The sequence below is a fragment of the Hyperoodon ampullatus genome (genome assembly GCF_949752795.1).
Source record: "Hyperoodon ampullatus genome assembly, chromosome: 3".
NCBI classification, from domain to species: Eukaryota; Metazoa; Chordata; class Mammalia; order Artiodactyla; family Ziphiidae; genus Hyperoodon; species Hyperoodon ampullatus.
Window position 1 is genome coordinate 34,176,705 of NC_136916.1, and position 72,089 is coordinate 34,248,793.

Consider the following 72,089-nt stretch of genomic DNA (forward strand, 5'->3'; position numbering starts at 1 on the left):
AAAAATAGGAATTGTGCTAACCTCTCTGCTCCTATAATATTTCCTGTTCCTCTGATCTAACAGGAAAATATGGTATTGTAATTCGTTATATAGATGGATACCTCAGCTTTCCTGAAGGCAGAGAATCCATTCTCATATCTTTACATTTCAGTTCTAAACAGTACCCCAACTATGCTTGGAACTTGGAAAATATTTCTGAATGTGGGAATTATATACTGAATAAATGGGTAATTAAATAAATTAATGAGAAGAAGTGAACACTATACTTCTTTTCGTTAAGTCTAAGATACAAAAATTTCTACATTTTGATGTTGGAAAGCAGGATGCATTTCATAGTCCATGACGTGTCATGGTTTCTTGGGGAGCTTTTCTTATTTCTTAGTGTTCCAGGGCTGGTATGGCCCAAAGGTTACTGCAGGACAAGATTGACCTTGAAAATAGTTGGTCACTGACTTCCCGTGTCTGAAGTCCCCTCTAGAATGAAGGTTGTTCTCTGATAATGTTCTGCACCAGATTAAACAACAATTAAGTGTAAAAATGCTTTAATCCGGTTTTTAAAGTCTATAGTATCTACTACTGAAAGAGGAGTAGGAAGATGAGCACACTTGTCACAAAGGCAGTATGACAATAAATGTGCAGAGTCTTACAACTTCTGTATCTTTTATTTCAGGATATCTGGAATATTTCCTAAGAGAATGATTGCTTGAAAAAAGATCAGCATACAAAGAAGTTCAATGCAGCATTATTTATAACAGCAACATAGTAGAAATAATACAAATGACTGAAAGATAGGAATTGTAAATACAGTATGAAATAGTTACATATATATATCTAATAGGGCCCTTTGAAGTCATTAAAATAATATTGTAGAAGAATATTCAATGATATACAAAATACTTATGATGTACCGTTAAGTACAAATGGCTGAATGAGAACATTATGTATAGAATTGCCTCTTTAAAAAATAAAATTAGATATGAATTATATGTAATAATTATATGTGTATACTTAAACATGCACATAGAAAAATACCAGTTAAAAAGTTACAAGTAGTGATTATTTTGGAGCCTGAAATTATAGGTGATTTATTGAAAAAATATTTAATTAGGAGAATTCAAACACAATATTACAAAGAATAGAATAATGAACCCCCATGGACTCAACACCTAGTTTCAGTTATTAACTCATGGTCAATCGAGTTTCATTTATATTTCCATATTAACCCTTCCACCTACCCCAACTGGTTTATTCTGAAGCAAATCTAGGCATTGCATAATTTCATTTGTGACATTTCAGTGTGCATATCTAAAACATAAAGGGTCTTAAAAAACTATCCACACTACCACTATCAAACTAACATAATTGTTAGAACTCCTCAATATCAGTATTAAGGGTTCAAATTTTCTCAATTCATTCACTAATATATTAATATACAAAATATTAATATATGTATAATGTAAAAATATATAATGAGTATATAAAAATATATATTGTTTGGTTTATTCAACTCAAAATCCAAAGTCTAAAAATGACATTGGTTGATACATCATCTAAGTGTACTTTAATCTATAGATTCCAACTCCCTGTCTCTATTTTTCCCCTGCCATTTATTTGTTGGAGAAACTGGGTTGTTCATCCTGTAAAATTCCCATACTCTGGATTTTCTCAGTTGATCCCCATAGTATGCATAGTATATTTCACTACCTTCTGTATTTCCTGAAACTTGTAGCTGGATCTAGAGGCTTGATTAGATGCAGGTTAAATTTTTTAGCAAGAATACCCCCATTGCTGATCATCACCTACATCCATTATTCCATTAGGGGTTGCAAACTGCTGATATTCTTTCTTCTTTAGCTGGAATAATTCTATATAGAAAAACTTCCCCTCATCAATTATTTGATTGTACTGAGGTATAGTTTGTACAGCAAAGGCAGGATAAATGCTTGTGTCTTTTCTTTATACACCTGCTTACGGAACAGTGAGTTCATCCCCAGCATCTTCCAAAGATGATCAACAAGTTTTTAAAATGTTATTATGAACACATGGATTTAAATAATTTAGCATGTCTGATCTATTGCAGTTATTACTCCTATTGTTGCTTAAATTTCCCCATCTCTGTCTGGTAAGAGCCACTTGAAGTTGGCTTGTGAGTTTTTCTGACCTGACCTTGTTTTCTGGGAGTGTTGAGAGAGTGACAGAGAAGATGCTGGGGAGAGAAAGACAATCATGTATGCCATGGTCTGCCATCTTTTTTTTTTTTTTTTTTTTTGCGGTACGCGGGCCTCCCACTGTTGTGGCCTCTCCCGTTGCGGAGCACAGGCTCCGGACGCGCAGGCTCAGCGGCCATGGGTCATGGGCCTAGCCGCTCCGCAGCATGTGGGATCTCCCCGGACTGGGGCATGAACCCGCGTCCCCTGCATCAGCAGGCGGACTCTCAACCACTGCACCAACAGGGAAGCCCATGGTCTGCCATCTTGATATCATCTTGAGGGGGATGGGAAGCCACAGAAGGGACTTAAGCAAGGAATGACTTGGAAGGGACCCAGAGTGGAACTGCAGATGGATTTTGCAGATGTTCAGATCAAATGATGGCAGTGGGGAGGGAGCGGAGTGGGGCAGATTGGAGAGATGTTCTTCTTGCCCTCTAAGAGCACCCATTGTTAGGAAGCTTTTTCCTAAATTCTGGTTCTTTAACGGGGTCTCAAAGAGATTTATTCACATCTTCAGATGGTTATCCAAACATGATTTGGAAGAAAATCCTGAACCCAGGGGCTCTCTGATCTCAGCTAGCTCATCAGAAATATAGTTGAGGGCACATTATCAGCTCCCATAAATCTGCGGGGTTTAGACAGTGATGGGGACACTTTTATTAACTTTCTAAGTATCTCCTAACAGAGGAGACCTTGAAAGTGGCACACATTCCTTTATCAATCATTATCTGGAGCAGTGCTTCTCAAAATAGGGCTTGTGAACAGGAGCCCCTCCTAAACTATCTGTCACTGGTCTGCAATGAGATAAATATAGGAACTGAGAGTAAGCATTAGAACTTTTATAGCAATTGCACAGAGTGAGTAATTTTATGTCTGTTTAATCTAAACATTAAAACAAATCCCTGAGGATTATATTTGGTACCTTTTAAATTTCATCTTTATAACAATTCATTTTCATTATCTTTTCCAAGATGATTGGTCAGTGGTGTGTTGGGGGGTCGGGGGGGTGGGCAGAAACTTGTTACTTTCCAAGCAGAATTTGAGAAATGTGGGTGCAGAAAACATTCTAATATCTCCTGACTGCGGTGAAGGGGGAGCTCATAGTTGTAAACGGTGACCTTAAGTACTCATTTGGAAGTCGTTTGGGAAGAAATCCACACATAGAGAAGTTTATGCTAGCAAAAAAGAGACAAAATGTAAAAGCAATTATCTTTGCCATGTAGCACACATTTATAGTCATTGTTAAGTAGTTCTGTGTTTTCGATTACAAACTTGAAATTGCAGGAGAGGAAAATGCCTCATACGTCATGTCCTGATTGTATCCATTTCACTAACAATTCAACCTGTTAGATTTTTGTACGGAAAATGTATGCCATTAGCATAAATTATGTATGCAGATGAAAATGTGCACTAGCTCTTCTTAATAGCCATTTTAAGCCATTTCTGACACATCCCTGCCTAAGTTTCCAAAAAATACATGTGGTAGGAACGTAATTAATCAGGGTCTGTTTTTGTCAGCCTCCAGGAGTCAGAGCGAAGGCAAGCCATTGATTTTGCTGCTTTTGAAAAGCCTTGTTTGGTAAGTCATCCTTGTTAACAGGATAAATGTTGGCTGGCTTCAGGAAAAACTAGAAGATTTAACAGCGCTGGAATAGAGCCGTCAGACCACCTGTGATAGAAAAATTAACTTTGAGGAAAAGCCGTGTAACTTTGCCCCAATTTCTCCTCTTAGATTATGTTCGACAACATACAGATGGTGAAGGCTGAGGAAAAAGTGTGCCCAGGACACATTCTGATTTCCTTACCCACCAGATAGAAAATGCATTGGAGAGAATTTTATTCTCCCCAAGATTAAATTTGATATGACCACTTGAAGACTCACTATATTGGTGAAATGAAACATGGCAATGTTTCTCAAGTTTCCAGGATTGAGTATTCTTCCCAGGAGAGACACAGCACAGGATAATTTCAGTGGGAAGATGGAGCAGATCACAGAGAGCATCTCTTAAAGGGACACTGGATCCCCTGGTTAGTGCTGTGTACACTTCCCTTATTGAGTTAGATTATAGGATACCACAAGATTTACGTATTTATTAAATGTCATGATATAGGATACCACAAAATTTACATATTTATTAAATGTCATGATAAAAAAATAGTGGAATGGCTTCATTTTGCATACTGTAGGAAAGTATAGGTGATTTAATATTCAATAAATTTGGAGCAATTCGCTATTCATCTGAAAAAAATGAATTGTATCTCTATGTCATACCTATAAAAAATTAATTCCCAACATTGTAAAAACCCTTGAGTGTAAAACAACAGCAGCAACCATTCTGTAACCTGGGGATCTGGGAAACCATTAAACTAATACAGGAAATTGCACATCTTTAAAGAAAAATATAGCCCTATTAAAAATAGTAAAAATTTTTTTGCGTCACAAAAGATACGAACAAAATCAAAGTTTATTGATAACTGAGAAAATATTTGCAGTGACTGTAATTGAAGTATCTGTTAGGATAATTTCAGCTGCAAATAATACACTATCCCCACCCCCAAAATGGCCTAATGCTATTTTCATCAGCTTTGGGGGCGAGTGGCATATCTCTTTCGGAAGGCCTCCACTCCCATAAATTTTTTCTTATATCTTATTGGACATATTAGGACATGAGGCCACTTTCATACCAGTTTCTGGAAAATGGGAGTGATATTTTCATCCTGGGTTAGGGATCGATACTACTTCTTTACCTGGGCCTGAGCACCTGATACTTAAGAAATTCAGGGTTTTGTTATCAAGGCAGAGAGGTACGTGCAGGGTAGGGGGGTATCATTGTCCTGTAATAGTAAATTGTTTTAATAAGAAAAAGAGCTCCTTCAAATAGGTAAGTGAAAAAGCCCAATGGAAATTTGGGTAAAGAAGATGAATTAGGCAATTCCAACCAGAGAGAATTTTAATGGTCCCTAAGGCAGAAGAGACTGTCAACCTTGCCAGTAGGTTGCCACAAAATCAAACTGCAAAACTTTAAAAAAGAGAGAGAGAGAGAGAGAGAGAGGGAGAAAATACCAAATGAGTGGAAATAGAAAATTGCCAGAGCCTTCCTAGAAAGTGATTTTATTAAAATGTAAAACATTTATTCTTTGAATAATTTAACCTGAGGAATCAACAATATTAATAGACAAGGGTATATGAATAAGAATGTCTATTGAAAAGTTGTTTGTAGTCGTCAAATAAAACATTGAAATAACCTAACTTTTCATCCAAAGGAAGGTGGCTGAATAAATTGTGGTACAACTGTGACATGGGAAATTATTAGCTAATAAAAGGAATAAGTCAGATCTGTAGCTGGGAAGGAGTTGGGACGTAAGGGAAAAACATAAGTAAACAAATTAAGAAAGTCATGGAAAAAGTGCACAAAAACACACATCACTGATTCTGTTTATAAGGATAAAATTTGGAACGGAGTTGCAATGTCCAGGAAATGTTCAGTTAACCTGAAGAAGGAAACACTCTAGGACCTAGAGCCCCACATTTAGAGACATACACCAAAGTGTGCACTGTAACTGTTCTCATGGCAAAAATTGGAAACAGCCTCAAGGCCCAACAGTAGTAGAATAAACAAATTAACTTGTAGCATAATGTATAAATATACTACATTTTTTATGGATATTATAATACAGTAAAAAGTGAATACATTACAATTATATATAAAACACATTAACTGTAAAAGATATTGAACAAATGAAAGCAAGTTGTAGAATATGTACAGTATGATAGTTTATATGAAATTTAAAATCAAGGAAACAATTATTTCTAACAAGAGAGAGCTGGACAAAGATGCATACCAACTTCAAGATGGGGTTATTACTACTGGGGAAGAAAAGTAGGATGGACAATGAGATTAAGGCTTCAACTCTACCAGTAAAGCTTTGCTTCTTAAAAAATATGGAAAATTGTTGGCAGGTGTCAAATCTGGGTATAGGTGCGTGAGATTTCACAATACTATTTTCTGTATCTTTTGAATATTTTAAATCTTTTATAATAAGAATATATTTTAAAGGGGAAGTTTCGATTCACTTGGCTTGTTTATTAATCCCTGAGGTTTGTTCCTTTCATCCACGATTTTCCACATTTACTTTAAAAACTCACATCTTTATTAAAGCGGAAAAAACAATATTCAGACAGAAATTGAACTTAGTACCTAATAAGTTAACCCATATCTAGGCATTGTTTCATTTTGAAATAAATTCACTGGATCACCTGAAACATAATTCAGCCTCATGTAGTGAAAAATCCCAGTTGTTTCTGAAATAGACCCAGATTTAAACCGTGATCCTCAAACTTCCTAACTGTATAATCAAGAAAATTATTTAACAAATTGAGCCTGGCTCACTGAATGTTAACGTGATTTGGCATAATTTGGTGGTTATTGTAAAGACCAAATAAAATGTAGGTTAAATGCCTAGCACAATACTTCGTAGGTATTTGGTATTCAAAGACAACGGTAAGTATAATCACAGATAATATTCACTGAGATCTTAACTAGTTCCTACCTCTTTGTGTGCATTTAATCATCTCAACAACCCTGTAGATACATTTATGTTGCTCTTTATTTTCTGATGCAATTAAATAACTTGCCAACAGTTAGCAAGTATTTAGAACTTAAACCCAAGTTTGTCTGACACCAAATTCTGTGTGCATAAACACTAAGCTACAGGATGAGAAAGCTATATATATTTATGTATATATTTTTAGAAGAAGTCTGTAAATTTTGTGATTCTGACCTGGATCTCAATGAACATACCTATGCTACACCAGATAGCTCAGAATCCAATTTTTTTTTTTTTTTTTTTTTGCGGTACGCGGGCCTCTCACTGTTGCGGCCTCTCCCGCTGCGGAGCACAGGCTCCGGACGCGCAGGCTCAGTGGCCATGGCTCACGGGCCCAGCCGCTCCGCGGCATGTGGGATCTTCCCGGACCGGGGCACGAACCCGTGTCCCCTGCATCGGCAGGTGGACTCTCAACCACTCTCAATCTTAATAAGACCTGACTCCTGACTGATGTTGAGCCAACCCTGGTTTCTGCATCCTATTTCTTAAGGAGTGAGCAAAGTTTTTGAAAGTTCAAAGCCAAACACAAAGACTGAGATAGTCCAGGATCCCCCAGACTTCACCTGTGAGGGTGGGTATTCAGGGGCTTTGAGGTAGAAAATATTGGTGACTCTTACCAGAGGGACTGTTACTCCAGCTCCACGGGCTGCTTCCTCTCCATCCTACTTTCCAAGATGACCACTGCTTACCTTGGAGAACAGGACAGTATCTTCTGCAGCTGCTATTTCTTCTCCAACTCTCTGCAGTAACGTATCAGTTACTCTCCCTACAGCTGACGTGGTCTGAGAGTGGGGCAATGCTCAAGAAGGCTGCTCTTTGTCCTTGTTTCTGTGCAACCGTCTCTTCTCCTGTCTGGTCACCAACAATCTAATGGTCAGGCTTTCCATTGTGTCTTTGCTTCCCCACATCTTTTTCTGAGGCTGGTTGTATTCTCTTTACAGCTATTACAGTGCTTTCATTAGTCACTAACAGGAGCTTCCCAAAATGAGAAAGCAAAACACATATTGACTGTAATGTAAGTACAAGGTTTAACTTTTTTTTTGTGGCCTCTCCCATTGCGGAGCACAGGCTCCGGACGCGCAGGCTCAGCGGCCATGGCTCATGGGCCCAGCCGCTCCGTGGCATGTGGGATCCTCCCGGACCGGGGCACGAACCCGTGTCCCCTGCATCAGCAGGCGGACTCTCAACCACTGCACTACCAGGGAAGCCTAAGGTTTAACTTTTAATGGAACCACTAGAATTACAGCTTCCTCCTCCTCTTCCTTCTCCTCTTCTTTCTTCTGCTTCCTTTTAAATTTTCAAAATTTCAAAAATACACAAGAGTGTAGAGAAAGAGAACTAGAACTAGCCCCCATGAAGAACTCACTCCATGGCTTTAAACACCTTGCCAATATTGTTTCATCTAGCTCTCCTTTTTTTTTTTTTTGCTGATTTTAAAGAACATCTAAAGGATCTTTTCATTTTTGCCTGTGGTGCAGCATGTCATCTGTTTGTTCCTTCAAATGCACTCCCTACCTTTTAGCTCCTTGCTCTGTGTCCAAAGAAACTTAGCTTTGTCTATATCATGGATTCCTTTCCTTCTGGCTTCCCATCAGGTTTGGCAAATGAGGAGCATTACCAAGAGATTAGAAGGTAGGAGAAGAGTGAGGTTGGAAATGTATATCCCTAGCTGCATCTGTTGGGTCCCAATGGCTTGGCCACATCCCTTGACCAAAGATGCAGATCTTGTCAGGCAATCCTCACCATACAGCTCTCCCTGGATTCGTCAAATTATCCAGTTTGTGCGCCATCTTTTCCTACTGGGATCCTGGCTGGTCTACCCCCACCCTCATCCTCTGAGCCTGTTTTTATTCCTGTACATCCGTGTCTTTGTTCCTTCAGGCTGCTATAACAAAAATACCATAGACTGAGTAGCTTATCAACAACAAAAATTCATTTTTCACAGTTCTGGAGGCTGGCAAGTCCAAGAGCAGAGTGTTGGCAGGTTTGGTGTCTGGGGAGAGGTAGATGGCTGACTTTTCATCGTGTCCTCACATGGCAGAAGAGGCAAGGGAGCTCTCTGGGGTCTCTTTTATAAGGGCACTAATCCCTTTCATGAGGACATTGCCTTCATGGCCTAATCATGTCTCAAAGGCTCCACCTCCAAATACCATCACATTGGGTATTAGGTTTCAAAATATGAATTTTAAGGGGGGGGGTGGGACACAGACTTCAGTTTATTGCACTCCCTGTGCCAATTAATAGTCACTAACCATATAATATACTAAGATTGAAACTGAATATTAACCCATTCTCTGGCATCCCTCTTACCTGATAAGACCTGGTTAAAGCCTCCTCTCAACTACCTATTTTCAGTGACATCGTTCAGAATTCCATGATCTCATCGACTTCAGCCAGAGTTATATTTTTATTATTTATTTTTAAAAAGTAATTAATTAATTTATTTTTGGCTGCGTTGGGTCTTCTTTGCTGCACGCGGGCTTTCTCTAGTTCTGGTGAGCGGGGGCTACTCTTTATTGCGGTGGCTTCTCTTGTCACGGAGCATGGGTTCTAGGTGCAAGGGCTTCTGTAGTTGTGGCTCACGGGCTCCAGAGTGCAGGCTCAGTAGTTGTGGCTCACGGGCTTACTTGCTCTGCAACATGTGGGATCTTCCCGGACCAGGGCTTAAACCCGTGTCCCCTGCATTGGCAGGCAGATTCTTAACCACTGTGCCACCAGGGAAGCCCAGAGTTATATTTTTTAAATGTAGTTCTGGCCACTAAAAGCATTGGTAGATTTCGGTAATTCTCCAAGGTCTGAAGAATTAAGTGAGGTGTTCTGGTCGATAAATATATGTGTACTAAGAAAGCCCTTTTATATCCTCTAAACAAATGACTATTGTGAAACTTGAAATTTTTCTATTTATGTATAGGTTCAATTTTATATTAATATGCTTAGGATCATCAATGTTTATACCAGATAGAAGGAGACATTAATGAAGTAGAAATAAAGCATGTAATAGAGAGGATGAACAAGGTCAAAAGTTAGTTCTTCAGTAGATGAAGCCTTAAATGTAGAAGACAAAGCTATAAAACTTTTAGAAGAAAATACAAAAGAATATGCTTATGACTTTGGCATATGGGAAGAATTCTTAAGCAAGACACATAAAGCATACTCCAGAGAACAAGACTGATAAATTTCACTACATTAAATTAAGAATTTATGTTTAACAAAAGGCCCATAAATAAAGTGACGTGGCAATGTATAATATCCAGAATATATAAATAATTTAAACCGATGAATTAGAAAAAGAAAATGGCTCATACAAAAATAGGAAAAATCTTGAACAGGTATCATATAGAAGAAGAAATGAATGACTAAAAAATCTTATGAAAAGACACCCAATATTATTTGAACTCAGAAGAGGCAAAGCAAAACTACAATGATATTTCATTTCACACCCATCACACTGGCAAAAATATTCAAATGTGTAAAATCTAATGTTGATAAGGACGTGGAGAAACAGGAACTCTTATAACTGTACCGGAGGAAGTGTGAATTGGTGTAGCACGACTTGAATACAATTTGTCATTCTCTAATGCAGTTGAAGATAAACATCCCTCTAGACTTCCTGTTTCCATTTCTAGATATTTAGTTAGACATTTAGAAATAAGTCCTTGAAAATGTGCATCAGGAGACAAAATCAAAATGTTCATAGCTTAGTAAAGAACAAAACAAAAAAACCTAACAAAAATCCAAATATACATTATGAATAGACTGGATAAATGTATTGGGTGTATTTGCACAATGGAATATGAACAGCAATAAAAACATAAACCACAGCTATAGACAGCAACAAGGATGCCTCATAGCCTCGGTGAATTAAAGGTAGTCATAAAATAATGCATACAATATAAATCCATTTACAAAAAGTGTTTTTAAGGTGCAAAAACCAAATAATGTACTGTTTAAGAATGCATAGGGGGGCTTCCCTGGTGACGCAGTGGTTGAGAGTCCGCCTGCCGATGCAGGGGTCACGGGTTCGTGCCCCGGTCCGGGAAGATCCCACATGCCACGGAGCGGCTGGGCCCGTGAGCCATGGCCGCTGAGCCTGCGCGTCTGGAGCCTGTGCTCTGCAACGGGAGAGGCCACAACAGTGAGAGGCCCGGGTACCACAAAAAAAAAAAAAAAAAAAGAATGTATAGGTATATGGCAGACCATGAAGGAAATGAAAGGAACAATGAACCCCAAATTCCTGGTGGGACTTCCTCTGAAGGAAAAAGGAAAAAGATGGAGGTCTCCACTTTCTGACAGACGGGTTCCCGGCCCCTGACTGGCAGCTGGTCCTCACCAGGCAGCCTTGGAGGTCGTGGGTGGCCAGAATTGGTTCTGATATGTTGATGCCTGTGCCTGAGTCTATTCTGATAGTTAAATAGGTTTAATACTCATCTTGGTATGTGGATGTTTGCTGTCTAGTTATTCTTTTCATGTTACAAATATTTTTGTGACTGTTTGTACCAGTAGAATTCAATGGAACAGGAGAATCTATGGAGGAGAACGTGAAGAGGACTTATTTTTGGTTTTCCATCCTCTCCTAAATCATAGACTTAAAAGCCAGACTTAATGACCGGTAAAAAATGAGTAAATGAAAAGATGAGACAGTATGGTAACTTGGAAAAAGAAAGAAACTAAAAGCTTAAGGAAAGCAGAATTTAAGAATTTAGAAGTTAAATATAAGGAAATGAAGGGGGGGCAAAAGAATGATATATCAGGACTTTGACAGGTAATATTAAAAGTTTAAAACATATTAACAATCTATGGAGAAATTAAAACACTCACAAGAGAAAAAACCAGTGGCTCAGAACTTACAGTGATCTAATTATGTCATAGTTAAACTACCAAAGGATGATAATGAAAATTAATAGAAGATAAATAATTAAAAAGAAACCTATAAATCAGATTAACAAATGAAAATTATGAAAGCAGGAAGCTCACTCATTATTCAAAAAGTATGAATTTTTCTATGTGCCAGGAAAAGTGCTCACCACTGGAAATTAAAGCTCAGACATCAACGGATGTAAAAACTATGTTGATGTTAAATTATTAAAGGGTAAATAATAAAAGATATAAAATATTTAAAGGACAAATAGACACAAATTTTAAAGGACTGTAAAATGAGAGATAAAAGGGATTATGAAATCCTGAAAGCTCAGAAGGTTAAAATGAGATGAAACAAATTAAGGTACTTTAAGAGAAATGTATTAGTCCAACATTAAGAAACCAGAAAGCTTAGTGGTAATAGCACACGTTGGGAGTGATCACTTGCTGGTGGTGTGGCCATGAGCACGTGGCTAGTCTGCCTCCTACTTGCCTGGTTTGTAAAAAGTGGATAATAATGGTTCCTACTTGGGGGGTTTGTGGGGATCAAATGAGGTCACGAGTATAAAGCAATTAACGCAGTGCCTGGCTGAGGTCAGCTCTCAACAGCAATTAATCATTCCCTAAAATAAGCCCAAACGACTAATTTTGGAAACTATAGGACTGAGGAAAGGAAAGGAAAGACAGGATCCATAGGAAGGCAGTCAAGTCTCATTTTTCCTGCTCAGCCAGGCCTGTGGCTGAGCTGTCTTAGGACCAGGTCGGGGGTGGGGTGGGGTCTTAAGAGCTGACCCCAGTGAGAGGGTCATAACCTCTGACCTCTTGCTCTTGCCTTTGACCTTTTCCAAGTTTGGGCCTCCGGTGTCTGCCGCCAGATTCTGGAGCACTCAGAGGTGGGAATGAGGCCCTCCCAGAAGGCAGCCGTCTTGCCCTGCTTGTGTCCCTGCCCCTCTCCCTGCCCCCCAACCAATGGAAGTCAGGCCTGTTTAGATCCACAATTAATTCCCCAATCCCTCAAACCTGCTAGGAATCTCTTCAGTTTCCTTTGGGGTATGTTCTTGACAGGTGTAGAAAAGAGTACCAATCTTAACATCCCAACTCAATGATGACCAAGCCACCCTGGCTTTTTAGTCATTCGCGACAACACTTAAAAATCTTCCTCTGGATGTCCTGCTCCATGTCAGCCTGTGAGGAGTTTCACCATGTAGTCAGGGCACACTGCAGAAGCCACCACTTGTGACACTAAGCAAGCAGAGACACATGAAAACAATCTGTCTGGGCTTGTTTTTTCCTTTTCCTTTTTCCTAAACTTTACTTTCAGCTTTACAGTCTCACGGGGAGAGAAAAGGAGCTTTATTTTAGGATGTGAATACTTCTGGATGATTTGCACACTGGCATTTGTATATTGCATGGAAATATGTTAAAAGTGAAAAAAAAAGAGAGAGCAAATTGGCAAAGGTCTGTATCAAATCACAGAGGAGAACAACTTTCAGGGATGGCTAAGTGGGAAAGTAATATCTGAAGTGATCTTACAGTCAAGAATATTGGCAATGTCAAAAGTGTTCCATTTTATCCTCCAGCAGAAGCAGACTTTGCAAGCAAATTTGGCAGAGTGAAAGATCCTAAAGTGCGTTCTTAACTCTGCACATTTTCTTTCATGTAAAGTGCCAATAAAGAAAATGAAAGAATTGAAGGAGGTACAAAGGGGAAATGAATTCTCCTTTGCTGTCCACACAGCACTGGAGAAAATGAAGAAGGCAGCTGTATGCACTGGCATTATACAAGAGAATGTCTTTTCTTTTCTTTATTTTAATAGTTTTATTAGTTCCTGTCGTTGCCAAAATTCTCTAGAGAGCGTCTATAAGCCATGTCTAAAACAGCCGAAATAATGCCAGAACAGAGATTCCGTCCACTCTGTCAACTTAGAGCTAAATGTAATGTAAAAGAATGTAAAAGAAATCTCTTGAATCTGGTAAAAAGGTGGCAGTCAGGGGCCACATATTCATAAATGTATTCTTCTCACATATCCCCCTTAAAATGACCATGGATGATGAAGGGTTTGTACCATCACTCGAATTCCAGAAACTTCAAAAACATTTCACGAACCATGATGAAGTTAAGCTGACATGGGAGAAACTTAATGCACAGTTGAATTTCAAGAGAAGGAATTTAGTCCACCTACGTAAAGCCTCTCCCTTTCGAAGTTCCATTGACATGACCAAAGAAATATGGAAATAGGAGAGGAAAATCAGTCTCAGTACTTAAAAAGAGAAAATGTCCTCAGTATGCCAGACATTTGGGAGAACTTCTACATGATATACACGCATAGGACCAGATTGAGGGGTGCACCAACCACCCTGCAACTTCTGGAAGCCTCAAGTTCACAGCAGCTTAGATGGGGAATGATGGTGACAATGGACCATTGGAGAGACAAGGTGAGTTTCTTCCAGTACCTCAGCGAAATGCCTGATGCTGACAGGAAGAAGAGGGCTGGCAGCCATTTTACAGAAGGCACAGAACAGCGGTCTATGAGTAGCCATCTGCGACCTTAAGAAGAAGAGTTCATTTCTACTTCTTGCCCTGGACTGAGTTTGCGTAACCCAGCTCTGAGGCTCTCCTTTGAATAGCATCTCTAGCCTCACTGAACTTGGTGACCAGCGTCATGGGCATTGGTGGACTTGTAGGTGTCCTGGGATGTTGCTACGGGTTTTAAGGGATCAAGCGCAAAAGGGTATCCTTCTTGCTCAATTACCTATGGGCAAAGTGTTGCCTGCTGTCAGAGGGACACTTGCTAAAAAGGCAACAGATATTGCCTCTGGGCTCATACGGTGGACAGGCTCCCTGCTTAAGGGCAGCTCAGGCAGAATGTAAAAGTGACCTAGTTCCCACTCTCAGTGCGCTCCCTGCCCCAGACCCTGCTGGCTTCTCTATCCCATCACTTCCCTCCTGGTGTTCCCTGAATCCTTCAGGCCCGGGGTGAATGTGTGTGTGTGTGTGTGTGTGTGTGTGTGCGTGTGTATGTAGAGGGTGGGGTCAAAGGGGAAAGAGTTGCCTTCCCTCTCCTATTTTTTTCTCAAGTATTTGTCTAATCTTTCATTCTTTCCCTTTTCTCTCAAGACCTGAGTTTTTGATATCAAAGCCAGATAGGAGCTACTTTTATCTCTTTCTGCTGTCACATTCTCCTTCAGAAATAATGAGCAGAGAATAATCCAGCTCTTGCATAGAAAGAGTTGGGGGTGAAACAAAAAGATAAAATAAATATTGGCAGGGTGGGGATACTTCTATAAATATTTCAAAAATATCATTCTGCCACATATTTGATTGAAAAATACCTATTCTGTCCCCTACAATGACTCTTTTTTATGGGTTTGAAAGCCTAAGTTAAAATCCTATCTATATTAGTCTGGGATCACCAGAGAAACAGAACCAATAACCAATTCCTTATAATAAATCTCTTTATTATATAATATATATATAATAACTATCTGCTCTCCTGGTCCTCCAGCTTGCCAACTACAGATCTCTCTCTCCCTCTCTCTCTCTATGTGTGTGTGTGTGTGTGTGTGTGTGTGTGAGCGTATATATATATATATATATATATATATATATATATATATATATATATACAGTTGGCCCTCTGTATCCATGGGTTCCACATCCATGGATTCAACTAACCATGAATAGAAAATATTTGAAAAAAAATTCCAGAGAGTTCCAAAAAGCAAACCTGAATTTGCCATGTGCTATTTATATAGAATTTACATTGTTTTCACAGCTCTTTACATAGCGCTTATGTTGTGTTAAGTATTATAAATAATTTAGAGATGATTTAAAGTATGCAGGTAGAAGTGTGTAGGTTTTATGCAAATACTGCACCATTTTATATAAGGGACTTGAGCATCCTTGAATTTTTTTTTAATAAATTTATTTATTTTATTTACTTATTTTTGGCTGTGTTGGGTCCTCATTGCTGTGCACGGGCTTTAGTTGCAGTGAGCAGGGACTACTCTTCGTTGTGGTGTGCAGGCTTCTCATTGCGGTGGCTTCTCTTGTTGCAGAGCACGGGTTTTAGGTGGGTGGGCTTCAGTAATTGTGGCATGTGGGCTCTAGAGTGCAGGCTCAGTAGTTGTGGCGCATGGGCTTAGTTGCTCCGTGGCATGTGGGATTTTCCTGGACCAGGGCTCCAACCCGTCTCCCCTGCATTGGCAGGCAGATTCTTAACAACTACGCCACCAGGGAAGCCCAACATCCTTGAATTTTTGTATCTGCAGGTGTCCTGGAACTAATCCCCACATGAATTCTGAGGGACAACTCTGTATGTGTGTGTGTGTATGTATGTATATAAAAATATATATAACATATTAAATATTATAATATACATAAATATGTTATATATTATATATAAATATGTATTATATTAATACTTAAATATGTATCATATGTTATAGATAATAGATATTTATTTTATATGTATATGTGTGTATATATGTATATATGTACATATATAGTATAATAAAGAGATCATAGAGGCTAAGTCTCAAGATCCACAGTCAGCAAGCTAGCAGCCCAGAAGAGACGATAGTATAGTTCTAGTCCAAGTCCAAAGGCCTGAAAAGCAAGAGAGCTGACACTATAAGTTCCAATCTCAGTCTGAGTCTGAAAGCAGAAGAGACTGCTGTCCCAGCTTAAGGACAGTCAGGAAGAGAGTTTTCCTCTACTTGCCAGAGAGACTTCCTGTTCTTTTCAGGTCTTCAACTGATTGGATGGGGCCCACCCACCTTGGGGAGGGCCAACTTCTTGACTTCGTATACTGACTCAGATGTGAATCTCTACAGAAACTCCCTCACAGCCACACCCAGAATAATGTCTGGGTACTCGGTGGCTCAGTCAAGATGACACATAAACTTTACCATCACACTAACCATGTACCAATTAAATAAAATATTTGTTTCAACCCAAAGAACATTGCCACAGTGAGAAGACCAGCCAGAGAGGGACCCTCTTCTCTTGCTATGGTTGTACAGTCATGCATTATCTGATGCAAGGTATCTCACAGTGCTACCAAGAAACAGAAATCAAGCTGACCTTCTGAGGGTGTGGATTAGAGTCTCTGACTCAGGCCACATCAGTAGATTCTTAATGTGGGCCAGTTTTATAGTTTCTGATAAAATGTAAGGGTACCAGCCAAAATTTATTGGTTAGTACAAGCATGTGATACAATCGTCCCCCAACGGCAGGTAAGTAAAGTGGGGAAAATCAAGTCAGCCATTGGACATTGAGAAACTATGCAACTAGCTGCTATGATTGCTAGCAGTTGGAGTCACAGATTGGTGTGGGTTGATATTATGACACTGAAGTTAAAGAATAGGATAGTCCAGTACAATGCTTCTCAACCAGGGGAGACTCGGTCCACAGGGGATATTTGGAAATATTTGGAGATAATTTTAGGTTGTTGCAACTAGAACGATGCTACCAGAATCTAGTGGGTAGAGGCCAGGGATGTTGCAAAACATCCTAAAGTGCACAGGGACATTCCCCACCGCTAACGAAGAATTATCTGACTCAAAATGATAATAGTCCAAGTTTGAGAAACTCTAGTCTACCAGAATAATATTCTGCATTCTTCTTCTTTTTTTTTTTTTTTGGCTGCTTTGGCTCTTTGTTACTGTGCGTGGGATTTCTCTAGTTGTGGTGAGTGGGGGTTACTCTTCGCTGCGGTGCACGGGTTTCTCATTGCTGTGGCTCCTCTTGTTGCAGAATACTGGCTCTGGGATCATGGGCTTCAGTAGTTGCAGCTCACGGGCTCTAGAACGCAGGCTCAGTAGTTGTGGCACACAGGTTTAGTTGCTCCGCGGCATGTGGAACCTTCCCAGACCAGCGATTGAACCCATGTCCCCTGCATTGGCAGGCGGGTTCTTAACCACTGCGCCACCAGGGAAGTCCCTTCTGCATTCTTTATTGCTGCCAAGACAGTCTCTCTCTTAAGGCTCTCCCCTACACTTGTTTTGCCATAAGTTCAGGTGCTTCCCATGCTTCATGAAGTGTTTGAAGCCCATTCATGGCTTGGTACTTTCCCTTGCTCTTCCTTCTCACTCCTGTCTTTGAATGGCTAGTTTCCTTCCTTTATCTTTCAGATCTTGATGCAATGACATGTGCTCGGAAAGGCTTTCCTTGACCATTTAATCTAAAATAGAATCCCTTCCCCCAATGCATCCATAAGGCGTCACATTTCTTCGTTATTATCATCTTTTATTGTCAACCATTAGAATGTATGCTCCATGAGAGCAAGACCTTGGAGTGGTTATCACTCACCTAAAAGAGTGCCCTGCACAACAGAACAAATATCCATTGAATTAATGACGACTCCCAAGTATTTCCTAGTAATGGGAGCTGGAACCATTTCCATGGTTCTATAGCCTCTTATTAGAGCAAAGGTCAAGATATATTTTACAGTCTAAAATGTTATAATGATAAACTCTTTAAGATGTTTGAATCTGTGTATAAGTATTTCCATAATTAAAAAAACTTATGTGATCAAATATGCCCATTGTTTTCTTTTATTCACTCTGGATTTCTTGTCTGAGTCAGAAAAATCTCTCATAATTTTTGTAATCTTGTTATTTAAATACTTTAAATCATTTATTTTTCAATATGAACTTTATTTTATTAATACAAGCTGAAGGGTTTCTGTTTGGAACTTTATTATATTCACATATCAATTTCACTCAGTAGGAGAACAGTATGGAGGTTCCTAAAAAACTAAAAATAGAATTACCATATGATCCAGCAATTCCACTCCTGGGCATATACTCAGAGAAAACCATAATTCAGAAAGATACATGCACCCCATGTTCACTGCAGCACTATTTACAATAGCCAGGACATGGAAGCAAAATAAATGTCCATCAATGGAAGAATGGGCAAAGAAGATGTAGTACATATATATACAATGGAATATTACTCAGCCATAAAAAGGAACGAAACTGTGCAATTTGCAGAGATGTGGATGGACCTTGAGACTGTCATACAGAGTGAAGTAAGTCAGAAAGAGAAAAATAAATATTGTATAATATCGCTTATATGTGGAAACTAGAAACTGATTCAGATGAACTTAATTGCAAAGCAGAAATAGAGACACAGATGTAGAGAACAAATGTATGGTTACTGGGGGGTGGGGGAAGAGGGGGGTGGGATGAATTGGGAGATTGGGATTGACATACATAGACTACTATGTATAAACTAGATAACTAATGAGAACCTACTGTATAGCACAGGGAACTCTACTCAATGCTGTGTGGTGAACTAAATGGGAAGTAAATCCAAAAAAGAGGGGATATATGTATACATATAGCTGATTCACTTTGCTGTACAGAAGAAACTAACACAACATTGTAAAGCAACTATACTCCAATAAAAATTAATTAAAAAATTTCATCCAATGAGTTAAGAAATTAATGCATTCTCCTCATGGCCTCCAAGACCCTATGTGACCTGTCATTGTCCATCACTCCATTTCACTTCCTGTCCTCCTCCATTCTCACTGGGCTCAAGCCTCACTGGAATTTGTTGATTTCCTCAATTATTCCACACTTCTTACTGCTTGGAGCCTTCACATTTTCTACTCCCTTTGCCCAGAACACTCTTCTGCAATCCATCACCTGCAGGTGACTTCTCATCATTCATGTTTCATTTGAAATATCACAGCAGAGAGAAGTTCCCTCTGGCCCCAAACTGTGAGAGACACTCCAAAAATCTCCTCTCTATCAACTGATTCTTGTTAACTTTTCATTGCACTTACTACCATCTGAAATTATTCTATGTGTCATTTGTTTACTTGACTATGGCCTGTCTCCTCTGAACAGAATAAAAGCATCAAGCAAAGAAGAGTTGTTTCTGACTAGTTCACTGTGTGTTTCTAGCATTTAGAAAAAAGACCTGGAATTAGCAGGAACCCATATACTTGTTCATGAGTGAATGAATAAAGGAAGGCATAAATGGAATCTCAGCAAATATACTCAAAAGATACAAAGTGAAACTTTAGAAAATTCTATTTTTAAATTTAAAATGGTATTCTGAAGACACTGTATCTCTGAAAAGGAATCATCTTTTCTCCACCACCTTTCTCTTCCCCATCTCCACTGTACTGAGATTGTCTAGTTAAAGAATTCTCTAATAGGATACTCTGCAACAATGGAAATACCTTAGATCTGCACTGTCCAACAGAGTAGCTACTAGCCTTATGTATTTATTGAGCACTTGGAATGTGGATAGTATGATTGAGGAATTGAACTTAAAATTTTAGTTTATCTAAATTTAAATAACTTTATGTGGTTAATGGCTACTATACTGGATAGTTCAGATCTAGAATTTTCAATCTAAGTTAATACAAATGTGCTTTTATTTCTTTTTCCCTTGCTTTTTTTTTTTGTAGACAAAAATAAACATTACAATCTATATGTTCAAACATTCTCCTTTATCTTTTATAATAACTTTTTAGATTTTTTTTTGAAATGGAAAGGTCTTTATTATCTAACATTTATTTTATTTTATTTTTTTATTTTTAATTAAAAAAATTTTTTTTTTGGCTGCACCGTGCAGCATGTGGGAACCTAATTCCATGACCAGGGATCAAACCCATGCCCTTTGCATTGGAAGCATGGAGTCTTAACCACTGGACCACCAGGGAAGTCCCTAATGTTGGTTTTGAAAGTAAGGAATGTAATAAGATCTACAACCTCATATCATTTACGTAAATTAATTAGAAGCACCTTTATGTGTAATTAGTCTAACATTTTATAAGAATGTCTTTGATATATATTTGTCTTAGATATGTATAGTGTCTTTGAGATCTATATCTCTCTATATATAACCTATGGATATAGATATCCAACTTTGATACACAACATGACAAACATGTAGATGACAGTATCATCTGAAAAACTGGTAGTTTTCTCATCTCAAATATTTTCAACTCATTTATTTTTCTTGTCTGATCACAAGGAACTGAAGTTCCAAACCAATGTTAAATAATAATAGTAACAGGAGATATTTGTAATTTAAAAAATATATATATCAGAGAAATTAGTCAAACACATTAGGTTCTGTGTCTGTAGGAGTGAAGAATTGACACAAAAAGTAAGGAAAAAGGAAAATCAGACATTTGCCTTGCACAGACTGGTGATGACAGCTTGTCATGAACTGAGGAGTCTGGTTAACTCAATTCTTCGTGCTTTGGATCCAAATATCACATTACATCATTGCCATGCACTAAATTGTGGTCCCTTAAATTTCATATGTTGAAGCTCCAACCCCTAATGCAACTGTTTCTGGAGATAGTAATTCAGGTTAAATGAGGTCGTAAGGGTAGGGCTTTAACCCAATAGAACTGGGGCCAAATAAGAAGAGAACAAGAGAGAGCTCTTTCTCTCCCTCTCTCTTTCTCCCTTATTCTCTCTCTGCCATGTGAGGACACAGTGAGAAGGCAGCCATCTGCCAGTCAAGAAGAGGGCTCTCCCCAGAACCCAACCATGTTGGCACTTCCATCTTGGACTTCCAGTCTCCAGAACTTCACGAAAATAAATCTCTTTTGTTTAAGCCACCTAGCCTATGGTATTCTGTTATGGCAGCCCAAGCTGACTAAGACAATCATATAATATTTTTATTCCATGAAAATGTGATATTTCAAAAGTTTGGATTGTTTGATAAGTGGTATTTGCTCAGTTGGCTAAACATTTTTGTTAAAAAACAAAGTTTATTTCTACTTCATATATTACACTAAAGTAAATAAATGTAAATGTAAGTAACAAAGTAATAAAGGAAAATTCTAAACAAAATACAAAACAGAAACAGACTCTCAGGCTTAGAGAACAAACTTATGGTTACCTGAGGGGAAAGGTGGGGGGACGGATAGTTAGGGAGTATGGGACTGACATGTCCACACTACTATATTTAAAATGGGTAACCAACAAGGACCTACTGTATAGCACAGGGAACTCTGCTCAATATTCTGTAACAATCTAATTGGGAAAAGAATTTGAAAAAGAATAGATACATGTGTATGTATAACCAAATCACTTTGTTGTACCTCTGAAACTAACACAACATTGTTAGTAACCTATACTCCAATATAAAATAAAAAGTTAAAAAAACAAATTATCTCTTAAAATTGTATTTTCTAATTGTTTGTAACATGTGTAAAAACAATAAAGTTGATCTTTAACACTAATAAATAAATAAAATATATTATCACAGGGTCTTTTTCTTAATATTAACATGGAAGACAAAGTTATAATGAAAATAATAGGTGGAGAGACCTTCAAGATGGTGGAGGAGTAAGACGTGGACATCACCTTCCTCCCCACAAATACATCTACATGTGGAACAACTCCTACAGAACACCTACTGAACACTGGCAGAAGACCTCAGACTTCCCAAAAGATACATATATTTTTTTTCCTGTTTCTCTTTTTGTGTGTATGTGTATGCTTCTGTGTGTGATTTTGTCTGTATAACTTTGCTTTTACCATTTGTCCTAGGGGTCTGTCTTTTTTGTTTTGTTTTGTTTTTTAGTATAGTTTTTAGTGCTTGTTATCATTGATGGATTTGTTTTTTGGTTTGGTTGCTCTCTTCTTTCTTTCTTCTCCTTTTTAATAATTATTTTTAATTTTTTATTTTAATAACTTTATTCTTTTTCTTTCTTTCTTTCCTTCTTTTTTCTCCCTTTTCTTCTGAGCTGTGTGGCTGACAGGTTCTTGGTGCTCTGGCTGGGTGTCAGCCCTGAGCCTTTGAGGTGGGAGAGCTGAGTTCAGGACATTGGTCCACCAGAGACCTCCCAGTTGCACATAATATCAAATGGTGAAAGCTTTCCCAGAGATCGCCATCTCAAAGCTAAGACCCAGCTCCACTGAACAACCAGCAAGCTACAGTCCAGGACACCCTATGCCAAACAACTAGCAAGACAGGAACAGAACCCCACCCATTAGCAGAGATGCTGCTTAAAATCATAATAAGGTCACAGACACCCCAAAACACACTACTGGACGTGGTCCTGCCCACCAGAAAACAAAATCCAGCCTCATCCACCAGAACACAAGCACCAGTCTCTTCCACCAGGAAGCCTACACAACCCACTGAACCAACCTTAGCCACTGGGGGCAGACACTAAAAACAATGGGAATGACGAACCTGCAGTGTGCAAAAAGGAGACACCAAACACAGTAAGGTAAGCAAAATGAGAAGACAGAGAAATAAACAGCAGATGAAGGAGCAAGGTAAAAACCCACCAGACCAAACAAATGAAGAGGAAATAGGCAGTCTACCTGAAAAGAATTCAGAGTAATGATAGTAAAGATGATACAAAATCTTGGAAATAGAATGGAGAAAATGCAAGAAATGTTTAACAAAGACCTAGAAGAACTAAAGAGCAAACAAACAATGATGAACAACACAATAAATGAAATTTAAAATTCTCTGGAAGGAATCAATAGCAGAATAACTGAGGCAGAAGAACAGATAAGTGACCTGGAAGATAAAATAGTGGAAATAACTACCACAGAGCAGAATAAAGAAAAAAGAATAAAAAGATTTGAGGACAGTCTCAGAGACGCCTGGAACAACATTAAATGCACCAATATTCGAATTACAGGGGTCCCAGAAAAAGAAGAGAAAAAGAAAGGGACTGAGGAAATATTTGAAGAGATTATAGTTGAAAACTTCCCTAATATGGGAAAGGAAATAGTCAATCAAGTCCAGGAAGCGCAGAGAGTCCCATACAGGAAAAATCCAAGGAGAAACACGTCAAAACACATATTAATCAAACTATCAAAAATTAAATACAAAGAAAACATATTAAAAGCAGCAAGGGAAAAACAACAAATAACATACAAGGGAATCCCCATAAGGTTAACAGCTGATCTTTCAGCAGGAACTCTGCAAGCCAGGAGGGAATGGCAGGACATTTTTAAAGTGATGAAAGGGAAAGACCTACAACCAAGATTACTCTACCCAACAAGGATCTAATTCAGATTCGAAGGAGAAATTAAAACCTTTACAGACAATCAAAAGCTAAGAGCATTCAGCACCAACAAACCAGCTTCACAACAATTGCTAAATGAACTTCTCTAGGCAGGAAACACAAGAGAAAGAAAAGGCCTACAATAACAAACCCAAAATAATTAAGAAAATGGTAATAGGACATGCATATCGACAACTACCTTAAATGTAAATGGATTAAATGCTCCAACTGAAAGACATAGACTGGCTCAATGGATACAAAAACAAGACCTTTACATATGCTGTCTACAGGAGACCCACTTCAGACCTAGGGACACATACACACTGAAAGTGAGGGGATGGAAAAAGATATTCCATGCAAATGGAAATCAAAAGAAAGCTGGAGTAGCAATTCTCATATCAGACAAAATAGACTTTAAAATAAAGACTACTAGAAGAGACAAAGAAGGACACTACATAATGATCAAGGGATCGATCCAAGAAGAAGATATAACGCTTGTAAATATTTATGCACCCAACATAGGAGCACCTCAGTACATAAGTTAAATGCTAACAGCCATAAAACGGTAAATTGAAAGTAACACAATCATAGTAGGAGACATTAACACCCCACTTTCACCAATGGACAGATCATCCAAAATGAAAATAAATAAGGAAACACAAGATTTAAATGATACATTAAACAAGATAGACTTAATTGATTTTTAAAGGACATTCCATCCAACAACAGAATACACTTTCTTCTCAAGTGCTCATGGAACATCCTTCAGGATAGATCATATCTTGGGTCACAAATCAAGCCTTGGTAAATTTAAGAAAATTGAAATTGTATCAAGTATCTTTTGTGACCACAACACTATGAGACTAGATATCAATTACAGGAAAAGATCTGTAAAAAATACAAACACATGGAGACTAAACAATACACTAGTAAATAACCAAGAGATCACTAAAGAAATCAAAGAGGAAATAAAAAAATACCTAGAAACAAATGACAATGAAAACACGATGACCCAAAACCTATGGGATGCAGCAAATGCAGTTCTAAGAGGGAAGTTTATAGAAATACAATCCTACTTCAAGAAACAAGAAACATCTCAAATAAACAACCTAACCTTACACCTAAGGCAATTAGAGAAAGAAGAACAAAAAACCCCAAAGTTAGCAGAAGGAAAGAAATCATAATGATCAGATCAGAAATAAAGGAAAAAGAAATGAAAGAAACAATAGCAAAGATCAATAAAACTAAAAGCTGGTTCCTTGAGAAGATAAACAAAATTGATAAACCATTGGCCAGACCCATCAAGAAAAAAAGGCAGAAGACTCAAATCAATAGAATTAGAAATGAAAAAGGAGAAGTAACAACTGACACTGCAGAAATACAAAGGATAATGAGAGATTACTACAAGCAACTCTATGCCAATAAAATGGACAACCTGGAAGAAATGGACAAATTATTAGAAGAGCACAACCTTCCAAGACTGAACCAGGAAGAAATAGAAAATATAAACAGACCAATCACGAGCACTGAAATTGAAACTGTGATTAAAAATCTTCCAACAAACAAAAGCCCAGGACCAGATGGCTTCACAGGCGAATTCTATCAAACATTTAGAGAAGAGCTAACACCTATTCTTATCAAACACTTCCAAAATTTAGCAGAGGGAGGAACACTCCCAAACGCATTCTACGAGGCCACCATCACCCTGATACCGAAACCAGAAAAGGACGTCACAAACAAAGATAACTACAGGCTAATATCACTGATAAACATAGACACAAAAATCCTCAACAAAATACTAGCAAACAGAATCCAACAGCACATTAAAAGGATCATACACCATGATCAAGTGGGGTTTATTCCAGGAATGCAAGGATTCTTCAATATATGCAAATCAATCAGTGTGATAAACTCTATTAACAAATTGAAGGAGAAAAAACTATGCTCATCTCAATAGATGCAGAAAAAGCTTTCAACAAAATTCAGCACCCATTTTTGATAAAAACCCTCCAGAAAGTAGGCATAGAGGGAACTTACCTCAACATAATAAGGGCCATATATGACAAACCCACAGCCAACATCATCCTCAATGGTGAAAAACTGAAACCATTTCCTCTAAGATCAGGAACAAGACAAGGTTGTCCACTCTCACAACTATTATTCAACATAGATTTGGAAGTTTAGCCACAGCAATCAGAGAAGGACAAGCAATAAAAGGAATCCAAATCGGAAAAGAAGTAAAGCTGTCACTGTTTGCAGATGGCATGATACTATACATAGAGAATCCTAAAGATGCTACCAGAAAACTGCTAGAGCTAATCAGTGAATTTGGTAAAGTAGCAGGATACAAAACTAATGCACAGAAATCCCTTGCATTCCTATACACTAATGATGAAAAATCTGAAATAGAATTTAAGGAAACACTCCCATTTACCATTGCAATGAAAAGAATAAAATATCTAGGAATAAACCTACCTAAGGAGACAAAAGACCTGTATTCAGAAAACTATAAGACACTAATGAAAGAAATTAAAGATGATACAAACAGATGGAGAGATATGCCATGTTCTTGGACTGGAAGAATCAACATTGTGAAAATGACTATAGTACCCAAAGCAATCTGCAGATTCAGTACAATCCCTATCAAATTACCAATGGCATTTTTCACAGAACTAGAACCAAAAATTTCACAGTTTGTATGTAAACACAAAAAACCCTGTATAGCCAAAGCAATCTTGAGAAAGAAAAATGGAGCTGGAGGAATCAGGCTCCCTGACTTCAGACTATATTACACAGCTACAGTGATCAAGATAGTATGGTACTGGCACAAAAACAGAAATATAGATCAGTGGAACAGGATAGAAAGCCCAGAGATAAACCCACACACCTATGGTCACCTTATTTTTGGTAAAGGAGGCAAGAATATACAATGGAGAAAAGACAGCCTGTTCAATAAATGGTGCTGGGAAAACTGGACAGCTACATGTAAAAGAATGAAATTAGAACACTCCCTAACACCATACACAAAAATAAACTCAAAATGAGTTAAAGATCTAAATGTAAGGCCAGACACTATAAAACTCTTAGAGGAAAACATAGGCAGAACACTCTATGACATAAATCACAGCAAGGTCCTTTTTGACCCACCTCCTAGAGAAATGGAAATAAAAACAAAAATAAACAAATGGGACCCAACGAAACTTAAAAGCTTTTGTACAGCAAAGGAAACCATAAACAAGACAAAAAGACAACCCTCAGAATGGGAGAAAATATTTGCAAATGAAGCAACTGGCAAGGAGTAATCTCCAAAATTTATAAGCAGATCATGCAGCTCAATATCAAAAAAACAAACAACCCAATCCAAAAATGGGCAGAAGACCTAAATTGGCATTTCTCCAAAGAAGATATACAGATTGCCCAGGAACACATGAAAGGATACTCAACATCACGAATCATTAGAGAAGTGCAAATCAAACTACAATGAGGTATCACCTCACACCAGTCAGAATGGCCATCATCAAAAAATCTACAAACAATAAATGCTGGAGAGGGTGTGGAGAAAAGGGAACCTTCTTGCACTGTTGGTAGGAATGTAAATTGATACAGCCACTATGGAGAACAGTATGGAGGTTCCTTAAAAATCTAAAAGTAGAACTACCATACGACCCAGCAATCTCACTACTGGGCATATACCCTGAGAAAACCATAATTCGAAAAGTCATGTACCGGGCTTCCCTGGTGGCGCAGTGGTTGAGAGCCTGCCTGCCGATGCGGGGGACACGGGTTTGTGCCCTGGTCCGGGAAGATCCCACATGCTGCAGAGCGGCTGGGCCCGTGAGCCATGGCTGCTGAGCCTGCACGTCCGGAGCCTGTGCTCTGCAACGGGAGAGACCACAACAGTGAGAGGCCCGCGTACCGCAAAAAAAAAAAAAAAAAAAAAAAAAAAAAAAAAAAAAAAGTCATGTACCCCAATGTTCATTGCAGCTCTATTTACAATAGCCAGGACATGGATGCAACCTAAGTGTCCATAGACAGATGAATGGATAAAGAAGATGTGGCACATATACACAATGGAATATTACTCAACCATAAAAAGACACGAAATTGAGTTATTTGTAGTGAGGTGGATGGACCTAGAGTCTGTCATACAGAGTGAAGTAAGTCAGAAAGAGAAAGACAAATATCATATGCTAACACATATATATGGAATCTAAGAAATTGGTTCTGAAGAACCTAGTGGCAGGACAGGAATAAAGACACAAACTTAGAGAATGGACTTGAGGATACGGGGAGGGGGAAGGGTAAGCTGGGAAGAAGTGAGAGAGTGGCATGGACATATATACACTACCAAATGTAAAATAGATAGCTAGTGGGAAGCAGCCTCATAGCACAGGGAGATCTGCTCGGTGCTTTGTGACCACCTAGAGGGGTGGGATAGGGAGAATGGGAGGGAGACACAAGAGGGAAGAGATATGGGGATATATGTATACGTATAGCTGATTCACTTTGTTATAAAGCAGAAACTAACACACCATTGTAAAGCAATTACACTCCAATAAAGATGTTAAAAAAAAAAAGAAAGAAAATAATAGGTGAAACTCCACTGAGGACCACAGTCAAAACTCTTCCATCCAGAGATAGCCTTGGTCCCAAATTCAACATCATTTATTATTGCCATTTTTAGTATCTTCACAACACTTACCAATGTCTGGAATTATATTACTTTATTTATTTTTAATATATTTATATTACCTGCCCCATTCCCTTTTGTTTACTTGTTATATATTTATTTTATTGGAGTATAATTGTTTTACAGTGTTGTGTCGGTTTCTGCTGTACAATGAAGTGAATCAGTTATATGTGTACATATATCCCCTCCCTCTTGGACCTCCCTCTCTCCAAACCATCCCACCCATCTAGGTCATCACAGAGCACAGAGCTGAGCTCCCTGTTCTATACAGCAGGTTCCCACTAGCTGTCTATTTTCCATCACTTTTAATGTCAGCTCCATAGAGCAAGGACTGTCTATCCTGTTCCTACTGTATTCCCAGCAATAGGGTCCAGCACAAACAGATGCAGAGTCAATATTGGTTCAACCAAGTACGTTTTCTTACTGATTTGTAAGAGTTTTTAAATGTTAGGGGTGCTAAACTTCTATCATCTGTATCAGGGGTTGGCAAACTTTTTCTCTAATGGATCAGATAGTAAATACTTGACAATTTGCAACACAACTACTCAGCTCTGCCATTCTCCTGTGAAAGCAGTGTAGACAAAACATATATGAATGGGTGTAGCTATATGTCAATGAAACTTGTTTTAAAAATAAGAGACAGGCAGAATTTGACTCTCAGAATGCAGCTGTTAATCCCTGCTTCACATTGTAAATATTTTTCCATTTTGTTGCTTGCCATTTAATTTTATACTTTTTAGATATTTAAAATTTTTATGTAGTCTTTGGTGTCAAACTTGGTAAAAAAATATTTGCTTTATTTAGAATTTTCCTAGAAGGTCTCTCTTCACACCGAGTAATAGAATTATTCTCTGAATTATTCATATAGATATTGAATTCTTATTAAATTATCTTTTAGTCTTTTATTTTACCCTCTATGACACAGATTCCAAATGTAAACTTTTATCCTGTGATCTGTGCATAATGGTCTTCCCACAGGGATGTTCATCACAGGTTTATTATTATAGTCACTATATAAAGCAATCTTATTGTCTAATAATTTGGAATTAGATGTATTATCAATATAAAATCATTTTCGTGATTTTTATTCAGATTGATCAATATGTATTAACAATATGAATAAAAACACGAAAATGATCTTATAGAATATTCAATGACCAGGAAATGTGTCCACAATATATTAAGCAAACAAAATCAAATCACAAAAGAGTACCTACTATATTACTTGTTTAAAACAATATTGGCACCTATTCAGTGTTCAGTAAATGTTTGTTGAATCAATGAATGAGTGAATAAATGAATGAATGGGAAAATAGAGAAAGAAACGTAGAGGGTTTTTTTTTTTTGACAATATAGCAGCAGACCTAAAATTCTTGATTTAAGACCAAACAAAAAAGTAAGTAAAACACATATTTTAGTATATGTTATTGGCTTTTTGCTCATTTCCATTGTGCCATGACAGTCCCAGCTTGACCAGGTAGGGACAAAAAAACTCCCCCCGCCCGACATGGAGGAAGAGCTGATGATGGAAATTTGACGTCTACTCAAGAATGAGGAAGAAGGTGGTCTTCTCCCCCTGCCCACTTTCCTTTTGATTAGAAAACTGTAGCCCACTAAGTTCTTAGGGCAGCACCCTCTTGCCCTCCCACTTGTAAACCTCACAAGCATCCTATTCTAATAAGTCAGTTCTCATCTACAAAAAAAATTAAGTAAAACATTCTTTTCTAAAGCACTGCATGGCTTACAGGAGAGAAAAGGAGTTTTGTTTGCTCCAGAAGCCACAGCAAATTGGGGTTGCATCAGAATAAACATATATGGAGCTGGTTGTGCCCTGACTGTATCTGGTAACCTTAGAATTTTCAGAACTGCAGTGAGGAGGGGGGAAAGAAAACCTCAATCCAAAAGAGGATTAAAAAAAGGAAAAACAGTAGAGAAGTGGGGCAAAATAAAATGGTTGAAATGCATACCAATATATCAGTAAATGGACAAAATGCACCAGTGAATTAAACAAAGATTGTTGTTAATCTTGGTAAAAGAAACTAAATCCAACTCTATGCAGTCTATAAAAAAGATACTTAAGCCATAGCAGGTTATGGAAGGTTAGGAAGTCAAGGATGGAAAATAACACAGGGTAAAACTAAACAAGAGAAAGCTGATGTAACTATATGAATACAAACAAAATAGAATCAGAGCAAATTTCCTATATTCCAGGTATGGCCCCTGCATAAAAAGGGAGGGGTATAAATAAGGCTGAAATGGCACATATGACCTAGACCCGCCTTTCCTGTTGTGGATGGGGCTGAGTAGTGGGCTGTCTTTCCAGCCCCCTTTCCTAGAGGCGGGAAGCTCTGGGTTAGGCCTAAGGAGGCCTGGAGATCAGAGGTCCCTCTGTAGGTAGCTCGTGTGGGATTGAGCAAGCATATACACAGGAGTCAGAAGGCCCATGTTCAAATCCTCAGGCGAAGGCTTTAGCTTCCCTAAAAATCCATGTCTTAATCTGTGGAAAGGAAATACTGACATCCTCCCAATGACCACCCTCCCTTGGCCATATGGGACACACAGAGCTGAGGAAGCAGGGGGAAGCAGAGGCAGATAGGCCTGGCTGGAGTCTCTGGCCTCCCATATGTTTATGATGTGGCTTTGGCCAGTTACCAACATCTGGAGCACCAATTTTGTGCTCTGTAAAATGGGGTTGATGCCACTACCTTATGGGTTGTGGTGAGTATAGAGAAACCCAAGTAGAAGTGATTGTCTCCCAGTAAACAGTAAAGGAGCTGTGGCCAGTCATATGTGAAAGTGCTGTAAACTGTAAAATGCTAACCAAACACAGGGAAAACTATAATTAGTTAATAATTCTAAAAATTATGATTATTACTACTAACCTTGTTACAGTAAGTCCTCTACATATGAACCTTCAAGTTGCGAACTTTCAGAGGTGCGAACGTGCATTCACATGTCCAATCAAGCAAGTCAGTTCACGTGTCTGGCGTACATTATCACATGTGTGCACCCTCTACAAGTGGCTGTGCTTTTGTGTACTTTACTGTACAGTACTGTATAGAGGACAGTAGTGCAGTATCTTTATTTCAAGCCCAGGATGTCCAGAAGCAAGCATAAAAGCAGTGGTATATAGCTGATTGAGGTAGTTGGGTACCTAGGCTAACTTTGTTGGACTCATGAACAAATTGGACTTATGAACATGCTCTTGGAACGGAACACGCTCTTGGAACGTTCCTATGTAGGGGACTTAATGTAGTCAAGTTTCCTCAGGGTGTAGAAGAGTCTTCATGGGTCTGCTCAAGCAAAATTAATTGAGTCTAGGTTTCTCTCTTTCCCACATTTATTTATTTAGTAATTACTTAACACTGAAGGGAAAGCAAGCTGTGGTTTGGTGCTGGGTGGGAAAAGAGAAGAGCAAGGGAGAGAGAACAAGAGGTCACATGTGCTCATGAGATTAGGGCATAAGGTTTAGGGTGAGGATTTATTTCCTTTGCTGTGCAGTTTCAAGTGTGGGATTGAAGTTCCCCGGATGTGTGGAAGGGAGAACAGAATGATGCTGTCACTCCCGCAGGGCTGCTGGCCTGGGCATGGGCTGCACAGAGTCGGGGGAACAGGACAGACTGAAGGCGATTTAGGGGCCACCAGCTCTCTCCTTCTCTGTTTCTTTGCTGCTTCCACTTAACACACTGGCCAGAGCACAGGTAAGTTCTCTCTGCTTCCAGACCACTGGCTGCTTGTGCCTGTAGTCTCAGACCAGGAGAAAAGATAGATGAAAACAATTTTTTTCTTCTATTTATTTTTCTTAAATGTGATAGGCACTAAAGGAAAAAGGTGAAAGAAAATATACAAGTAAACTTAGACCTGTTTCTTACTTATTTATTTATTTATTTTTGCTTCCGAGGAAAACTTAGACCTGTTTCTTATTTGTTTATTTATTTATTTATTTTTGCTTACAAGGACAGTAACAGGATCCCCACATTTTATTTTATCTTATTTTAAAAATTATTTTTGTCTGTATTGGGTCTTCTTTGCTGTGCACAGGCTTTCTCTAGTTGCGGCGAGCCGGGGCTACTCTTCATTGCAGTGCGAGGGCTTCTCATTACGGTGGCTTCTCTTGTTGCGGAGCATGGTCTGTAGGCATAAGGGCTTCAGTAGTTGCGGCACGCAGGCTCAGTAGTTGTGGCACGTGGGCCCTAGAGCGCGTGGGCTTCAGTAGTTGTGGTTCACAGGCTTAGTTGCTCTGCGGCATGCGAAATCTTCCCGGACCAGGGCTCGAACCCGTGTCCTCTGCATTGGCAGGTGGATTCTTAACCCCTGCACCACCAGGGAAGTCCCTGCCCACATTTTAGACACTAAAGTATAGTCATTTTCACAAATCAAATGATTTAAGTAATACAGTTATCTTTTTCTTGCTGTGATTTATTTTTTGAAAATGGCTTTTGTAAAAATGATAATCATTGTAAAAAATTTACTGTGTGTGTAAAGAACAAAGCAAAAATCACAATGAAATCTACTGATAGAATTTGTACCTAAAGTATTCATACACCAAAACAAAGAAATAAACAAAAATAAAACCAAAACACTTCCCCCCCTCCCCCCCAGCAAACCAAAGGACAGTGGCCTTTTCTAGAGTGTTTTTTCTCCCAAGAAACGTGAAGTTTTCTCAGAAGAATATTTTCATTCATTGTGACCAGAGATGTTACATATTACAGGGTGTAATGAAGGTTTCTGGTTTCGTCCTAAATGTGCCACTTGCTGTGTGACCTTGAGACGCTACTTTTTCTTACCTAGGCCTCAGTTTCCTCTGTTATGAGTTGAGAGGGTTGGACAGGATTCCCGGATCTCTTCCAAATACACTGGTGGGAGGTTGGAGAGATTTCTCAGTGTTTTATTTTAAATCCCCACTAGGGAGCAGCATTTGCACAGTCAAATGTAAACTCTACCGCAAGCAGAATTGAGCTTGAATTTGCAAAATTGTTAGAACCCAGAATCCATCTCTGCAGAGGACAACAGTATAAGCGGGTAGGGACTGCAGTCCTGCATGAAGTGCCAGGCCTCTGTGCCCGCCCACGGCTCCTCTAGGAGGGCAGCCTGTCGTGCCAGCTCCAAGCGTCCAGACGGAGGGAGGCTCTGACACCAGCTTTCAGCCTGTTGAGTGTTGGGTTTGTCTTGATGACTGAAAGCTTTCTGGCTGCATTTAGTATCTTCAGTGAGGATATAGTATGTTTCGTTTCATTTACTAATTAGTTTTTTCTTTTCCTGGTCCTTAAATATGGACAGAGACATCAGCACGAACTTCACCTCTGAACTTGAGCAATTATCTTAGTGTGTAGCTTTCACAAAGACGTCTGGAAATCTACTAGGTGCTGGCTCTGTGAGATGCTTGGCAAGCCCAGCTAATGGGGAGTCATCCCAGAGGCGAAGCTGTCCAAGCCCGAGGTTCTAGAATCCCAGGGCACACCACAAACCAAGTCCACATCTAATCTCCAGGGTGACCCGGGATCCAGAGGCTCTGGAGAGTTGGAGGGTTATTTATGTGGTGGAGGCAAATGGGAGAAGGTCACAGCAGGGCTCTACTCCCCAACATTGCCTTTAACTGTGCCCTCCCTACACCAAACCCCCCATCTCTTCCCACCAAAAACAGCTCTAAGGCTGCTGAGGAGCTGGCCCGGCTGTGAATGGCTGAGGCATCCATCAGGACAAGTCATGTTGGTCCCCTAGTCCTGGTAGGAGCTGCTGCAGAGTATACAGAATCATGAGACAGGTTTGACGCCTGGGCAGTTGGACGTCTCTCATCAACATACAAACTGTATACACCTATGATCTAACCGTCAATCCCACGTCAAGGAAATTCCCCTAAGCAGGTAAGAACACGAATGTGAGAGGCATATGTGAAAAACTGGTCCTCACAGAATTATTAATAGTTAAAAAATAGAAAAAAATTTTCTGTGGACTTCCAAATGGAACTCAAATAAATAACGGTATACAGGAACCATTTAATGAGAAGTAATATGTATCATGGGGAGGGGTTCATGATGTGTTGTCCAGTGCAATAGACAAGTTGTAGAACAGCAAAACACAGTGACACCTTTTAAAAGATGTCTACACGTCGGTGTGAATGAGAATATGTGCCCTTAGAGAGTTGTCTGAGAGAATGTTTGCCAAAACATTAAGAGGTACATGCTGCTTTTCTTTTTATTTCATGTATAGGGTTCATTCTTATTTTTAAATTGCAGCATAGTTGATTGACAATTCTGTGTTAGTTTCAGGTGTACAGCAAAGTGATTGAATTCTACATACATATATATCTATTTTTTCAGATTTTTTCCCCTTTGGGTTATTACAAAATACTGAGTAGAGTTCCCTGTGCTCTACAGTAGGCCCTTGTTGGTTATCTATTTTATATATAGTAGTGTATATGTTAACCCCAATGTGCATGACAGTTTTACAAACACTCTTGGGCAGTGTATTAGTCAGTGTTCCCCAGAGAAGCAGAAACAACAGGATTATGTATGTATACATTTATTTATATATATATATATATGTATATAATATACATATATGGAGACAGAGACAGAGACAGAGAGAGAGAGAGAGAGAGAGAGAGAGAGAGATTTAAATGTTAATCTCATTCAAAGAACACCCTTACAGAAACATGCCAAATAATACTTGGGAAAATACCTGGGCACTGTGGCTCAGCCAAGTTGACACATAACGTTAACCATCCCAGGCAGTGCCCAGGATACACTGATGTTGGTGCTGGTTGCGGGGTCCCTGAGAGTTTCAAAAGGAGTCATTCCAGTAGCTTCTCAGGAGATGGGGTACAGGGGACATGGAGGGGTCCTGACTCTGGGCATGTGCTGTCTGAGTTTTGCTTTACTTGGCCAGCTAGAGAAAATTGGGACCCCATAGAGAGTTACTGGCTTGAACAAAAATCTATCAAGAAAAATAAGGAATTTGAGCTTCTCCCAAAACAAGAGGTGCCCCTGGGGAATTTGAGCTCTTTTCCTATATTGGGCAAAATTTGAATTTTCTTGTATAATGGCAGACCTCACTCACACACACACACACACAAACAATTGAAAACAGAAGCTTGCATCTCTTATATGGGTGAGACCTGTTTCAACACCTCCAATGTGGCGCCTTTGTCTGCACACCCTTTAAGGTCCTCCTACGTTTCCTTACCTAAGAGCAGCACACCTGGCTAGAAGCAATGGCTAGTTATTGGTTTTAAAGGTACAACTTGCAAAAATTGCAGCCTATGCTCAAAAAAAAAATTGTGTGTATTCTCAATATTTCCTGTTCCCATTTGGGGTCTGGAGGCAGGAAAATCAGGACATGACAGCTGGTTCAGGTGAAATTTATTCAGGGTAGGTCATTAGGGTCCAATTGGTAGAACGCTCTGCTCACCTTCCTAGAGAAAAGCCCACTCTCCTTTACTCTGATGTCCCTAGCATATTCCTCAGCCACATTCTAAGGAGGGGCAAGGCATTCTGCTCCATAGCATTCCTGGTCCTGTCGTGCCTCCTGAGGATGCCACAGCCTGGAGGTTTTTGCTGCAGGGGGGCTAGCTAGGTCATCGTGGCTCCCCAGGGTCTGGGGGCTCCTCTTGCTTTGGGAACCATAGAGTCAAGCCTTCCCGGAACAATGTCAGAGGGAACCCTTTCCTCCTCTCCACCCCTCCATCAGGCTTGGGTTTATGTGCTGATGGGAGCAGAAGTCCGGGAAAGAGAGCTAGACACCCAGCTCAGCGTAAGCCAGCCCGCCCTTCAAGTCTTTCTATCTGATGTCAGGCTCCTTTCCCACGAGCAATTAGTCTTAAGGACAAATGACAGAGGTTCTAAAACTGGGATCTGAGTGAGATTTGTAGAAGAAATGATAAATAAACCCAGAAGATATCAAATCATAGCAGCAGCGTTGATTCCTATTAGTATGAGAAGCAGAAAGCACAATGTTGGGGACTGTGTTCCTTTTGGCATGAGTCTTCTTGTGTAATTCTTCTCCCTTCCTGAACACCCTGGGATTTCCATATGGAGAGTTCAGCAGGAGAAGTAATCTGCAACCCCTGCTTAAGGTTCTCTTTTTATTTCCCCATGAATTGTTTAGCCAACTGTCCTCTGGGCAGGGAACTTTCGGTCACTGCAGCTTCTAACTAAGATCTCTTTTCAAAATGGATTCGGCAAACAGAGACGTGGACCATTCGGTTTGCTTACCCTGGCCCGGCCGCCATGTTCATGGAAGAATTTCCAAGTTCAATGTTTAGCTTGGGAATACGCAAAAAGACATTCATTTGTTTGCTTTGCATCACCTGAGATTGGAGGTTTAGGAAAGAGACGAACTTGATTTTCGAATCATTGTCAGTCCAAGTTGTGTGAAAGGTTGTTAAAGACAACCTGCCTTAAAGATCTGCCTCCCTAAGCTGGCCTTTCTCTTGCTGGCCACACTCATCTAAATGGGCAGTCCTTTCTCCCTTTCCTGACCTATTTTTCTTCTTTGCAGTTTTCTCCACCTAACACAGTATGGATGTTTATCTTAGTCACTGTGTTCATTGTCTCCCTCCAATTCCTGCTATAAGATGTCTTCACAAGGATGAGAAATTTTGTTTGTTTTGTTCACTGTCATAACCCCAGGGATGGGTACAGGGGCTCTCAAGAAATACCTGCTGAAACATGGGTGTACCTAGAGATTGTCATACTGAGTGAAGTAAGTCACACAGAGAAAGAGAAATACCATATGATATCGCTTATAGGCAGAATCTAAAAAGAAATGATACAAATGAACTTATTTACAAAACAGAAACAGACTCACAAACTTAGAGAATGAACTTATGGTTACTGGGAGGAAGGGTGGGGGAGAGGGAGAGTTAGGGGGTTTGGGATTGACATGTACGCACTGCTGTATTTAAAATGGAAAACCAACAAAGACCTACTCTGTAGCACAGGGCACTCTGCTCAATACTATGTTACAACCTAAATGGGAAAAGAATTTGAAAAAGAATATATACATGTATATGTATAACTGAATCACTTCCCTGTACACCTGAAACTATCACAACATTGTTAGCCAACTATACTCCAATATAAAATAAAAGGTAAAAAAAAAAAAATGGAAATACCTGATGAAAAATGAATGAATGAACACATTTCACTGCCTTGTCCTAGGTCTGTCCTTTGTACTTTACACAATAAATCGAATCCCATCTCACTGGAAATAATTCTCTAGCTCTCTGTTATTTATCAGGTATTAGCAAACATAAACTTCCATCAACATAGGAAATTCTAGATGATCAGTCTTTACAGGAAGGGAGCATTTATTGAATGAACACTATAATAAAGTACAGGGAGTGTTCAGGTGCTGTTCTAGGGGGGTTGCAAATTGTAGCCCATTGAACCCTCTTAACAACCCTATGAGGTAAGTATTGGTGTTATCAGCCCATCTTACAGATGGGGAAGTGAGGCTCAGAGTGGTTAAGCAAATTGCTTGGGAGCACATAGCTGGTAAGTGGCAGAGGCAGGATCAGACCTGGGAAATCTGGCTGGAGGGTCCTCCTACTGTTGACTGCTGCCTGGCCCGGCCTGGCTGGTGAGGAGCCAGCAGTCTGCAGGGAGGATGGGAGTGATGGATGCGCAGGAAGGGCCCTGCCTTTTGGAAGAGACAAGACACACTTTGAGTTGAATGTGTCCATGAATGGGGTAGCCCCGCCCCACAGGGGGCGAGGCGTATGGACGCCTCCCTGCGGCTACTTCTCAGCTTCCCAGGACGACCACCCCAGGGCTCATCTGCAAGGGCAAAGGAACCCCGTCCCAGGGCCAGCCGGGGCTCTGGGCAGAAGCCACCCTACTCCTGGGTCTGCTTGTCAAGGGAGTGGAGCCAGCAGGGTGGAAGGAAGGGGCAAGGTCATTTGTGTGTGCGGGTGGAGGGTGGTAAGTATTGAACTTGAGGTTCCCAGAAGTTCACTCCTCAGTCTTTTCTCCTCAGAAATGTGCCAGGGCCCTTGCTTGTGTCCTCCAACTCAACTGACAGTGCCCTTCAGGGTCTTCTGTGCAACGGAGGCAAGCTGGCCTCGTGGAAGGGGACAGAGAATGAGAACAGAACCAAGGCTCTTCAGCTTCTGTGCAGAAGCTCCCTCCTGCTGCACTGGGGAAAGCCATGTCACCAGGTCAAGCCCGATGCCAGTGGGGCAAGAAGCATTTGTCCCTCAGGGATGGACCTTCTAGGGAAGGACAGTAAATTTTTTGACAGTCCTACGGTCTGCCATAGCAGGGTTAATCTAAGGGAACAGATGAGAGGTTTGATGGAGGCTTTTGATGGCTTGAAAAGAAGTCCTGCAAGGTACACTGAAGACACAGGTTGGGCTAATTCATGGAGACCAACTTCAAGGAGTACGGACTTCACAGGAAGCAACTGGGAGCAGTGGAGGGCTGCTGAGCCGGGGAGTGACACAGTCAGAACCATGTTTCTTATTTATTTATTTATTTTTGGCCGCATTGGGTCCTCGTTTCTGTGCGAGGGCTTTCTCTGGTTGCGGCGAGCGGGGTCTACTCTTCATCACGGTGCGCGGGCCTCTCACTGTCGCGGCCTCTCTTGTTGCGGAGCACGGGCTCCAGACGTGCAGGCTCAGTAGTTGTGGCTCATGGGCCCAGTTGCTCGGCGGCATGTGGGATCTTCCCGGACCAGGGCTCGAACCTGTGTCTCCTGCATCGGCAGGCAGATTCTCAACCACCGCGCCACCAGGGAAACCCAGAACTATGTTTCTTAAGGGGTAGGATTGGCCAGTTAAGTGCACTGCATACTAGGCTTGTGCTGTATGATAATAAAATGTAATTCCTTCCACCAAGGGCAGTTCACTCAAAGCATCCTAAGTCGGGATACTTGGACGCTAGTCTGCAAAACGGTGCCAGTCTGGCTACAGGAGAATCTCGGCAAATCCTGGAGGCTGTACCTCTCAAGTGTATCATTAATAGCATTACTGCTCATCACCTGCACTGTTCTCACCCCAGTATAGCCACCAGCAGCTTGTCTCTGACTACTGCTTCCAGCTGCCACTCTTTCCCCTCTGTAGAAGACGGGATCTACACACACACACACACACACACACATACACACGGAAGTAGGCAGATTTTTTTTTAACATCTTTATTGGAGTCTAACTGCTTTACAATGTTGTGTTAGTTTCTGCTGTATAACAAAGTGAATCAGCTCTACATATACATACATCCCTATATCCCCTCCCTCTTGCGTCTCCCTCCCACCCTCCCTATCCCACCCTAGGTGGTCACAAAGCACCGAGTTGATCTCCCTGTGCTATGCGGCTGCTTCCCATTGGCTATCTATTTTACATTTGGTAGTGTATATACGTCCATGCCACTCTTTCACTTCGTCCCAGCTTACCCTTCCCCCTCCCCATGTCCTCAAGTCCATTCTCTATGTCTGCATTTTTGTTCCTGTCCTGCCCCTAGGTTCTTCAGAACCTTTTTTTTTTTTTTTTTTTTTAGATTCCATATGTATGTGTTAGCATACGGTATTTGTTTTTCTCTCTCTGACTTACTTCACTCTGTATGACACACCCTAGGTACATCCACCTCACTACAAATAACTCAATTTCGTTTCTTTTTATGGCTGAGTAACATTCCATTGTATATATATATATGCCACATCCTCTTTATCCATTCATCTGTCAGTGGGCATTTAGGTTGCTTCCGTGTCCTGGCTATTGTAAATAGTGCTGCAATGAACATTGTGGTACAGGACTCTTTTTGAATTATGGTTTTCTCAGGGTATATGCCCAGTAGTGAGACTGCTGGGTCGTAGGCAGACGTTAAAGGGACTTTGGAGACAATGTGAATCTATGCTACAGAATTCAAATGATCTGAATTCTGTGTGAGATATTCCTGCTCTTAATTTTTCTTAGCCATTTTTGGACTTTGAGGGCCAACCTCCCACCGCTGCTCAGTCTTGCTCTCTTTCTCTCTCTCCCCTGACTCCCAAGTTAATTCTTGTTCATTTCCAGTGCGGACCGGTTCAGCCATATCTCTGGCGCTCCAAATCCACCCCACAAGTAATCCTGGTGCCTGCCGTGGTGCTACTTTAATTTTTCCACCTTCTCTTAGGTTTATGTAGTTGTATCTCTCTCTCCCCTTTCTCCCTATCCATCCAGTGGCTTGGTGGAAATAGCTTACGCTGGCTCAGGAGAGCTGACTATACACATTTCTTCCCAACTCTGCATTCAGTGGCATAGTGCTTGATACCTTAAGATCAGTCATGGTGGGTGTATTTACCCCAGAGAAAGCAGCAAGGGCTGCAAATCAGGGCTTTATCTTCCCAGAGGGCCGGGTGTTAAACATGGATCAGCATACCACTGGATCTAGCTATGATCTGTTTTAGTCATATGTCACAATGTCTAACAAAATGGAATCATAATGTTGTTTTGCAACTACTTTCTAGGTGAACAACTGTTTGTGGTATTTAATACATTTCTGTTGAATTTCATTGTATGAGGGCACCGTGGTTTATCCAGCCTACCACTGGCCATTTGTGTGTTTCCAATATTGTCACATGACAAACTACAAGACATTTATAGACATCTGTTTTGGGACATCTTTATTTACTTAGAATCATGATGAAGAACAGAATGGCTGGGTCTCAGGGTGTTTGTAGTTTTAAAGTTCTTCATCTACATTGCCAAGTCAAACTCCAGAAAGGCTGGAGCTAGTTACATATCCACAGGCAGCATATAACCATGCCCGATTCTCTTCACTTCTCCTGCAGTTTAATCCATAAATTTACCATAGTCCTATTTCAATAATATTAAGAGGAGTTTTACTCAATGAACCTAAAGCTGATAAGTAAGTGTGCAAGGATGTTCAGGATAAGGTAGGACTTACCCTGCAGGATGTTAAAATTTATTACCAAGCTTCAAACAATCTGAATAACTGGCACTGGCACCAGAATCAATTGTTCAGTTTCTAAAAATCAGACTAGTGCATGTCTGTTGTTTATGTGCACCTGTCTGCTAAAATCTAGTGTGTGCTAAACACAGAATTTCACCAGTTTCGTATTGGTGGGGCAAAAATAGATTAATCAAAAATTAATGCAAGGATAATGATATTATAGAAAGAATTAAGCAAGATCTCTCTTCAACCTTCAACAAACAAAACAAAAAACAATATATTAAAGTGAAATTTAGACAAAAAAATACAACATAGGTGGATTTCTGTAATTAGGAGGTAGGGAAGGCCTTTCTAAGCATGATTGATTGATTTGTATTTCATAAACATTTATAAAGCCATAAAGTAATTCTTAAAACAAATGAAAAAATAAAAAATATATTTGTAAAATATACAGCAACGACTCAATTTGCATTCTGTATTAAAAGCTGCTACAAATTAATAAGGAAAATAGAGAAAAACTGGTAACATAAACAATCAGTTTGCAAATGAAAAATAAGTTCTCTCATATATAAATAAATGAAAATTTTTCTTTATATGTACAATATTCTCTGTCATATTTGTTGTAGATGCCTTATATTTAGTTATTTTAATTTTCTTTTGGTTTTTCATTGTTTCTTACATAAAATATTTTAGTTTTATATAAATGTAATTCATTGAGCTTTAACTTTGTGACTTTTCTCTAAATTCTAGAAATCTGATGGTCAATTTGATTTAAGTTTTGAAAATATTTTGTTTTCTATAGTTTCTGTATTTTTATCATTTAACTCTTTTTTTAAATGGCCATATTATTTTATTTATTTTATTTTTTAAAATTTTTGGCTGTGTTGGGTCTTTGTTGCTGTGCGTGGGCTTTTTCAAGTTGCGGCGAGTGGAAGCTACTCTTCGTTGCGGTGCGCGGGCTTCTCATTGCAGTGGCTTCTCTTGTTGTGGAACCTGGGCTCTAGGAGTGCAAACTTCAGTAGTTGTGGCACGAGGGCTCAGTAGTTGTGACCCACGGGCTTAGTTGCTCTGCGGCATGTGGGATCTTCCTGGACCAGGGCTCGAACCCGTGTCCCCTGTATTGGTAGGTGGATTCTTAACCACTGTTCCACCAGGGAAGCCCCATTTAATTCTTTAATATATGTGGAATTTATTTTGCATGCTCTGAGATGCAGAGCTAATTTTATTCAAGTTTGGGCCTTAATAGTTATAAAACAATGCATTAGATATTTATCCTTTATCTGTCTTTTTCTATCATATATTAATGGACATTCATTTATTCAATCAACATAATTTATTGAAAGTTTTGGTGGGCTATGTGGTTGTTTTATTAGCATAAAAATTTTAATTGTTACTGCTTTAGAACATATTTCTATATCTAGTAATATTATCAACCCCAAATGGACCTCCCTTTCAATTTTAAGTACATCTTTACTTTGTTTTCCTAAGTCAACTTTGTAAATTTTCAGAAGATCTTGACATAGGTGTAGATGTGAGTACAGGTGTAAGTGTAGATAATGTACATATTTGTAGCATATTTGTTAAGCTTAAGGGATGATTCAGTGGCCATGAAATAGGCTAAGGTTCCAAGAACATAGGGCAAAATTTACTTGATGATATCCCAGTTAGAATCAGGGGTACAACCAGAAGGATCAGCCTTGGAGGAAATACATAAGATGGCTTTGGTATCAGGAGAGAAGTAGGCAAGGAAGGAGGAAAGTAGGCATTGAGCTTGCACAGGAGAGAGTCAAAGGGGCCAGCCTGTGAGAGGACACTCTTCCCAGTGAGCTGGGAGATGAGGTGATGCTCAACCAAAAGCAAAAGAAGCTGGTTCCACTGGAGAGATTTTCAAAGGAAGTCATGTCACAAGGGGGACATTTTGCAGAGAAACAGAAGTGTTGTGGGAATGTTAGAGAGGAAAGAGCATTAAAAAATTTTTTTTTCAAAGAAGCCACACGTGAGAGGGTCTGGTGAGCACACAAGTGATGTTAGAATCTGGAAATTATCTGTTGGGATGTTGGTGTGGCCTCGATCTTATGATTATATAACATTTCAATAATGCATGTGCTTGCTGCACTCCAAGAACAAAAAGCCCACATTTTCAATGTAAACATATGAGTAATGGTTACTGCACACCATTTTTGGGTGCATCTTCGGTTCATAATGAACATACCCCTAGGAAAGATGTAGGGTAGATGCTGAGTGTGAGCCTTCTGACATTGCCACAGGGAATTTCCTTCTCACTGGGAGTGGAATTCTGTGAGCAAAAGTAGAGAAGAAGAGGTCAGGAGAGAATAGAGAAAAAGGGGATGTGAAAACAGGCTCTGAGCTTCACCTCTAGAGGTTTATTCAGACATGATCTCATACGTTTTTATCAATATAACGTCCTTATAAGATGAGCAGGAAGAGGTTCTCATCGTCTGAACTAGAAGGAGAGATGAGAGTCTTCAGGGGTCCACAGAGGTCAGAACCTCTCTCCTAAGAAGTCGTCTGTTACAATAATCAGGAATATAACAAGGTGGGTTAGTAGCCTCAGAGGTCCACATAGTCTTAAAGAGAGGGGTCGTTATTTTAAAATAAAAGACTGTCATTGTTGAGACAAGAAAGTAAGATGTTTTACAAAGGCAGTTGTTTTTATGGCTCTCCCTGAATTTAATCATCTTACTTGCAGGTGTTGACAGAGACCCAGAAGAGAGTTCTAACCATCAGTCAGCACAGCCCCATCTCAGGATGAAAGGGAGTTTCAGCCCATGGCTTTGTGCCCAGAGAGGGACTATGAATCCCCACTTAGAGGAAGGTGTGCTTCATCCAGCAACAGGAGCTGCTTTGGAGCTTGTTATTCGAATTTGGCAGGATGGTGGAGGGTCTGGTGCAGGGGCCAGGTCTGTAGTTGAAAGGGCTGGTGGTCAAGTGATTAGAGATGGGAGAATTTGATGCACTTTGGGCAGAAGCCCTGGCTGCAGCCTCACTGCAGCGAATCACCCCATGGCACTCTGCCCATCATAACAATCATGGACATCTGCCAAGAGGCCTGCAGCGGACCGGCTTGCTCATACAGTCTGGTTTTTTGTGTGTGCACTAAAGAACATTGGCCCTGATCTCAACAGGGAAGCATGTGTTGGGGGCTAAATAAGCCCACGTTATATACCTTTAGGAAGGCTCCTAGCACTTCTGCAGCTGAGCAGCGACATTAAATGTGTACTCCTAAAAGTTCAATGTGGATATTTAACCTTTCATGATGGAGGAGAATGTGGGTCTCTTTATCACCACCCTCAAAACCCAAGGGCTCCAGTGTCGGGGACTGGCAGCTTTCCCAAAACACTGGGATTTTTCTTTTTTTTTTTTCCCCTAAGAAACCACAGCTGAGAATTTAACTATATCAGGGCTGGAGACTACTGGAAGAAATTGAGGTTTGATTTTTTAGGTACTGAGCCTACGTTTTCCTTTATTTTCTTTTTCCTTTGTTTTATCCCCAACAGACCTGGCATGGCACTCCAGCTGCTCAGCCAGCCCAGCTGCATCCCCGAGGTGATAGTTACCAAGGTGCTTTGCCCAAATTGGCACTGAGTAACGTGTTGACTGGTTGATCACTTAATTACATCCTGTGTATTTTTTCATTTTTTTCAAGCAGCTTTGTAGTAGACCCAACAACACAGTGTGTCAGTGTTAAGGACTAATCAACTCTTGTATTTCTGCAGTATTATTCCCTTTACAAAGTATATTTATTCTCACCTGTCACCTTGTTCCACACACACAGCAACTCTGCAAAGCCTGTATTAACCCTGGGTCAACAATCTTTTTTCTGTAAAGGCTCTGTGATCAAATGGTCTTTGTTTCAGCTACTCAGCTCTACCATTGTGGCATGAAAGCAGCCCCGGACAATGGGTTAATGAATGGATGTGACTGTGTTCTAGTAAAACTTTATTTGTAAAAACAGCTGGTGGGCTGGATATGGTCTGTGGGCCATAGTTGGCTAACCCCTGAATATTGATGACCTGATTGCCCACTAGGAATGCAATGCTCCAAGAGGTTCTTTCTTGTTTCTTTGTTTGTATAGTCTATTTCCATTCTAACTCATTTTCAAAAGAATTTTTTTTTTCTGCTCATTTTGGACTCAGCCGTAATAGTTCACAATAATCAACTTTGGGTAATGACAGTTACTCCCACCCCCACTTCATCTAGATTTCCTGCTCCTTTTAGCCTACTAAAGTCACTGCCCATTGGGCTAAAAAATGATTAATGCAAGAAATAAGCTAAAGCAGCATCAATGTTGCTCATAACCCATAAGCCAAATGATATTGGAAAGGACTATAAAGGATAGAACAGCTCTGATTTCTGAGCTTCTGCTTGAGCCAAGACCTGTGCTATGCCCATTAGCCTTGATGGACAGTCATTCTCCCTTCATTTATTTATTTTATTTTTAAATTTTTTTCCCCCCGGTACGCGGGCCTCTCACTGCTGTGGCCTCTCCCGTTGCGGAGCACAGGCTCCGGACACACAGGCTCAGCGGCCATGGCTCACGGGCCCAGCCGCTCCGCGGCATGTGGGATCCTCTTGGACCGGGGCTCGAACCCGTGTCCCCTGCATCGGCAGGCGGACTCTCAACCACTGCGCCACCAGGGAAGCCCCTCCCTTCATTTAAAGATGAGAAAACCAAGGCCCAGAGCAGTTAAATGAACCCCTCAAGGTCACACACAAGGTTACATGTAGGCGCCCAGGGTCCCACACTCAGAAAGGACCCTACCCCCCAGTTTATGCTTGGCTTCATGCTCTGTTGTCACCCTCAGGAGAATTTTAATACTTTTTGAACAAAGAGCTGGTCCTGATTATACAGCCCATCAGAGGAGAGGTGGGACTCAAACCCAGCTCTGTGTGACCCCATTGGCCTTTTCACAAATCTGGGTGCAATGCTCACTCTTAATCCCAAGTAATTGGACTGAGTGAAGATGTTGTTTTCGTCATCAGGCCCAGCTTTACTGGGATATATATTTGTAGGGGAAAAATAGAAATGTGCTCAAGGGACCAAATCTAGGGGACCTGAATAAAAGATGCAAAACTCAAAGTAAAAATATTTTTAAATTATGGGGTCCAAGAAATCACAAAGGCAAAAGATAGTTTACATTTGTGTAGTGTGCTGACTTTTATAATCCGCCACAATCCTTTCAATTTCCCTTTAAATGGACATCATTATCTCGGATTTCAATGAGGTAACTGAAGCCCAGCAAAAATTAAACAACAAGACAGGCTGTAGATCCAGTGTTTCTCTCTCAAAATGGGAAGGATCCCCTGTTTCAGGTCTCATCTCAACATCCAAGTTTATAAGTGATTCCTGGAAAGGAAAATAATTAATTCCAGGTATGATGCACTTTCACCCTCCTCTCTGCCTACAGAGAGTTAAAGAAAAGCAAAAAATGTACCATTTCCTCTAAAAAGAGTCCCTCCTTCCCTTCATGTGTTGGACTAGATGGTGTGGATTTTGGTCCGATGGGTTTCCTTGGGACAGACTCAACCAGAAAAGCTTTGTGTGTGCTCCAAAGGGGATGTAAAGTGGGACCCCCATAAAACTTAAGTAGAAGCAAGCTTTTTTCCTGGAAAATACCCACTCTGCTGTGGCCATACATTATGTTTTAAAGTGCTGTCTCAGCAACAAGAAGAAGAAAAGCTGACGGCTCCCAGATTCGTGGCATGAATTTTAGGTCCATCATTCACAGGGAAACATTTATTTCACCAAAGGCCTTTCCAGAATTTGAAACAAGGCTGGGGTGCAGTTGAGAAGGCTACAGTCTAGGAGCCATAGCTAGCCAGCTGGTGAAAAGTGAATTCTGCATGCCAGATCGGATGGCCACCTCCTCTGTGGAGTGTCGAGGGGTTTAGCCAAAGAGGGGAATGCGGAGCCCAGGTGAGAGGCAGCTGCCATGTTGGGGCCCTGGCTCCACCACTTCCTTGCAGTGCGACCCAGCTACCTTCCTTTTGTGGTACTTCAGTGTCTTCAGTTACCACGATGCTGATAATAACAATCTCATCCAGTGCTGTCGGGCTAAAGCAAAGCATCAATATTAGCTCTATTTTGTTTTTGTTTTTAATCCACAGAGAGTACACTGTCATAACATAGTGTAAATATTGGTATTGCATTTCCAGACCCTGAAGGCGATCATATTTGGATGGTAGAATTACCTGCAAGAAAATTACACTACAGGATGAGAATACTCAGGGTCCCAGCAGGAAAGAGATGGCACAGTCTGGAGGAGTTTAATGAAGGGCCTATTTCCAAGGGTGGAGTAGGTCATGGAAGCCCAATGAGGGAGGGTGAAGCATGCTGGGGTTCTCGGTTGCCTAGAGGCACCAGGGTAGGGAGTATTTCGCAGAACCTGGAGAGAGCTACAGCTGCAGGAGTGGGCCAGAGATAGAGGAAGTCTGTGGGGTGGAGGGGCCAAGTAGAGAAAAGCTTGTTCTCACCTCACTCTCCTCTCACTGTCTCTCCTGGCAATGCCTCCGTGGGCCAAACCCAGTTGGAACCCAGAAGGCAAATGAACCCATTGATGCCATTGCTAAGAGTCTGCCTGTGGGGTGGAGGAGGGATGAGAGTGGATCTGAGATGCAAGCAGAGAATATCTGGCACAAGAGACATTCAAAAGCAATGATTTGCAAGTCTGGCTGATTCTTCTGCTCATCTGGGGACACACACACACACACACACACACACACTGAGGACATACACATGAACGCATATTCAGCACATACAGCCTTGTCCTTAGATATGCTAATTTAGAAGATCTGCAATGAGGATGATGTCCCCCGGGGTGATCTTGATGGTCACACAGATTTGGGATCCACAGAAAGATGTTCTCTAAAAGCGCTTTCATCCCCAGCATGTAACAGATCTGCAGCAACACATGTGCTGCAAAGATCCGATCTCTTGAAGTGTTTGCCCGACTGCCCCCCACTCAGTTCAAAACAACCAGTCCCAGTTGAACATCTGTGAGGGACAAAGCCTGTGGTCGCGTTTTCTGCGTGGAATTTGCTTTCCCTCTCCTACAAATGCATATAAGATAAAAGGTTCTGTAAGAATAAAATATTTTCATAAAACTTCAAGGCAATGATTGGGGCAATAGTATAAGAGAGCAGTGAAGTGCAAAGTCAGTTTTAGACAAATTCCTCTGCTTGAGAAGGAAGTGGCATTTATGTATCCTCACAGCAACTGGTGGGGTAGGTGATTCCATACGAACCCATTTCACAGACCAGCAGGGTAAGGGCTTCTGGGGCTTCCAGACATTGTCACCTTCATCAGTCCCTTCCTCCATAAAAAAACATTAGAAGTTATATTTTACAGCTGTGTTGGTATAAAGATGAATACAGTAAGTCTCCTACATATGAACGAATTCAGTTCCGAGAGCGCGTTTGTAAGTCCAGTTTGCTCGTAAGTCCAATTTGCTCGTAAGTCCAACAAAATTAGCCTAGATACCCAGCTAACACAATCGGCTATATAGTACTGTATTGTAATAGGTTTATGATACTTTTCACACAAACAATACATAAAAAACAAAAAAACACAAGAAATAAAGAAAACATTTAATACTACAGTAAGTACCTTGAAAAGTACACTAGTACCAGCTACATCACTGCTGCTTTTACGCTTGTTTCCGAATATCCTGGGCTTGAAATAAAGATACTGTACTACTGTACTCTCTACAGTACTGTACAAAATACACAAAAACACAACCACTTGTAGAGGATGCACACACGTGGCAATGCTAGACACGTGAACTAACTTACGTGACTGGACGTGAGAACACACGTTGACATCTTTGACAGTTTGCAACTTGAAGGTTTGTATATAGCAGATTTACTCTATAACCCAGGCTGGGTTATATTCATTTTTTTCTTCTATTTAAAATAAAATTATAACATTTTTGTAGGACCCTAAAAGTGTTTGGGTCCGTAGCACTGTGCCTGCTGTGTCACTTGGCCCTGAGTATTAAGTGATGTGCCCTCAAGCACACAGTTGGTAAGCAAAGTTCTAATCAGCTGGCAGGTTCTGGAGCTATAGATTTCAACCTTGACCTCATCTTTGGGTAAGCTGGGAGGCTTCCCCAAATTCTCATCGTCAGCTTTCACCCCAGACCAATTAAGTCAGAATGTTTGGGGCCAGGGAACACGCACTAACCCAGCGAAGTTCTCAGAGAATCCTGGCATGTGACAAGGTTGAGGACCACGCTTGGAAGTCCTGGCTTTCTCCTCTGTCCCCAGTGCTGCCTTCTACTGAGCACAGAAGACACAAGCTCTTATCTACCAGCCGCTACTTCCTGGGACTAAGGTGAGGGTGCATGTGTGCTTATAGCAACGTCCCTGCTGTTCTCTCCAGCCTTCTCCTCCCTTCCCAGCCTCTCACTATAGCCGAAACAGGACTCCTACCGGTCCTGGAAGCAGTTTCCCAACATGGGATCTCCTCTCCATCCACCTGGACACGCATCCCGCCCCACCGCGCAGGGGACCTTCAGTGGCTGCAGTGGCTGACGGACATCTCTGAATGCTTATGCTCAGAGCCAGACTTGGGGGGATGCCAGCAGGCAGGATGGCCTTGGGCTTTCCAGACTGTGGAGCTGTGGCTCCAGGGCAGCAGAGGGGCCTGCTCCACACGTGAGACAGGCCTGGGCCCCCTCGGGACAGTATTTCTCCCTCCACATTCACATCCCAACTCCGCAGGAGGACGCGGGCTGGCCGACTGCACCCAGCTGCTGTGTCCCGTCACTTTCATGCTCACTTCAGTGTTGCTTTTGATCACTTCCAACTCATTTCGTCTGGATTCAGATGTTCGGGGAAGGGAGAGGGCCTGGGTGTAGAACAATATTAACCCGTATTTAAGAAGAGAGCATGAAACATCAGAACTATGAGTCTCCCTTCAAGATCATCTTTTTTTAAAAATTAATTAATGAATTAATTATTGAAATAGATTTGATTTACAATGTCATGTTAGTTTCTAGTGTACAGCGAAGTGATTCAGATATATAAATACATATATATACACATATATTCTTCACATTCTTTTCTATTATAGTTTATTGCTAGATATTGAATATAGTTCCCTGTGCTATACAGTAGGTCCTTGTTCATCTGTTTTATATATAGTAGTGTGTATCTGTTAATCCCAAACTCCTAATTTATCCCCTTCTCCCCGCTTTCCCCTTTGGTAACCATATGTTTGTTTTCTATGTCTGTGAGTCTGTTCCTGTTTCTTAAGTAAGTTCATTTGTACCATATTTTAGATTCCACATATAAGTTAATAAAGGGAAATACAAGAAGCAAATCACTTGGACCTGATAGCACTTGTTTATTCATTGACAGTGTCCTCGGTCTCTTTTGGGCGCTAATCAGAAGGCTGGAATAAAGAGTCTTAGTTATCAACTGATCAACTAAGCTGATGGTCCAAGTAATACTACATTTCACTATGTTTTTTTTTTGTTTGTTTGTTTGTTTTGCGGTATGCGGGCCTCTCACTATTGTGGCCTCTCCCGTTGCGGAGCACAGGCTCCGGATGTGCAGGCTCAGCGGCCATTGCTCACGGACCCAGCCGCTCCGCGGCATGTGGAATCTTCCCGGACCGGGGCACGAACCCTGAATCGGCAGGCGGACTCTCAACCACTGTACCACCAGGGAAGCCCTCACTATGTTTTATGCTCAGTTATAGTGGTAGAGTTCCTCTCTTGTGTTTTCCTGCCATTTAAAACAAAGCAATTAGGAATCTCTTGTCACTCAGATAAAATCCAAAGGTTGTTACCCCTGACTTACGGGGCCTGACATGAGCTGTCTTCTTGCCACTACTGTGACTCACCTCCTGGGTCCCCTTTTCACTAGACTCCAGCCTCCTGATCTCCTGACTCTTCTCTTGGTGTGTTCCCAATACTCCTGCTTCAGGGCTTCTCCCTTGTGGTTCCCTTTGTCTAGAAAGTTCTTGCCAAAGATATCCCCAGGGCTCATTTCCTCACTTCAGTTAAAGTCACTTCTCAGTTGTTACCTTCTCAGAGAGGACTTCCCTGACCACCATGTAAAACAGCATCCTGCACCCCCAAGCCCACACTCTCTCCATCCACCCTGATTCTTCTTCCCAGCTCTGTACGTGTCTTGAAGGGGTTTCTCCCAGCTCACTTTTAATGGAGTACGAGGGCTTTCACCAAAGGAAATGTGAGACACATTGCTTCCTCCCCACACCATGGATAGAATCTAAAAAGAACATGTAGGAAAAATGGCTCCATGATTTAGCCATATCAAGAATATACAAAGGGCAGCTAGAGATGATCATACTAGGTGAAGTAAGTCAGAAAGAGAAAGACAAATACCATATGATATGACTTATATGTGGAATCTAAATATGGCCCAAATGAACCTATCTACCAAACAGAATCAGACTCACAGACATAGAGAACAGAATGGTGGTTGCCAAGGGGGGGGTGGAGGAAGAGGGATGGACTGGGAGTCTGGGGTCGGCAGATGCAGACTATTACATATAGGATGGATAAACAACAAGGTCTTCCTGTATAGCACAGGGAACTATATTCAATATCCTGTGATAAACCATAATGGAAAAGAATATAACAAATGTATACATGTGTATAACTGAGTCACTGTGCTGTACAGCAGAGATTGGCACATCATTGGAAATCAACTATACTCCAATAAAAAATGTGAAAAGAAAGGATATACAAAGTGCCAGAGTTTTGGGGGAGCCCTTTTTTCCCCCTGTGGGGACAGTTGTGTCACTATGCTGTGAATTCTCCTTACCTTTTGGTCTCAGGCCTTAGAGACAGAGGAATCTGAGGGCTTCCTGCCGTCCGGGGTCACAGTGGGAATGATGCATGGGGAACAATACCGACTCCTGCCTGAGCATTCCAAGGTGGCCCAGGGCGGCAGGATGCAGCTGTCTGCTTTGGGATCACATTGCCCTGCAGAGTTTACCGGAATAAATGATGCATGACTATTTGCTGTGACGATGTGGATGAAGGTGCAGAGAGCAGTAGCCATTTGAAGTCCTCCCCAGGAAGAATGACTTCCCAGGACTCAGGAGCTATAATAGGAGCCCCTGCTCAGGATCTAAGATGAATCTACAGATGCACCCCTGAGAGGCAGACTCAGCTGTAACTATCCATCCACCAAGCCCAGCATGAGTGACAGGGTCAGCTCTCTCCAGCTCGGAGGGCCTGCCTGAAGCTGAAGTTTGGATCTGGGGAAGGCCACGTGGTTAGAAAGAGGATAACTCTATCTCACCCCCCTCATTGCCATGGCCAGCACAGTCAGGTGCAGCCGGGGCAGATCTGGTGCAAGTCTGGAGTTTTGATTCTTGAATAAGAATGGGCATTCTAACTACTAAACTGAGATTATATTTGTGACTGCAAGGAATCATACGACTTCATTTGTTGGCTTGTTGTTTGTTTTTCACCTGAGTGTGAGCAGAAGAGTCTTGAACTCATTGGAATATTCATCTAGGGGCAAAGAAAGGCTCACTCCTCTCTGAATATATTTTAACCAGGAAAGAGAATGGACATTGGTACTTGTTCAATACACCAGTTTCACACTTATTACCATCAGACGTTTTATATACATGCATTTGCTTATTTGTTTATTTTCTGTCCCCTCTACAAGTTTCAAGCTTCAGGAGGGAAGCAATTTGTCAATTTTGTTCTTTGCTCTATCTCTACTGCCTATAACTTCAGTGCCTGTAGAGGGTACACATTCAATAGCCCTTTTTTTTTTGAATAAATGAATACAATTATCTTACTTTTAGGTATCTTAAAGGTATCTTATCAAACTACCTTTGCCCATCTGAAATGTATACTTTTACACATGTATGGAAGTCAATGTTTGTGAAACCAGATTACATGAATAACAATGGAGAACCAAGCAGTTCAATTTAATAAATATTTATTAAGAGCCAAAAGCCATGAAAGACAAAGACTTTGAGTCTCCTCTCTTACAGGAGAGAAGGAGTGTACTGAAGTTACTGAGAGCTTTCTATGGGCTCCTGGCTGATGCTAAGGCCTCTGCATATGTTGGCTGACTCAGGTTTTGCACTGTGGCCTTGGAAGAGGCGCGCGCACGCGCACACACACACACACACACACAAGAACAAGCAAAAGCAAAAGTGAGATACAGAAGAGGGGAAAACAGAAAAGCAGCACTGAAGCAAAGCTGATCTTGCTTCATAACCACAGTCACATGTGTACCGCAAAAAAGACACTGAAATGTATGTGCAGCTGAGGCTGGAGAAAGCAGTGTGGTCTGGCATAAAGCATTTCATCCTCTGGCTCTTGCTCAGCTCTGCCAGGTGGAGTAGCCGAACAAAGCTTGCCCCAAACTTTTTTTTTTTTTTCTATCTTAAGCATCCTATTCATTCTGAGTCTCTGGAGACATAATAAAGAAATAAATGCTCTAATAAATATATATTTTTCTGATTTACAAAGCTATTTAAACAGAGTATCTTCCAAAGTATACAATTTAAATCGTGGAGTAATGCACCTGGTGAATTGTCTTTTTAAAGACTACAGAATCTGTAAATTACTTGAGCTCTTCTCTATTAAAAAAAAATCTCTGATTGAGCAAAAATATTAGGAGATTTATTAAGCAATTTAAGCTCTATCCATATCAGTCAATACTATGCAGCCATTAAAATTGTATAGAAAGACAAATATCATGTTATCACTTATATGTGGAATCTAAAAAAATGATACAATGAATTTCTTTACATAACAGAAACAGACTCACAGACATAGAAAACATACTTATGGTTACCAAAGGGGAAGGGGACAGGGGAGGGATAAATTAGGAGTTTGGGATTAACAGATACAAACTACTATATATAAAATAGATGAACAACAAGGCCCAACTGTATGGCACAGGGAACTATATTCAATATCTTTTAATAAACTATAATGGGAAATAATCTGAAAAAGAATATATATATATATATATATATATATATATGACTGAATCACTTTGCTATACACCAGAAACTAACATTGTAAATCAACTGTACTTCAATAAAAATTAAAAAAATAAAATAAATAAAATTGTATAGAAGAATGTTGGATGATATGGAAAGATGTCCATGGTATATATTGAGAGAGCAAAAGTGGGTCCCAAGGCCATGGCTCTGTGATGATCTAGGACAGTGCTTCTCACAATTTGTTGATTGTGACCCACACTGAGAAATATATCAGCGATGCAGTTCCCAGCCCTCCCACGCCCCACACTTGAAAGAGAAATTTTACAAAACTCTTACTTTCTTCTATTAGTTCATTTTTATTCATTGAACAAGAATTTTATGAACTCCCTACTCCCTTCCCTCATCTCTTCCTTTTCAATGCTCGTCACAACACCTAAATCAATTTCATGGCATGTTAATATGGGTCATAGCCTACAGTTTGAAAACCACTGACAGAGAAGCTAAACAGTGACCACTTCCTGAGGGAGGGAAGCCCCTCAGCGAACCCAGGGTTCTGAGCTATTTCAGGAATTAAAACAGTTAATTTGGCCACAGCTCTATTATGCAGTTAGGACGTTTATCTCCATTTTATGGATGAGGTAAGTGCAGCCAAAAAAGTGAAATTACCTGTACAGATCCATGAATCAGGAGAACAGGGTAGCACAAACTCTCACTCATCACTCTCTTCTCTTCCCAGGGATATTACTCATGATATTATGTTTAATCTGTCTTTAAAAAAATACAGATGAACAAAGTCAGGAGATCTATACCAGAAAGTAGACAAGGTTTATCTCTCAGTGGTGAATTGGGTGAGTTTAGTTTTCTTCTTTCTGCTTGTTTGCAGAAAATTGCATTTCCAATTTTTTTAAAATTAAAACATTGCTTTGGTCATAAGAAGAAAGTTCATAGTATTTACCTCATTTACTTATTTCTGAATTTGATACTTAATGTTGTTGGAAAATTCATCTTGTTCAACTAATCGTCATTCATCTAAATTTTTCTAAACATCCTTTCAAGTGGCTCTGGGCAATTCATTTGAATTATCAAGAGAGGTTATATGAAATCATTCCAGTGGTCAGTGATGGCTCCTCTGATTTCTGAGGGTTGTTCATCAACAGAAATCACCTGTCAAGGCCAGAGTTTCTATTTGCTAAAGAGAGGGAAAATTTGCACATGCCCTTTATTTTGCAGACTATCCATGTTGTCATCATGAAAATTATGAGGACCTTTTTGTAGTCTCCAATGCTCATTCTGCTTTTGCCCACTTGTACTAGGAAGTTCTCATTAGAATAGGATTTAAGAAAACAAATTTCATGTACAAGTATCATTCTTCATCTCACAGCTCACATAGGACTTCAGAGAGATCTTTCTCCCTCTACCAACAAGATGCCAGACTCCATTATTGCACACCCCCATAGTGTCTTGCAATTCCTCTTTTAGATAAGCTCTCAATGACAATTATTTCTTTACTACTTCTCTTCCAGGAGCCTGTATGTAGCACCAGGGCAGGGACTGTGTCCCTCTGGTTCCTAGCTTTATCCCCAGCCCTGGTCCATTGTCTAGCATATAGTAGAGACTCAATAAGTATTTATTGACAGAATGAACATGTGAATAATGAATGTATCTACAGATGAATGAATAAATATATGAAATATGGAAAGCACATTTACAAAAATTCCTTTTATTCCTCGGGTAAAGTCCATTCAAGGTCTTACTTTGAACTGAATCCTGAAAAATTAAGACAGGCTTTCAAATTTGCCTATAAAGGACCACAACCATGGTTTCCAATTTACTCAAAATTCAATAAAGAAGACCGCTTTTTAACATAAGAAATGTACAGATTTCAACATGATACTGAAGAACTTCTAACATCTGGGGATGAAAAGCATTCATAAGACATATGGAGTCTTAAATATAATAACTCTTTAGCCCCTCAGGGGTCTGTGGAAATAGGATGGATTCCAGAAGACTCAAAAATCTAACTCTCGTTTACCTGCTGAATCTGATTCAAAATGCAATAAATATTTTTTTCTCAACAATTTTCTTCCTTAACTGAAGAATACCAAGTCAGGAAAGCTTAGATTTTTTTGTCTTTATTCTGAACATTGGTATAAGTATTCATACAGGCACTGGTCTTAATAAGTTGTGTCCTCCATTTTGGGAAAAAGTAATATGGAAAATAATGGCAACATTGAATAAGCATCAAACCAGAGGTCAGATATAGGATTTTGAAAAAAATGTCAGTAGAAAGAAGTACTTTAAAATAATGTTTGAAACTCTCATATGTAAAACTTTAATATTCTTTTAATCCTGGAAGAATGATCAGATTTATACATCTTGTATCCAAGTAAGATGACTTATGTTCTGCATTTCAACAAAGTACAAAATGATTCCAGTATTTTTGCTTTTATTAAAATTGTAAAAAATTAATGTTGCCAGAATTATATCTACATTAATTTTTAAAAGTTCATATATCCTATTGACACATGGTTGCCTTACCAATGTTTAAGGTCTTTCATATTAACATATTGATTTTTGTGGCAAGATAGATGTTTCATAATTGTTAAACATGAAACGTCAGCCAATTCCTAACATAAAAGGTCTTGAGCTGGAACTCAGACCCCTGCAGCTGAAATAACTCTGAAGGTCCATGATGATAGAAATTTTGGGAGTGCTGAAAGAAGGTGGAATCTAGAACTACTTTTTGCTGCTGAGGAGGGGTGCCACTGTTGAGGCAACACTAGCAAGAACAGTATGCAGAAAAGAAAAAAGAAGTTCTCTCCTATCTCTGTCCTCTGAGATACCCCTTGCCCTCCATATTGGCAGGACTTACCATGAAGTCATCTGGCAAAGAAACATACTCCAAGACCCAGAATCACAAGACACAGCTTGCAAGAGTGGATTTGGGTGAAAGACAATAGGTAAGTGACTGCCACAGTCAATTTTCTTTTGAGAATCTTTTTTTTGTGTGTGTGGTACGTAGACCTCTCACTGCTGTGGCCTCTCCCGCCGCGGAGCACAGGCTCCGGATGCGCAGGCTCAGCGGCCATGGCTCAGGGGCCCAGCCGCTCCGCAGCATGTGGGATCCTCCCGGACCCGGGCACGAACCTGCGTCCCCCGCATCGGCAGGCGGACTCTCAACCACTGCGCCACCAGGGAAGCCCCTCTTTTGAGAATCTTAAAGAGTTTAGTTTATTCATTCAAGGAGGAAAAGGGAACTTTATGAATAAGCTTTCTATGAGGAATTACCATTGGTACTCTTGGGTTTTTCCTGAATCGGAATCTAAGTGAGCACTGCAAATTTATCGTTGAATTAGTGCAATGGTATGAAGTGATTTGAGAACACAGGCCTACTGTGAACGTTTTGCACAAAGTTAGGGAAATCTACATATTATAAGTGACAAAGCAGAATCAAATGTGGAAAAGAACTCGGAGCAATAGCATCCAGTGAAGATTAACAAATAGAAATTCACATTAAATTCAACCCATAGTTCCAGCATATTAATTTAATTCAACCTTCTCCAATTTCCAAATTCATTTTAGAATTATGAGGCTGTCCAGTCTCGTTTATAATTTTGTTATGCCATTCCTATTTCCCAGCCTCTAAAATGTAGTAATTTGGCCTGTTATGCTTAGATAAACACCTGGAAGCTCTCTTGGGAAAGATCCCAAGTCTAGACATAGTTTAAAAAAAAATCCTCACATGTGTTTCTTATTATAAGAAATTATTACTCTGCAGACAAGAGAAAATTCCCATGTCTTCAGTGAGTTGCCAATTATGTCACATTCTGTGATGAAGCACTTATGACTAATATATAAATACTTGCCTCAAAAAAGTAGAATAATAAAGGGGAAGATAGAGAAGAAAAATGATTTTATCTGAACTGCTAGAAGACTTATTTTTTTTAATGCAAGCCTTAGATTATAGGAAGGGGAGGTGACTCACAGCAATCTACCAAGTAAATTGTGTTCTTATATTTTATAATTTTGGCAACACTGCTTATGAGAAATCTGACCACACCACTTTGGGTTTTAAGACAGCAATCTCTGCAAATCCATTTAGCTACTATTGTTTCTAAAATTTGAATTTAAATATAACTTCTTGTTGTTCTTCTCATTATTATTATTAGTATTATTACTACTATTATATAATAGGAAACTATCTATAATATTATTCAGTTCTAGGGAAAGGTACAATGCACAAATCAGTAATTCTAAACATTTCATCAAAATACAATGCTATCAAGAATGGACACAAGGAGGACCAACCAGTTACAGTTACAATTACACAGGTGTGAACTATGCATAACTGGCAGCTCTCAGTAGATGCCTAAATGTCCACTAACATCTTTTTGTTAGGGCAGCTAGAAATGATGATCTCTGAACAGGTAGAGAGAGAAAAAATATAGATCTGTTACCTATTTTCGAACTCCACAAAATTAGGAATGCCTTGATAATGCTCGATTTTAGCTAATATTTTATATAGAGAACACGCCAAGTAAAGTTGGAGAATAATCAGTTGTCAGGCAGGGATTTTGACAGATTGAGAAGTTGGAGTAGTAACTTGGATCACTTTGGGTTTGCATAATAAATACAGTAAAATAAAATAAAATTTAGAGAAATAATCAAAACTACCTTCTGTGATTCCTTTGGTAGTAACTCTCTTCTTGATCTGACTGATTACTGGATCCTTAATCTTAGAAACTAAAAGTTTCATCAGATTGAATTGCCCATCATTCCTCTCATCCATGCCTAAAAGACCAAAAGAATGTGCACAAAATTTATGGAAAAAAGCTGTACTAACCCATAGACACAATATTCACTATTTTAAGTGAACAACAATAATAAAACATATTTATGAACAGGCATTTGAAAAGATTCAGTAATAGAGAAAAGAACCACCTGACATCTCAGAGAAATAATTTCTTTTTTTCTGAAAGACTATAACCTGAAAGAAAATGTTTGAAAATCTCTCATCTCATTTATGAAACTACAGCATAAAGTCATGGAAGAGGAGGAATGTAGGACCAGCAGAGTGCTCTCATTGGAAATGGAAAATGCATCACTAAAGTGAAGAATACAACAGGCAGTAATGGCAAATTCGATGTAATAATTAGTATTCTTGGTTTCACTGAATAGAATAGATTAACCTGAAGAACTTATTGGATCACATAACTGGATATTCCTGAGGAATAAACTTAGTTTCAGGCATGGACTGATTCTGAATGTCAAGTGATGTCATCAACTTTATCTATTTTGCAACTTTTCTTGTCTCTGTTTTTCTTTGACTTTGGCTCCAATCTTTCTTACTCTATTCAGACTTTTAAATTACCTGGCGAGATAATTCATCAGAAACCCTACATGCTTTCAGCTCATCATGCTAAAGGGAAAAAACCCTCAAATTCCCCCAAAATATCCCAAGGAAGATGCTACCCTTGGAAAAAGTCAAATATTCATATCTGAAATTATCACTGTACCCACTGGGATGCAGTACTATGATTGTCAAATACATATTCCTGTGTCTGGCACTGGAGTTGGGTACCATAACTAGTAGCCATACCAGCACTATATGAGATAGAGAAATTCCTCAGAGAACCAGAATAAGTGCAATAGGTTTTAATGTTTACCCTAAACAATATTAACCACTACATGCGACTTTGTGAAATCCAAAGAAATAAATCAATGAATTAAAACACATCATCATTAAATTCTCCAAGAACTCAGGGAGGAAAAAACAAATCAAAATAATCAGAAGATAAGACATGTGGACTTGTGTGTTTATGTGTGTGTATGTGTGTGTGTGAGAGAGCGAGAGATACAATTGACTTTATTTCTTTTTATTGAGAAATAACAAGTGAAATAATTGACATAGAGTGTTGGGTAAGTTTAAGGTATACAGGAGACACGTGGACTTTACTGTGAAAGAGCCAATGTTGTTGTTTTTTTAAAAATTTTTATATATTAAAAAAATTTTATTGTAATCCAATGTTCTTAAAATAAGAATCCAGAAGGAGAGAGTGCAACACATGGGGAAGAGGCAGCAATCAAACATCTAGCAGGGTCCTATGATTCTGAACTCTGGAGAGTTGTCCCCAGTACAGCCTTTGTGGCTGCTCACTGGTATCTGGGGAAATTGGATACCAATAATAAAGCATATGGAATTGAATTGACAAAATATCTATTTTTCTCTAATAGTACAATTTACTTTTGTTTCTTGAAACTGAAAACATATTTAAAAAAAGAGAGAAAGGCTCAGTTTACCTTCTCCAAAGCCAAAGGTTAAGCACAAAAAGAAAACAAAAAAACTTGATACCATTCATTGGTGTTCTTCTGTGAAGAAATCAGATCATTATTATACAGGACCTACCTTCCAACAGTTGCCATGTTTCAAAATCTCAAACAACAATTAGGCAGCAAGGAAAATAGGCTCTGTATGTGTTAAGACAGGTATGCCTTTCAAATGAGGCGCTGTAGGAGAGAGTTGAACATGGGAAACTGCCAGTGGATGTTCATATTAGGAATCATGGTTTGTTTTTTTTCTGATTTCTTTGGTTCAAAATTGCAGGCTCCTAGCTACCTCTTTTGGAAACACACCAATGGAGAATCTCCATTAGAAAGGTTATAATACATGAAAACTGAAACAGTTAGTTGTACAAGTGGGCAGAGAAGGACAAATTGAAATCTCTAACATGGTGTATTAGTAGACTGTGTCTCCAAGGCTGGAAACAAAATTCTCTTAATTTATCTGTGGAAAAATAAAGAGGATAAAATCAACAAGGAGCCGATGAAAATACATTACAGAGCAAAGAAAAGAAATACACATTTAGAAGATGCAAAGTAAGGGTGCTATTATGAAAGTGATATACTTCAATATCCAAAAGGAAAATTCTGGAAACTTTTGGTATCATGAAAAGAATTTAAGCCAATATAGATTCTCTGCATAGAAATAGAATCGTAATAGAATGAAATGAAAAGATGAAAATAAATGACATGAATAACTGGAAGAGGTAAAGATGATCACAAATCAAAACTATCTCTGCAACATTGAAGTATTTGTTGGAGTCATTAAAAGAGTGAGCTAATATAAAGAGGAATTAAATAAGGAAAGTGGAAAACAACTTTGTAACTTTCAGATTTCAGAGGACACCATTAATCTCATAGGAAACCATGAGATAAAAGATTCTAAGTATGAATGACAGCAAAAGCGTCACCAACAGATAAAAGAGTAGTTCTAGAAGAGATATTGGAATAGGTGGATGATAAGAAATACACAGAGATAGAATAGGAGAACTTTTTTCTGCATCAAAGAAAATAAATAAAAATTCAACTCAAGAGGATAGACAGAAAATGAACAAGAACTAATACCCGAAGAAAGCAGAAAAAGGAACTAAGATTGAAAAGCAATTATTAAAATAGAAAATATAAATTTGAAAAGAGGAGGATAAAATTGATAGCTGTTTCTATGAAAAGAGGAAAAAAACAGTTAAATTTCTGGTCTGAAACAAAAATGCACAGTAAGTAACTTTAGGAATAAAAACAGAGAAAAGTCAAAGATACAGGAGAAATTGTGAATAGAAAAAGAACATTGTTCACATTTCAGGCAATTCGGTTAAAAGGTAGGCTCTCTTGGGTTCAGGTGAGACAAAATTTTTTTTAAGAACTAAGATGCTTTTAAAGTACAAAGTAGGGGCTTCCCTGATGGCACAGTGGTTAAGAATCTGCCTGCCAATGCAGGGTACATGGGTTTGAGCCCTGGTCTGGGAAGATTCCCACATGCCACGGAGCAACTAAGCCCGTGAGCCACAACTACTGAGCCCACGTGCCTAGAGCCCGCGAGCCACAACTACTGAGCCCGCGTGCTGCAACTACTGAAGCCTGTGCGCCTAGAGCCCATGCTCTACAACAAGAGAAGCCACCACAATGAGAAGCCTGAGCACTGCAACAAAGAGTAGCCCCTGCTCACCACAATTAGAGAAAGCCCGTGCGCAGCAGCGAAGACCCAAGGCAGCCATAAATAAATAAATAAATAAATAAATTTTAAAAAAAGAATATTTTAAAAAAAGTACAAAGTAAAAGTCCAACAAGCATCTAGGCAGAAATGAAACAGTTACTTACACAGTCACGTAAATCAGGCTGCCACATACTTCTCTAGTGTAATAATAATATTAGAAATAAAATAGAGCAATTACAGGTGTCCTGGAGGAGAAAGAAAAGGTTGTGACATTTCAGTATATCCATCCAAGATCTTTCATGCCCATGTTTGATTGGAGTAGAGATATTCCCAGCTATGTAAGGACTAAAAAAATATATCATGCACTTTGCTTAAAAATTTTATTTCAAAAGATAATCCTTCTAAAGAAATGAAGTCAATTTATGAGTTTAAGAATTAGATTACTGTAGTATAAAAAGTCTGATATTGAGCATAGAAATCTATTAAATAGAGCTAAACCAAAATATCTTCTTGCTGCAATTAAAAAGCAGATATTCTTAAAATTTTACTCTTTAAAAAACGATATATAAAATAACAATAATCCAACATTCTAATAATATCAAGAATATGGAAAAGTGAACAATGGAGACAGGTAACAGGACAGATAGAAAAGTAAAATGTGTCAAACTTCTTACTGCAAATTAAAAATACTATTTCACATGTGACTTTGATAAATAGAGACGATGGCTTAAAGTAAAAATCTTACCATTTAAAATTAAAACCTGTAGAATTTAAAATAGATTGTCTTTAAAATATGGGAGAAAATAAAAACAAAAGCAGAAAAAGGGTGTATTTGAAGGTTATTGGGTAGCTTACAGAATCCACGGAAAAGCTGGGGCTGGAGGGCAGTTTCTGGGAGGCAAAGCAGCTAAGATTTTGCTAAGAATATCTCCCAGTTACTGCTCATGATGCTTGCCTTTGACGCCGCTGGCACCACTCACCACGCTGCTGGCTTTCCTGGTTCCTGCTGCAGGTCCCGCTGGACACTCACTACTGCCCATGTCTGTAGCTCTTGGACACTCACTCTTGTTCCATGGGACTCTAGACCCTCAGCTCACCACAACCATCATGAACAATCTGTAACAGATCCAGAATCTTCGGGTCACTCCCTCAAGAATCGGCATCAAATCATCTGTTCTCTGATACATGCCCATGAGGTAGCTACGGTCTACTCATGAAAATTACCCAATAAGCTTTTTAATGATGCTTGAGACTCGCAATGGAAACTCAAATCTGGTAGTTCTCTGATGAAAATCAATCTCCCTCTCTCATTATCTTAAAAAGCTACCCATAAGCTTCCAATGGCCAGCCAGGTTCAGGTACTGCTGCTGTACAGACTCTACTGAGAACAGAAGACCAAGGACATAGCCGTGACTGCAAAATGGGACAGGAGAAAGGCAACTGAGAGGTGAGCTCTGCCCATTGGTTTGGGAGGAGAGAGGAAGGAATCCAAAGGAATACAGCATGCTTGAAGCATTTTCAAGCCTCCGGGATTGATGAGAATTACTTAAGTAGGAGGAAAACTGAGAACAGACATTGAAGAGATCGTGCACATAAAATTTGAAATTAGAGCCAAGGTGGTCACATGTGCAGACATCTGGGGAACTGAGTTCAAAGGGGAGTGGGGCTGGGTAGGGATAAGTATGTAAACCTAGGTTAACATTCTGGGCTTTTCAGAGCTACAGGTAAGGAATAGAATTAGTCTGTTTTTCATGGCAGAGCTGCTTTGTGGTTTCTGACCTGTCTCTGCTCATACATTTTAAGCTAAAATGTATTACAGGAGATTTTCAGTGTGAAGAGAGGGGGTCAGGCAATTGATGCCAAGCACCATGGCTCTTTAGATGACCCAGCTCCTTGTCTCCGAACATTTTTATGAACAGTTTTCAAGGAGTGGGGCAAGGAAATATTGTGCGTCAACTAGGTAGGATTGGAAACAGTTGACTCATACAAACGTGGCCAACGTGCAATAGTCCACGGAGATATGGAATATTTGAGATGGACAAAATTAGACTGAGAAATCATATCTGTCAGGAAAAAGAAAAATTGAGCCAAATGTCAATGAAACCAATTCTTTTTGCAACAAAAGTATAAAGAGATTGATGGGGCATGTGATTTCACTTCTAAAGGGGAATTCAAAACAGGAAACTTAGGAAAATTTCTGGAAAGAATATCATTATAAGGACTTGAAATAGTTTCTCTAAAGAATGCATTTGCAATGAATGATTCTGTAACTCATGCTAGTTTAAGAGTTCTGGTAAACCAGTGTGGTTGTTAAAAGATAAGCTCCAGAATTGGGGACTGAATGCATAGGTAACAAGTTGCAGAGAAACTTCTTGAATGAAATAGCAGAAGTTGTTCATCCAGGAGGTTTAAATAGGTCCTTAGATACAGGGAAGACCCTCCTAATTCAGAAAAAACTGATATAGCTTTAATTACTAAGCAAAAAGAGAAGGTGTTACAGAGTAGAAAATCTGCCCCCAATGATAGGAAAGGTTGAAGAAACTTGATATGAAATGAGATATTAAACCAGATGGAGGAGTAGATACAAAGCTGGAGCTAGACTCCCTGGGTCTCAACTGTATAATTAAAATAAATCTCATTGTGCTAATGTAGTAGGGTTTTTTTTCCTTAAGATTATACATTTGAAAAGTGAAGGGAGAAGCAGAGAACAACTTCATGTTTTAAGAGCATGCTACATAAAGAATATTGTTATGTGAGTGCAAAGGTTTACTCAGCAATCCTTCAATGGTGGCATTCCAAGTCTTAGGTTATTTACTTCTTCATGCTAGAGTGAGTAAGAGTGGGTATGAAATACTGATGAATCGCCTTCATCATGCTGGAGCTAAGTATGCAGCAGATTATAGGAATATCATTCATTCATTCATTCATTCAGATCAGGAAGAATGGCTATTGAATAGGGTTCCAGCTGCCTCTGTCACATCACTTGTGGTCTAGGGAAGCTGGTACCTTATTCAGCTCCAAGCCTGGAACAGGTGACCTCTACTTAAGCCAATCAGTGTTCTCCATTCCCCTGGCCATAAAGATTTGTTTCCAGATGGACAAATCAGAACCAACAAGTCTCAGTTCCATGGTGTGTCTGAGTTATCAGGGAAGCCTCTCTTTTCCCACAACTTCTGGAATTGTGTGGTGCTGGAAAGCTTGGCCTATTACCCCAGGTAGCAGGGAGGCTCAGTAGAAACAAAGAAGTAAAATACAATCCTTAAAAAAATTAAAATGAAGACTAAAAATTGTAATATTCATTACTTTCAAATAATGAGCAAAATCAAAGACTAGAAGACATCTTCTCACATGTTAAACCATAAACTCCTCTTTATCTTAAATCCGGTTTGGTTGCATTTTCTATCACTTGTAAAAGAGAGTCCTAAGTGAAACATTTCCCTAAGTTTTGTGCATTTGATCGATAGAAAGACTGACAGGTGTGTTAAGATTTCTCTAAACAAATATGATCTTTTACTTCCATAAATCTTGTTTAATATATTTTATGTCTATGCCATTTGGGTTTTTTTAAAAAAACTTCTGTTTTGTTGTCTGTATTTACTACATATTGTACTTTTTAACACTAACAGAAGCATCTTTTTGTGCTGTTTACTTCTTTTTGCCTCAGTTACTGCTTTATCTGTTACTGTCCTCCCATCTTTGTTCGGATTTGCCTGATCTCTTCCCTTTATTTGAACTCATCTATTGTATTCACCACTGCATCTCCAAGGTCTAGCACAATGCCCAAGATACAGTAGATGCTCAATAAATACTTTGGGGATAATTTCATGGGGTTTTGTTTTGAAAGACAAATCCGAGAGATATAAAAGTATTTTCTACTTGTAATATTCTCTAATAGGTTTGTTTTCTTTACTGTTTTCTTTTCCTCCTTTCTTGATAGATTTGTGTATTTCTAATCATTTATTTTGTCTCATTATTTGGAAGTAATGAAAACTACATTTTTTTGTCTCTGTTTTAATTTTTTTAAGGACCATATTTTTCTTTGTTCACATCAACACCATGATCTGACTGCAAGCTGACATATTCGTTTCTTTATTGGTTGATTCTTATGGTACAAAGAAAATATTGGAAACATTATACAGGCCATAAAAAATTTATCATTAACATTGTAGTATGTGACATATTTCTTTAGCAATTATCATCATTTGTTTCACTGTACTTTCTGACATTCTTTGCTGGCTTTTGGGAATTTGGGATGATGCCACACTGAGCTAATAAAGATCTGTATGGATTCAAGTGCCTCTAAAAAGATGAAATTTAGTCCTCAAACTAATTCTAACAAAAAATGCACAATTATATTAATTTTTAAAAACAAAGTGAAAAAATAGATTCAAATGGCAGGGCTCAGATGGAGAAAATATGCCTTTATTTTGACCCATAGAAATAAAGAGGTATGGGAGGATTTCAACAGAATCTCAAATACCAGTATTTGTTAGTATTCTCCCTTTAGTCTTTATTCTCTCCTAGGCATCGGTAGAGTTTTATTTTTCAGTGTTATGGGTTCTATGCCTTTGCATTTCCCTCTTCTCTGAGCTATTCCCCGGAATTCCTTTATCTTTATAGTCAACCAGTGTAATATGAATATGATATTTAGATGGACTAACATCTGTACTCATACACCTGGAACAAATTCCAGGACATTTGTGGCAAGGATTGAGGATTTAAAAAAATCTAAATAAATAAATGTATTTAACAAGAAAGCAATGTCCAGGTTCACAATGCTATGCATGCTTAGTGATCCTCGTGCTGTGTAGGCTTTACCTGAGTATTCTTACTGGAAACCATATTATTTTTCTGCAAAGCCCAGAGTATGGCTTCAGGGTGACCATCACATCATGAGACAGTGATCCATTTTGATATACTTCAGTTATTCCAGCCTGTCTAGGAATCTGCTGGTTGCAGGGAAGGACAAAATGCCTCCAGACTGAGGCACCAGAGTTCACCGGGAAATGGTAATACTGGTGGGTTCTTACTCTCCTTCTTTCTCTCGCTCACCCTCCCTCTCCCCTTCCCTGCCCCCTCTCTCTGCCTGGGGTCTAGGAGCTGATGGATGTACGGTACAAGACACATGGGCGACCACCCAGCCTGGGTGAGTCAGTTGCCTTTTGTTACCCGGGATTTATTGGGTTGATGTTCCATCGTCTCTTAGGAACCATCCCTACCACGTTGGTCTCCTCCTTGAAACCGAGTTGTGGTGGACATAGCCCATTGTCTTTGACTAATCCACAGAGCAGTAGTGATGTCATGGATGCAGAGGGTAGAAGAGTTTCACTGCACAGACAACTCTGCACATGTGACTCAAACGACAGCCAAATACACAAAATTACTGAAAACCAACAGACTAAAAACTGGTGAGTTCCAAGCTCATGTGATGGAGTAAACCTAAATAAGAAAAATAATCTTACAACACATAATGAAATGAATATAAATTTGTTACAAGAACAACAAAATTCACCAACAGTGATTAATCTAAGAAAAGATGGGGGGATTAATCTAAAGCCATGAACTCCCCAAAGTGGTGACCAAATAAACAAAAGATTCTTGTTTGTAGCTAGGAATCGTAGCGCAGAGTTATTTCCTAATCCCCCCCTCATCCTTAGAACAATGGTTCCAGTCTTTCTTTTTTTTTAATCACATATTTCTATTCTAGATGATATTGATCAATTCCCTGCCATTAAAGACGCAACAACTAGCATTCTCACAGGTCCAACAATCTCTGGGTCTATACCTTTCAATTTCGTTGGGTTGATGATTTTAACCATCTAAATGTAGGCAATAGAAAGATGTCTGCAGTAATGTTTAAGGAAAAAAAAACACAGTAATTTTTTTCCCTGAAATAATTCCACTCAGGAGGGCCCTATATCTTGGGGACATTTTGAGGCTTTGTGGACAGTGTAATTGATGCTCCCACAGTGCAAACTTGATATGTCTGAGGGTCTGTGTCCAGCTCCTTAGTTAGAGGTCTCTAACTTAAACTATTTCTTATGCCTACTAACTTCAGATAAAAATCTTCAAGGGTTCCTGAAGGAATTCCTTTCATTGGAATAACAGAAAGCTTAGGTGAAAATGACAGCACCCTCATTATGGATTGAACTGTATACACAGTTTATTTGAAGAGTCAATTACAGCATACATTGACAACAGATGACAAATAACATAACATACGGTTCTGGTGTTAACTCCCAACGCTTTCTCCCTAGGGAATGGGCAAATTCCTTATCCAGATGTGATGGAGAGAAATGTTTTTGCTCTGGCCCAGACTGTGTCATGTCCTTTAGGGATTAAGTCTGCATTATCTATGGAATGTCCTTTGTTTCCCCACAGTCCATTTACCAATTGTCATTCCATGGTCACCCCCTGGTGTTACAAAACAAATAAACAAACAACTCAGTTTCCCTGTTGTCAGCAGCCCAAGATTTATCCTCATCACGTGAAGAGTCTTAAACAAACTTTGCTTAATCTTTAAGCATCTCTTTTTTTCAGCCAGGAACTTGACAGATCTCTGCAAACACTAGGGTTTGCAGTGTGCACACTTCAAAACAGACCTGTTTAACACAGACGGGACCTCCCTCCCTAGGCCGTGTCTCTGCTCTGGTCTGTATGTTCTTTAATTCACACTTTATCTTCCTCTGAGCTGTGCCCTGGCAGAGGCAGGGATTTTATGTGTCTATAAAACCATTCTGTCTTTTGTGAGAAGACAACAGATTCTGGAGAGAGTTCAATGTGAAAAGTCATGCTTGGTGCGGAAGTCATTGATTTTACGATACTCTCGGCTTCTCTCTTTTCTCAGCATTTCCCTGATTTTAGCACATGATGATTTCCCTTTGGCTTTTTTGCGTTAACCTCCCAATAAGTACTCTCAACTACTTCCTAAATGTTTAAAGAACCTAATACAAAGACAGGTTTGGGTTGATAGTGTAACCTTAGACCAAAGACATTTTACAACGCTATTCTGCAAGGAATTTTTGGCCCATGAATAATGGTTCAGAGCGTTATTTATAATCTCAAGATAATATCCGTACCACTTTCTAATCTTACTGGATATACTGGACACGCACGTTAAATACAAGTCAGATTCTGTGTGGGAGAGGAGAAGAACGCTCAGATTTATTGAATCTCCATATGTGTTGGAGACTAGACTTCTCTTATTTAATTCTCTTAACAACCATGTGAAGTAGGTATGATTCCCATTTTTCTAATAAAGAACAGTTTACATAATTTTTTAGGTCATTCTCCAATAATCAATGGGATTGTCCAAGTCTGTCAGATTCTAAAACCTATCCTTTCCCTACTAAACATAATGCATTTACCAGTTTATAAATGTGAGGAGAGTTGGGGACCAATTTTTAAAAGACTTCCAAATATTTATAACATTCTTTATTTCAGACAGCCCAAGGTTGCTTTGCAAGGCTGATGCTGCTGTTTCATAGCTAGGGATAATAGAGACAGGTCAAGGTCTGAGCATCATCAAGAAATTCTTACAAAGATCCCAGGGGTATCCAGGAATCCACGTGGTACTTATTAGAAAGATTTTTGCAAATGAATTGCTTTGAGGATTTTAGTGGAGGAAGTCGGTCTGGGAGACCCTCCTGTTGCATATGGGCTGCATTTCACTCAAAGGGGTCTTTGTTCCAGCTCAGCTCGGGAAAGAGGTCAGGCAGTGGTCAGCAGAGGAAACCACCGCTGAGAAGTCTGGGCCCTGAGCTGTCATTCCTCCACTTTGCTTTGGACTAGGGACAAGAAATCCTTTATGGGCTCGTGCGGTGAAAACTGATGGAAGCCAGCTTTGTTCTATTTTTGTAATATATTTCTGGTTGAGTTAACTCTACGGAAAAAAATAGTCAGTGGGTTTGTGTGTTTATATAGACCCTTCATCTTGCTACTTTGGGCCAAGTTTCCCGAGTCTGCAAGGAAGTGAAGCCAGACGTGCTCTGCGTCCTGGGTTCTCACCCCAGTGACCTCTTAATCTTTCCAAGTTTACCCAGCACTCTCACGGCAGCATTTGCATGGAAATGGATCTCTCAGCTCCTGGCTTTTGGCAGGAGGATACTTCCTTCATATGGAAAAGTGTTTAATACCAATTTAACGGTCTGTCTAGCCACTGTACACCCCCTAGCCCCTCCTCCCTCAGTGCCCACTGGCACAGAGTATGGAAATCTAACTTTTAATCACCCTTTTCAAAATGCCCCCACATTTTCTTTCCAGGATGTCCATTGCTTTCGACTTTTTTTTTTTTTTTGCGGTACGCGGGCCTCTCACTGTTGTGGCCTCTCCCGTTGCGGAGCACAGTCTCCGGACGCGCAGGCTCAGCGGCCATGGCTCACGGGCCTAGCCGCTCCGCGTCATGTGAGATCTTCCCGGACCGGGGCACGAACCCGTGTCCCCTGCATCGGCAGGCGGACTCTGAACCACTGCGCCACCAGGGAAGCCCGTTCATTGCTTTTCTAATGAGGGTTTGCCCCAACTCCCTTTGAATCCTGCAAAGGGTAACTGCTACTATACATTAAAATGTTTTTAATGTACTTAGATTATTTTTTAGCTTCTCCTATTCTCATTAAACATAATTTCAGACAGGGAGAAGGTGGGTTCGTTTTTTTCATTCTCACGAACCAAAGCAAATGGAAATGGTTTTGTTGGTGACACTGATAAGATCATGCCAAGTGTTTGAGTTTAAGGAATAAGTCTAATAAAGGCCAATATGAGGAAAAAGAGATGTATAGTGAGCATTCTCTGAAACTGAGGCATCAGATAGACAAAACGACATATTTCAGCAAGTCATAACATTATTTTGTCCGTGTCTCCTTAAACAACATATGTATACCTCGTGGAAAATTACTAAGAATGCTAAAAGTGTTGGAAGAGTCTGAATATAAATGCAATACAAAATGTCATAAGATAAATATGCTATATATTACTTATATTACTTAAAGATGAATTATCAATTTAATGATCTTTCCCTGGCCAAGTTTTGCTTTTGTGGATAGTTGTTGCTTTGTTTTTTATTTTTAAATATTGTTATTATTTAAACTGTCCAATTTTTAAATTCATTTATTGTGGTCAAAATGGCTGTGTTCTAGTCCTGTCTGCCAGTAATCCACTAAGTGACCTTTGGAGAACCACTTAAACACATTCTTTCTGGTTCCCCAAAGATTCTTTTATTCTTTAAGCTGTGATTCTGTTACCCTCAATACACTCCCATTAAATTACATGTCTTGAAAAGAACTGTCTTATCCCCAATACCCTGGGCTACTCATTCTTGCTTAGCCGTTGGTTTCTTCTTTTTACATTTTAATATACAGCGCAAACAGCATTTTAGCAGCAACAAAAGAAGAAGAGAAAAACATTAAGAAATTTCCCAGTGATATACTATCATTGTATATCACCTTTCTCCATGTCTGGGAATTTCTTCACCACATTTTCACATATGCCCACATAATTTTACATAGGTATACTCAGAGTTTCAGCAGAATTTATTTTGCCTTTCACTTCATATTATATTCTAAGCATTCTCTGTGTTGCTGGGAAATTTATTCACTTAACAATATCTCTTATATGGGCTTCTATGAGTCAGTTAATATAAAAAGTCATAATTACCTTTTTAAAAGGCTACATAATGTCTGCATAATATACCATAAAGAAACATCATTGAAGCATACTCTTTTATTGAATGTTTAGGTTCTCAATGTTCTGTATTATAAGTAAAGAAATAAAGTAGGTCTTCCCGCATCCAGCTCTTTTCTTATATTGACAGCTCCCTACTCTCACAGCCTGCTTGGGTAAATTTTGCTGAGCACCTTTGTGG